This window comes from Hyperoodon ampullatus (assembly GCF_949752795.1).
Source record: "Hyperoodon ampullatus genome assembly, chromosome: 9".
In the NCBI taxonomy this organism is placed as follows: Eukaryota; Metazoa; Chordata; class Mammalia; order Artiodactyla; family Ziphiidae; genus Hyperoodon; species Hyperoodon ampullatus.
This window is the reverse complement of record NC_136922.1, coordinates 33448174-33520262: the sequence shown is the minus strand read 5'-3', so window position 1 is coordinate 33520262 and position 72089 is coordinate 33448174. Positions and strand designations below refer to the sequence as shown.

The 72089-nt window shown below is 35.6% G+C and overlaps 1 protein-coding gene across 1 annotated transcript; it reads right to left on the bottom strand.

The window, feature by feature from the left end:
* Positions 1 to 16363: 16363 nt before the first annotated feature.
* HYCC1 (hyccin PI4KA lipid kinase complex subunit 1) lies at positions 16364 to 58553 on the bottom strand (the record flags this gene model as incomplete). Its single annotated transcript, XM_079711128.1, has 10 exons — positions 16364 to 16938; positions 32773 to 32932; positions 33631 to 33718; positions 36694 to 36810; positions 45437 to 45532; positions 45905 to 46020; positions 46522 to 46602; positions 47448 to 47627; positions 53090 to 53191; positions 58503 to 58553. 10 exons carry the CDS (start codon positions 58551 to 58553, stop codon positions 16364 to 16366), a joined length of 1566 nt encoding a protein of 521 aa, XP_079567254.1.
* Between the last annotated feature and the right edge of the window lie 13536 nt (positions 58554 to 72089).

The window sequence follows — 72089 nt, the reverse complement described above, 5'->3', positions numbered from 1 at the left end:
GTCATCCCCCACCCCACGCTCATTGTGCTCCCATAGATCGACCAGGACACCAAGCACAAATAACCATGTCTTTCTCATCTCTGCATTATCAGTACACATCAGAGTGCCTGGTACATAGCAGGTCTTTAGTACATGTGTATGGACTGAATGAGCTACATATGGACATGAGTATTTGAAACAGGGGGAAAAAAACAGACTAGAAAATATGCACAAATAAAGTACAACTCAGTGAAAAATACGTAAGGCCATTAATAAGCATAAGTGAGAAATGTCAAATAAGGTCTATTTAACATTTACTATTGAGGGACTTCCCTGGTAGCGTAGTGGTTAAGAATCTGCTGGCCAATGGAGGGGACACGGGTTCGAGCCCTGGTCCGGGAAGATCCCACATGCCACGGAGCAACTAAGCCCGTGCACCACAACTACTGAGCCCGCGCTCTAGAGCCCCTGCTCTGCAACAAGAGAAGCCACCACAATGAGAAGCCCGTGCACTGCAACGAAGAGTAGCCCCCGCTCTCTGCAAATAGAGAAAGCCTTCGCATAGCAATGAAGACCCAACACAGCCAAAAATTAATTAATTAATTAATTTTAAAAAATTTACTATTGATTATCTTCATCGCCCTGAAAAGGCTAGTTTTCTGTCAGTACGCAAAATGAGGGTAGGACTGCTATGATAAAAATTATTTAACAAAGAAGCACATATATAATTGCAGGATTAGGAGCTCTAAAATATGAAGTGTAAAATGTTACAAAAATGGATACATTTTCATATTTTAAATTCATAAGCAGATTTGTTTTAGCAATCAAATTACTTTGGGAAATAAAATATATCATTACATTTTCCTGTTGCTTTCCTGGCCGACTAATTTTAGCTAACTTCTAGTGAGTTACTATAACAAAATATTTCGGGAATATGCTTATTCTCTCTGAAGTATGTTCACTCAGAAAAAAAATCCACAGAAATTATGTTGCTCTCATTATTTCACGTTAGTGTTTATGTTTTATTATGTTAAAGTAGCTACTCAGGGCTTACCTGTTTAGACGTCTACATTTTGAGTACTTGGGTTTTAGTTTAACCAAAGCCTACACCTGATAAATTTCATAGAAAGGCTAAAATAGTAACCATGCAAAGTGCTCATGTACTTGGGTTTTAGTTTAACCAAAGCCTACACCTGATAAATTTCATAGAAAGGCTAAAAGAGTAACCATGCAAAGTGCTCATTTGTATGGGTTTGGGCTTTAGGAACAGAGAGGAAGAATTTCATGACCTTTTGGCTTTTTATGATAGCATCAGGGGACAATTACTGGAACTGGATCCTAGTGGTTGCCATCAATTTGGTGGCTGCTTAGAGATTCTTAACCCTAGAAGGTATCAGATAAACAGAGTCCTTGTAAATGAGAGCAGCAGTATGTAGATTGGTTTGTTTTGTTTTTGTTTTTGTTTTCCTCCTTGGCTCACTTGTTAATTTTTAATCACAACCAATTGCCCTGGTACTAGAGTTCTGACTGGTTTTGTTTTTATACCAGATAATCTTTGATAATCAGTCTTGATGTTTGAAAAGAACACTTCAGCAATGTCTTTGGCAGCAAGATAATTTACCCCTAAAATAGACCCTAGAGAGAAATTATTCATTGTTTTCATATCTACATTGAAGTTCAACATTTTTGAAATGTTCCTAATCCTAGTATTATATCTTTGAAGTGTATTCTAACTAAATAGCCCCAACTTACCAAAGCAAGATATCCATCCTTTTTTCAAAAGAAAAAAAACAGTGACATAAGAAAAGACAAATGTATTTAAAGATTGGCTGGTGATTTTATCATAAAAGTACAGTGACTGGCTTCACAGGAGAGTACAGAATATTTATAAGTTGATGGCAATGTTGCTGGCATTTTGCCATCTAAACTTAAGTGAAGGCTCCACTTCTGGGATGGTAGCATGAGGAGTTCTGAGGACCTACTCCCCAGTATACAAGCATAGCTGGTAAAAACTATTTAAACGAACAACCAGTTAAAGTCTCTGGAAATTGCCCTAAGTGCATACAGCAAGTGAAGAAAATCTACTAAAACTCAGAAAAAACAGAGAAAGTACGTAGAATTTGAGTTAGGACACTCTCCCTCCCTTACACCTCCCAGATTAGCTTAACGGAAGCTCCATTCTAAGTGGATATGGCCAAGAATATGGGGGCTCCTCTTTCCTAAGTTCCCAATCAAAGGTTAACTTATCTTACCAGGAGGACAGGCCTCTAGCATTTCTCATCTCCTCCAACTCCAAGTCCAAGAGGAAAAATTCCTGGAGAGTGCAGCCAAGAGGCTGGGGCCTCCATTCCACCACTCAGCACACATCTATAGCAGAGAGACTCTACCCCAGATGTGGCAGGCCAAGAACACTGGGACCCCAGTTACACTTGTTCCAGCTCACTCAAAAGGCAGTGATTCCACGCCAGGACAGGCAAGTCAAGATCACAGGTTACTGCCCCACTCAGCACTCAGAGTAGTGCTTCAGAGATTTTCTTCTAGGGGGAGAAGTAATTCATATGGAAACAGAGCTCCAAAGTTTTCCCCAAAGTAACTGACTTTATTTGAAAAAAGAGTGCGGGAAAGTTCAAGCCTAAGTGCTCTAGGAAACAACAGCTCTCTTAATTAAGAGCAATAGTTAAACCACTGGCCAGCTAGTTCACCAGAGAGAATCAAGGAAAATGACAGCTAAGAAGGGGGTCCGCTGGGGTCAGGAAAAAAAAATCTGGCCTCAAAAACTGCTCCTGCTTGAAAATAAATAAATAAATAAATAAATAAATAAATAAATAAATAACTTCGGGGCTTCCCTGGTGGCGCAGTAGTTCAGAGTCCGCCTGCCGATGCAGGGGATCGGGTTCGTGCCCGGGTCTGGGAGGATCCCACATGCCGCGGAGCGGCTGGGCCTGTGAGCCATGGCCGCTAAGCCTGTGCGTCTGGAGCCTGTGCTCCGCAACGGGAGAGGCCATAACAGTGAGAGGCCCGTGTACCGCAAAAAAAACCCCAAAACAAAACAACAAAAAAACTGCTCCTGCCTGAATTTAAGTGGATCAGACTGAAGAACGATTTATGCCCAGGGCATTGTTGAAAACAATAGAGGAATTATCCAGTAACTCATGGAGCCTAACAGTTGGATGTGATATCAAGTAAGGCTGACAGCTTAACAGAGACCAGGGAAAAGATAGTCAAAGAAAGCCCTGTTAAAACCATTGTCATCCCAACGTGACCGTGTGCACATCGAGGCAGTGTCTTCCAAGAATTGATACCACACAGTGGGAGAAAGAATCTGAAAAAGTATATGTGTGTGTATATATATATATATATATATATATATATATATATATATATATACACATACACATATATATATAACTGAATCACTTTGCTGTACACCTGAAACATTGTAAATCAACTACACTTCAATTTTAAAAATTATTTTTAAAAAAAGAAAAAATAGCCTAGATTGCCATCAGAGGGAACACAGTCCTGCTGACACCTTCATTTTGAACTCCAGAACTGTAAAACAATAAATTTCTATTGTTGTAAACCATATGATTTGTGGTAATTTGATACAGCAGCTCTATGAAATTAATACATCAACCTTGAATTGCTAGGATAAATTCTTGTTGATCTGCCTCATGGCTATATCCATTATCGAAAATGGGGTATTGAAGGCTCCAACTATTATTGAGCTATCCATTTCTCCCTTCGATTCTGACAATTTTTGCTTCATATATTTTGGAGCTCTGTTGTTAGTGTGTGTTTATAATTGTTATATCTTCATGATGGATTGACCCTTCTATCATTATAAAATGCCTCTCTTTATCTCTAGTTACATTTTTTGTTTGTTTTAAAGTCTAATGGTTTGATATTAGTATAACCATTCTGGCTGTCTTATGGTTGCTCTTTGCATGGTGCATCTTTGGATCCTTTTATTTTCGATATACGTGTGCCTGAATCTAAAGCATGTCTGATCTTTTTAACAAATCCAGTCTAACAATCTCTTTTTGATTGTTTAATCCATTCTCTAATCTGCTTAAATATATATACTGAGTTCTTAATTTTAGGTTTTGCATTTTTCAGTTCTAGAATTTTGAATAAAAAAGATTCTAGTTCTTATTAAATTCTCAATCTCGACTCATTAATCAGAGCTATTTTTAAATCCATATCAGATAACACTAATAACTGGGTCATCTGTGGATCTGCTTTTAGTGTCTTTTTCCTCATGGTTCTACTCTTTGGTATTCTTCGTAATTTTTAACTTAATGCTAGATATTGTATATGATACACTGTGCTGTCTCTGGAATGTTATTTGCATACAGGGAGGGATCACCCTATTCCCTGGTAGGAAGATAAGAGTGGTGGCAAGCAGATCACATTAATCCAATCTATAATTCAGTGGATGTGAAACTAGGTTGTAATTTTTATAAGCTTTACTCTTTCTCCTGTTCCAATTTTTGTTTCTTAAATACAATGATGAGATAGATAGATAGATAGATAGATAGATAGTAGATAGATAGAAAGAAAAGATAGACAAATAGATATCTTTGCTTTGGCTTTCAGGTTTCTGCCTTTTTTTTTTTTTTTTTTTTAATGTTTCTGCTCTCATCAGTCCCAGAATTCAGCAAGTACTCAAGGGGAAAACCAGCAGAGTATCAGGCTCACTTCTCTGAAACTTTCTGCCTTATTGGGACCTTAGGTCTTTCAAGTGTTGGTTGGCTTGATGACCCTAAGCTTTTTGTCTCTCTAGTTCCTTGGAGTTGCTATAATTTGTTTGCTTCTCTGATTCTTAGCAGAAATTCTCTTCCTGGGCCTTCTACCCAGATTTTTGTCCCAAACTGGCAAATTCTATAAAGGAAAAAGTAGCTGCACAAGGTTTGCTCACAAGTTCTCTGGTTACCTTCTGTGTTGAGAGTCCACAAGAAAACCCTCAAATTCAGTGATTTAGTAGAACGACTCACAGGACTCAGCATACAGTCAGACTCATGGCTATGATGCATTACAGCAAAACAACGCAAAGCAATATCAGCCAAGGGAAAAAGTGCATGGGGTGAAATCCATAGGAAACCAGGCACAAGCTTCCAAAAATTTTCCCCTGTGGAATCACACAAGATGTGCTTAATTCCACCAGTATTGAATTGTGACAACTTATGTGATATGTTATCTGCCAGGGACACTCTTTAGAGATCTACTGCCCAGGATTTGTATTAGAAGCTGTTCATATAGGCACCTTCTGCCTAGCATGTATCATAATTACAGACGCCCAGAGGAAAGTAGATGTTCAGCATAAACCATGTTGTTTGTATAATGAGTTTATACATAGTAAACTACCTTATCAGTTAGGAAATGGTGGGAACATTCCTGTAATCCAAATTCCCAGGTGCCAGCCAAAGGCCAACATTGCAAGCAGGGCTTTCTAAGGATAGTATGTCAGGCCTGCTCTGTAAACTCTTCTCTGCACACCTTCTTTCTGGGATTTTGGCTCTTGGAGTCCTGTTTGCCTAAAAGTTCTTCAATGGTTTCAAACAGAGGTTTTAAATTATTTTATCCAATGTCACTAGTTGTCCTCAGCGAGGGCTGCTCTGCTGTAGTAGTGTCTGGTTATTTCTTCTCCTCTGCTGCACATTTAATTTCAAAAATTATGGAACTTGAAACTTAAGATGTTTTTTCTTTCCTCAACAGAGTATTTGTTTGTTTGTTACCAGGCACCTAAGGGATTACTTCAGTTCAATTTCAGGATTTGAGATGATTTGACGCTGCGCTGAATTCCCCGTGAATTTGGAGGGGTGGGAGAGTGTACCTTCAATTCACTTTTCCTTCACTGGTGAAGCTTTTTGGGACCCCAAACCAAAAAATGGGAGTTTTCTAAGCCCCTCCCCATGAGATGGCATACACTAGTATCCAATTTTTGTCCTCCTAGCCTTCTGGGCTAGTAAAAGCACTGCTCATCCCCTTAAGCGCTTCTTCTAGAATCAGCCAATACCTCCAGGTAAGAAGTGGCCACAATGCTGGGCTTGCCTCTCTAGATTTTCGTATTTTAAAAAGAATTCGTTCAGATTATCTAGATGTCCATGGAAATCTTGATGTTATTACCCACTCTGCCATTAATGGAAGTGGAATTCCCCCTCTACCTTGCTTCTTACGCTATAAAGCAAGTTCCTTAGATGCAACATTTTGAGGAAAATCATTATGGTCAATAGGGCACTTAGTGTTGCACACAGAAGCATGACAGACAGGGAAGGCAAATCTAAATCCAGATTAACAGTGCCTACTCTATGAACAAATAACTGTGTCTCCATGACAAAAGAGATTTGATATAATTTGTCTGCCACTAGGCAACTATTTGGTTGCCCTAGGGCACGAAATCTTAGGGTTTGTCACTCCTGCCGGCAGACTGGGCTCTTAGCAGTGGCAGTAATAAGGGTAGCCTTGATGAAAGGAGGGCCATATTGTTTGTCTGTTATTTTATAAGTTTTTAAAAAAAATAAATTTATTTATTTATTTTTGGCTGCACTGGGTCTTCGATGCTGCGCGCAGGCTTTCTCTAGTTGCAGTGAGTGGGGGGTACTCTTTGTTGCGGTGCGCGGGCTTCTCATTGCGGTGGCTTCTCTTGTTGCGGACCATAGGCTCTAGGCATGCGGGCTTCAGTAGTTGTGGCACGTGGGCTCAGTAGCTGTGGCTCGCGGGCTCCAGAGTGCAGGCTCAGTACTTGCGGCGCACGGGCTTAGTTGCTCCGCAGCATGTGGGATCTTACCGGACCAGGGATTGAACCCGTGTCCCCTGCAATGGCAGGTGGATTCTTTTTTTTTTACATCTTTATTGGAGTGTAATTGCTTTACAATGGTGTGTTAGTTTCTGCTTTATAACAAAGTGAGTCAGCTATACATATACATATATCCCCGTATCTCCTCCCCCTTGCGTCTCCCTCCCACCCTCCCTATCCTACCCCTCTAGGTGGCCACAAAACACTGAGCTGATCTCCCTGTGCTATGCGGCTGGCAGGCGGATTCTTAACCACTGCACCACCAGGGAAGTCCCAGGAGGGCCATATTGTTGAAGTCCATGTATAGCCCTTTTGCTTCCAGTATCACCACTTTGTTCATTAGCTGATTGAACATGGACTGGAATATGAAAGAAAGATCTGCTGACATCCTCAGAATCATCTTGACCATCTGAGTACTTAGTATCTCCTTCAAATGGGGTCTTTGTTTAGTATTTATGTAGAAAACAATTATTCTTACAACCTGAGCCCATCTTGAGAAGTCCAACCATACATTTAGTGCCTGAATTTTATCACTCATCCTCCAACCTTGTTACTTCCATGTCCTCTACCACCTGGCCAACTATGACTCATAAAATGGGGCAGATCTGTACCTTGGGATATCTTTACCTTCTGTGCAGAGCAGACAAGAAATACTGGTCAGATTTATTCTCACTGTAAAGAGTTCCTCTCCTAAGTGTCCTCCACCACCATTGCTGAGTGGGGTTGTAGTGCCACAGTTTACCTCTAACTACTTCCAGCATACTGTGCTGTAGTGCTTGTATAACCCAGCTCAATTTTTTCCTGCTTGGCAAACTGTAATATTCTCTCCTATTGTAAGTATAGTTCATGGGTTTGCTTGCTTGCTTGTTTTCTCCTTTCAAACATACCTTGCCTCATTAAATTCAACTTGGTGGTTGTAAATGAATATTGAAACGAGATTCCACACTCGAACAGAATTAGAATAGAAGAGGAAGTGGTGACATGTTGTTCCAGAAGGTTACATTTCAAGCGATTTGAGAAGAAAATGTTAGTAAAAATTATATAGCACAGGGGGCAAGACAGAAGTAGAAGCATCCTGGCTAAGTAAAGAGAACACAAGTTTTAAGATAAATGCACTACAGGCCTTCAACAGGTAGTAATGGACCTGGGATACAAAAGTTAAACATACTTGTAGCTTCTATAAAAGGAAGCAAGTGAAGCAAGAAGTGAGAATTTGTAGTGTTCAAGTTAAGTCTTTCCTACTTCATTTTCTAAAGAGTCTAGATATCACTTACGTGCACCACAGAAATATTGAAGGGAATATGATAGAAAAAGAAAGTCAAACATAAGTCCAGAAAAATCTTCATGCTATTCATTAGTTTAAGTAAAAAGAAACATGATGTATCATAATTTATTTCTCAAAAAACTTTTATGTAGATACTCGTTAAAGAACCAAAGTGGTAAAGTTTTACAACCTTCACCTTCATCTCTGTACAGATGTACATTAGAGAATCAAATGAGTTTCACAGACTTTTCTTGAATGGAAGAGGAGCAACACAGTGTCCCTACGTTGCCACTCATTTCCTGGATTGGATTTACATTCTATCTAGTAAAACAAATCTTTATTCACTATCATGTATTAGGTATTATACTAAACTCCCACAGGGCAATGCGGAAGACAGACATGTGAAAAGATAATTGCAGTACAATGTGATGAGAATTATTATATTACAGCACTTTACAAGTATAAATCCAGTGTGATAAGGGTCAAGAAGCTTCAGAAGAAATCTCTGAGATCTTCTGTAGAACCCTAAGAAGTCATTAAGGACATATCAATATGCTGTATTTATAGTATTGACTTACAATCTTTGAATGGGGAGAGATAAACAGACTTGAAACTATCAGTGTCAGTATGGCTTAGATAAGACTGTAGGCCCTCTACTTCAATATGAGATAGTTGTTCATTCCAGTAAACCTTTGCCCAGGAAAGATAAGATGGTAAACAAAACAAAACAAAAGACAAACAGGAACAATCTCTAATTTTTTGTTTGCATAAGGAAGTTCCTATAGGATGGAGACAATGACCTGCTGACCTGAGCAAACAGCTAGCTTATCAAACAACAGTTTACTTATCAAGATTCTTCAAGGTCCTTATTTGCCGTGTCCACCAATCCTAAACCATTTCTTAACTTTGCCAAATCCAATCAGTTCCCTGTCTTGACAGACATGTCTTAAACCATCTGGGCACAGGTCTCAAAACTCAACAAATAGCTAATTTTCTAGTTCTGAGAGACAGGTAAGCATATCAAGGTGGTGCACTGACTTACTGCAGTTAACTTTTAGTACTTAATTTTGCTTTATTAGCAGGTCATCAGATGATATTTGAGAGAGTTAAACAACAGCAAAGGTTTTTTTTTTTTTAAGGATTACTCATTTAATTGGCATGTGCTATACAGTAGAATCATTTTTGTGTGTCAGGTCAATTTACCTTTCACTAACAGGTCTATGTTGATGATGTTAATCAATGTTAATTGGCTTTATCTTAGGGGGAGCCCCATTTAGAACACAAGATCTGGTCAAGAAATTTGTCCTTGCTGAAACAACGTTAAGTGTCCATCAATAGATGAATGGATAAAGAAAATGTGGTACACACACACAGGAATATTATAAAACCATAAAAAAGAAGAAAATCTTGCCGTTTGTGATAACATGGATGGACGTTGGGGGCATTATGGTAAGTGAAATAAGTCAGAAGCAGGGGTGGAAAGGTGAGCAAAATAGGTGAAGGGACTCAAAAGGTACAAACTTCCAGTCATAAAATACATACGTCATGAGGATGTAATGTACAGCATGATCACTACAGTTAATAATACTGTATTGCTTATCTGAAAATGGCTAAGAGAGTAAATCTTAAAAGTTCTCATCACAAAAGAAAAAACATTTTGTAACTCTGTACGGTGATGGATATTAACTAGACTTACTGTGGTGATCATTTTGCAATATATGCAAATATTGAACCATTATGTTGTACACCTGAAACTAATATAACATATGTGTCAACTATACCACAATTTAACAATTAATTTTTTTAAAAACACATTTTTCTTTCCTAACTACAAACCATTACCAGAGACATAAAGATAACCAATTCATTGATGTCAGCTACTAAACCAAATGTTAAGTTTGTATAAGAATCAACTGAAAAACTTGTTAGAAATAAAGGTTTTCATGCTTCACTCAGTGATTCTGATTTGGAGGGATCAGCACAAGGCCTAGAAATCTCTATTTTAAAAAGCACCATTTTTTCCCTAATGCAGGCTGTTTTTAGTCATACTTAGAGAAATAATGCTTTCCTCCCCGCATACCAGCAAACATACATGTGCTGAACATATGTACATATATGAATATATAAACATATATAAACACACATACACCCATACTAAATGTTCTACCCAAGTCTTATAAGAATGGGATTGCTCTATGACATGTTTTTTTCAGGGAACATTCTATTAAATAATTTCTCTGAATCACCACATACACATCTGCATTGTTTTCCACAGCTACATCATATTCCACTATATGTGTGCCCCATAATTTATCCAGTCCTCTATTAACAGTCATTTAGATTGTTGCTTTTTTTTTTTTTGCTATTACAAGCAATGCTGCAATGAATACCTTTATACCTATATGCTAAAATTTCTGTAAAATATAGAGAGTGGAATAAACATGGAAGAGCAGGATTGCTAGGTCAGAAGGTACATGCACTTTAAAGTTTGATAGATCCTGCTGAACTGCTCATCAATTTAGTTGTACCCATTTAAGTCCTGCCAAAGGCCTCTTAAACTAATGATTTCCCCACACCTATACTAATACTAGTATCAATCTTTTTAATCCTTATCTATCTGACAGGTAAAAAAATAAACAAAATCTTAATTTAAATTTTACTATGCTTTTAATATCAGAATAACTAGCATTCAGTTTACCACTGAAACACAATTACCTAAAGCTCTACAAAACATATCATAATTTATTTTTGGAAAACTTTTATTTTGACCATAAAACTTAACTCTGTCACCTATGAGACAGATGGAAGGAGTGAATATCAAACACATGTTTGTTATGTAGTATTCACTTAGTATGTTCTTTTACCAAGTGATAGAAAAGTGAGAGTCACAGGACCTATGTTTAAGCTCTAGCTTTCCACCCAGCAGCTAAGTGACCTTGGGCAAGTCACCTGCCCTTTTGAGAGCTTCAGTTTCCTCTTTTGTAAAATGGGAATTCTAATCATTTTATAGGACTGTTTTGAAGATTAAATGAGATCATAATTTTAAATACAAATATTAGGTATCTACCACCACAATAACAATGTGAGGGAAATTACCAAGTGACTAGAATTATTTGTAAAAGCCTTTCTTAATAATTATAAAATAATTATATGCTGGTATTACAGATTCTATGAAGTGAATCAACTATTTATTGGGATTGCTAAGGTCACTAGAAGAGTTTGTATTCCATAGGGCTAACATACTGCCTACAAAATCGCTTCTCTTGTTTTCTATGATTGCTCCTCTAATAGCAGTCAGAAAATATTTCCTAAATTACTTACTTCCTTAGATGAAATGGAATTATCCAAATATATAATCAACTATACAACAGGATTTTTTTTCAAGCTTCTAAGAGGGTTTTGTTTCTAAGCACACACAGTAATCCTATTCAAGTAATGTCATGGAGATTTCCTAGAGTCAGTAAATGAAATTTTAAAATTTTACCATAATACAATACGTTGGAGACCTTATCCTTGATTCTTTCCCAAAACTAACGTCAACCTAACTCACACATTCATTGAATGTCTCAATACCTACCATGTACAAAGTTCTATGCTAGGAACTAGGGGCATATAGTCTCTGCACTCAAGAGATAAAGACCCATATGAAAGATAAAAGGGCAAAGCACTGTTATCTAAATTTGCCTGTACTTCTGGCATGACAAATAATCAGTCACTGGTGCATGACCCATGGAGCTCATCTTCTTTTGGATGGTTACTAATGAACTTGTCACACTTCTCATCCATAGCCATGTAAAATGTAAAGCCAGGAATGAGATGTCACTGTCCTATGGCTTACTCCCAAAAGCTCTCAATGGCTCAACTCACCTAAGTCTTCCTCCTTTAATTTCTTCCTCCACATCATGACTTTTGCAAAATTTTATGACGATTTTTTAATTAGTAAAGTGATCTGGAAAAAATATTTTTTCAGTTTTTATTTCATTAAAACAAGAGGCAACACTGCTGTATAAAGTATTGCATATGGAGAACATTTACACAAATATACAAAACTTCAAAAAACTAAACTCCAATTTATTTCCATAGCCTTAAAAAGGTAGAGAGCACATAAAAATATCCAAAGTCATAATTTATTATTTAGGAGTGTAAACTCTAGGAACACGATTAGAAACAAGTCAATTTACTATGAAAAGATTAGTATCACTACGTGATTAGAAATAAAGATAAGAGGTACACAATAAACTCCACATAAGAGAAAATAACAGTATGTGAAATAGGACCTTCAGTTTACTAGTAGAAACTTCATATCAAGACATAAGTACTCTAGAACTCTACTATTAAAAAACACAAAAGCATCTTCTAAAACGTTCACTGCTAATCTCTTTAGGTATGCACAAGTTACAAAATACAGAAGACAACATATTTCTGTTCTCTGATGAAGAATTTAACAATATTAAATATAAATGTGAATAACTCAAAGTATTGAGTATAATTTTACTAAGCAATTAAGATAAAAGTATAAATTCATGCTAATTAAAGGACTAGAGAGTTTATTTTTTATCCAAAGATTGGGAAGACACTATTATACATTAACTTCTATCTACAATGATTAATTAAAGTACCCATCAAATTATTCTTTTTTTAAATGGCTTTTTAAAAAATATTTTTTCAGTTACGTTATTTAACATATATATTTCCTTGATGTGCTTCCCTTTAACAAAGTGTAGACTTATTGTGCCTATAGACTTAAACGTTAAATAGCCTTACTTTAAATATATGCTGAAAATTAGGTCTCAGGGTGTATTTTTCTTTACAATTTAAATTTAAAGGTTTCAACACTTTAATTTTATTCTTCCAAAATAGACAAAATCTCTTAAAAATTGGATCATTTTTCATCCATTTTGGTTTAAAATTTTTATTTCCCTTTATTTTAACTTATTGTCTTTAAAAGTTAATAACTTTTATAATTATTATTGAATAATGTTTGCTAAGCAGTTACTTCATAATTGAAAAGAGCAATGAAATATTGCTTTTTCAAAACACACTGAAATCATTTAAGGACTGAGAATTTCTACTCTTCAAATCTACAGAGCTGCCTTTAAAAGTTCCATGGTGGTATAATAAGGAATTCCAGGGTGCTCACCTGCCCTGGGACACTCCCCTGAAGTCTTTGTTTCTCTCTGCACTTGGATTCTAAAACGGAAAAGCTGGCACCCAGCTTCGCTAGAATAGCCCAGGTAGTCGCGTATCTGAAGAGTGAGAGGTTGGGTAATTTCAAGAATCTTTTAGAGGTTTAAAATGTGGAATGGGACTACAATGTCTGCACAGATCCTCTGAGCTATGGGGTGCAAGGCCCCAGTTTTGTGCAATCCTTCTTGTGGTAAAATGTATTACTCTGGATATACAGAAGGTCTGTGACCAAATGGTCACATCAGCATCTTCTTAAGAAAATGACCTACAAAAGCCACTCCAACTTTCAAATTTGGAAAAGTGAATGGGACAAGAAGAGTAGGGATAATTACCATTGTTACCACAGTTAGCATTACCCAGTATTAATAACTGCTATAAAAATTTTCAAATGTATAATCTTTATTTGAAATAGTATCAAAGGTACTACGAAAGAATTTTATGGTTAACATAACTCCACATTCCAGAAAATCAACTGGGACAAACTACTTGAAGCAAAAATTCAGAATCACTCCTTTGAGTAAGTCTTCAGGGTTTTTAAAAGAAAAAACACATGCAGATTTGTTGTGCATTGTGTAAAAGGGTGGTACCCCTTTCATACTTAAAACTGTAGGCATCTACAGCTCTGATTCCATTTTCAAATAATAGAAGAATATAAAATGTTAACATTTTTATTGTAAAAATAAATGAGATTCATTAAAAATTTAGAATTAGGGGACTTAAGTCAGTTGACACTTAAAAAATTAATTAGCTTTAAAAACAATGAAGATTATAATGATCAAGTATCCAACATATTTGATCTAGGGCTGTGAGACCACTGAGAATTCTAAATATTAGATAAGTGATTTGTTTGCACTTTGATACTGTCTTCTCAAACTTTAATGTACATAATAATCACCTGAGATCTTATTAAAAGGCAGATTATGATTCAGTAGATCTAAGGTGGCTCTGAAATTCTGCATTTTTAACAAGATGGCAGGTAATGCCAATGTTCCTTACTGGTCCTCAGACCACAATGATTTATAACAGCAATGATCTAGAATAGTAACAAAATGAGGTTCCATTACAACAGCTGAACATTAAAATCTGATCTCTTATTTGTGCCAGCTAATGTTTCCTCAAACTTATTCTATAATGTTTCCTAAGCACCTTAACTTGCCTCCAATGCCAATCTTTTAAATTAGTTCTTAAGACTATTATTAATATTGTTAGTAGCTATGCCTAGGGGAAATTCTTTGTTAAAGAATTACAAAAAGACAATAGGAAATTCACAGTAATTGTACACAGGATTTAAATTGTAGACAGGATTTCTATTAAGTTAATACTTTATCAACTTTCACTGTCTGGTTGCTTTGTTGTTTTTTTTTTTCCCTACAATGTATGTCAATAGATCTTATTCCATTTCTATCACTGGCACTAAAAAAATCAAATTCACTTACATTAAAAAACATATTTTATTCAGGGTTACTGAATAAAAACTAGTTCATGCTTTTTGAAGAATTGGATTTAAAACGATAGCCAAAGCAGTTATGGTCAAAACTGCATTCATAGTGAAAATGCTTTAGCAGTCTTCAATACATAACAAATTTTTCACATATTTGAGCTCTGCATAAGCAGGTACAAGAGGAAAACTAGCATTTTCTCTGTGTGACCACAGCTAAAGACTGTGAATAAGGAAACTACTGTGTACTAACCACTAACAAGGGGACAGCTCCCTACATCTTCCTCCCCAGTCAACTTATTCTCTCATCCTCAACCCTGCTTTCTCTCTCTTACCCTAGATTATTACTTAAGTATACTTGATTTATAAGGAACCTCAACCATAGCTGAAATGACCACCACTAGCAAACATCAAATTTTTACATCCATCTGGACGTCACCTGACTCTCTATAGCTACATACAAGTTTGTTTAGCTTCTGCCATATTGCCTTTTTATTTTTATTTTTTGGTTGGGAGCAACTACATTGATTATTCTTTCTATCATAACAAGAACATTTCAAATAGGCCTGTTCACAAAACAGGAAACACATTTAATATTTTTCACACTTAAAATTTTAAATTTAAGAACACAAACATATATAACCCTAAATTAGTTAATATATAAATGTCCTTTGTCCATATTTCACTATTTTTATTTTCTTTCAACGATATTTTATAGATGAAAAATGTACCTAATTTCCTTCATTTGTAGACAAACAATTCAATATGGTAAACACTGGTATCTTGAGAGATGGGTTGCAAAATTCAATGATTTCCAGAAAGTCTTCAATGATGTGTGCTCTGAATTGTGGGAATCCAAACTAAGTAGGATTTCCGAAGTCCAGCAGCAGGGTAAGTCAGTTTTATGGCCTATTACATCTTAGGAACTGAAAGGGATCTTCACCTGCTAAATCCAGATCAAACACTTCAAAACAGCACATCTACTAGCAATCTGATTTCTGATATAAAAATGTTCCAAAGATAACAATGGAAACCCCTCTTCCCATCCCCTGGAATCATATAATATTTTAGGTTACGGAGTTACCAGGCATTTTCCAGTGCTTTATATAAACTGTTCTACTAATCTTAAAGATGATTTGGTTACAAACATTTTTAGCAGGCACTTTTCATACATATCATTTTTGTTTTTTCACATGCCTGTTTTTCAGACTGGCTCGCTAAACAGACAACTGTAGAATTCCTGGAGTTGTACCGCAGCCTCATCCTTGAAAAAACTGTTCTCATGCAAGGAGATTCCCTTTTACACTGAAGGTCAAACATACAGCTACCAAAACAGGAGTTATTAAAGAAAAAGACTCATAACCTCTCATGAGCTGTAACCAAACTGATCAGACAACCTGCCAAAATGTATTGTCACACTGACAATCTTAGGGCAACAGAAACAAATAAGAAAGTAAGAAAAAAAAAAAAAAGACTCAAGCCAAGGGGAAAGCACACAACCAAGAAATAACAAAACCATATTTCAACTTACTGTAACCTAGACATTATTCCCTTCATAAAGTCAAGGTAGCCTTCAGAATTTAAGACATCAGGGCTCCTGTCAGGAACAGGGATGAAAAGACGACCCTGGGAACTTTCATGAAGAAGCAAAGTCATATTTTCTGATTCACTGGTTACGTGAGAAAACTCTTATAGATTAATCTGTGGACAAAGTAATGCTAATACTAGGAGGTCTCTGCTGACCTGTTTGATGCTTCACTGGAAGTTCAGTCCTTTCAGAAACGTAAATAAGCGTTTCTTCTTGCAGACTACAAGCAGAAAACCTATTGGTATCTGTCCCAGTCCCACAGCCAACAGCAGATGATGGGTTATATGGGACTGTGACACCACTAACTTGTTCAAAGGATTTACTGAATACGGTCGCAGCGGTCTTAGCCAAACCATGACTACTAGGTTTAGGCAGAGATTGGCTGGTTGTTAATGTAAGTCTCTTCAAGGAGAGAAGCTCGAGATTCTCACTTTGGGCTCTCTGAGTTTGTTTTCGAGCAAAGTGATCTTTGCAAGACTCCCCTGCAGTTTCTTTTTCTTTTCCTCCAGTTTTGTTTCCTCCTGACCGTCTCTGAGTCTTTCCTACACTTGCCTTGTTACTACAATTTTGACTACTGTTTGATAAACCCGACTGGCTGGTACTAGACGCAGCCCTGGAATAAAATCCCTCGTCAACTTCAGATATCTCCATCAGTTCTTCTTGACCTGTTAATTCTGTATTTCCTAAACAAAGAAATAACAAAGATTAATTAACATTAAGCATTTTAAGTAATTGTTTTTTCATGATTCATACCAAATCAAGTATACTTTAAATACATTAAATTTTAGCATAATATGTAAAGCAAAAGATTATAGACCAAAATCAAAGGATAATCAAAACATTCTATAAAATGTCAACAATAGTTCATTATAATTAAATAAGAGTAATTTAGAGTGTATTAAACGAAAAGCATGCCATAAACCACACCCCACTGTGTTTTTAGAAAAAGTTCTCTTACTATTCATGCAAAAGATCAGAAACAATTAGGAAAAATACCACACAGTAAAACTAGAGGTAAACTCTCCCCCAGTAGCAAAGCAGTGTAAAATCAATGATCATACAAAGGAACTTTTTAAAAAATGGTATTAAAATGTTTCAAAGATTTTTTTAAAGGTTGCACTACACATTCTAGATTATTTTACTAAGAGAAAAATATACAGACCATAAGTATCACAAGCTCAAACTTGTTAAAATTCTTTATACATTCTCCTTCATATCAAAGATGGCAAAAATACAAAGATAAAAAAGTAATTTTAAATCTCAAAACATAAGCAGAAAATTATTTTGGAAGCAATTTTCTGCCTCATTTTCATAACTGTTTACTCAGAGAGCAGAGCTATGACTATTCCAAAGAGCATTAAGAGTCATTGAGAAACTGTGGTACATAATTCATGCATTTTGATTAGGTGGCATGCAAAATTTTTGTGACTGTGCAACTGTTGCTTAAAACATGCAGCAGTGACCCTTTGCCATGAGATACCTTGGAGTGCAGCTATAAAGTGCTCTGCTAAAACTGCACTCTGCCAGGTGAGTTTATTCCATCCTCCATCATTTTTCTTACAGATTTTTGCCTCCTGATCTCTGGCAAGCCTTTGCTCTCAGTTCTAGGATCTGTGGTTGTTTCCTGTACACCCTGTATATGCTGAGCATCAATCTCTCCTAGTGTTCTGCCTTTTTCCCCATTCCCGGTCCTCTCTCCGGCCACATTTGTGACACTAATCTCAGGAATGACAAGGATGCCCAATTCAGTAGTATCATTATTGTTGTCAGGTTGCTCTAGAATTGAAGATGATAAGACAAAATGATGGCTGAAAACAAAACAAAATAAAAATGCAAAACAAGAAAAGCAAAAAGATCCAAAACAAAAATTGGACGAGTGAATGTTAGGTGTTAAGCCAAATATTTGCACTGTAGAAATTCCCATAATTTACCATACTCTGACAGCACTGGAGACAATGGGGTCATGTTCTTTAATTTCAAATGACAATGACAAAACTCAGAGCATCAGTTAATGTTCTGTATTTTTTCACACACATATTTGATGTGGACTATGAAACAGAAATTTTTTTATAGTTTAAAATAGAATTTCTATTATTTTTAAGATAATATTGTGACCACTTGAACTTATGTCAAGCTTTAGGCAAATTTTCAAGGATTTACAGCCAAAACTCTAGCTCTTCTTAACATGAGGAACCAAGCCACTTAGGAATTCCCCTTGCACAATTTTTTTATTAGATTACACTGAGACTGCCTTAATAAACCATGATATTGGAAAAATGCTTATGCACTTATATCATGGTTAGTAATGCTACAGGTATAGTTTTTGTTTCACACACCAATCATCTTGTATATTAGTAAATATTAATGTGGCTGTGACATAATTAAACAGTCTATTCCTTCAGACTCATACTAATTCCATAAATTTAGGCTAATTTGTAACCGTTCATTACTAAACTGGAGAAAAATAAAAATGGATTTGGAAAAACAAATTGGCTATTGGTCCTTTATTCTGAAAATGGTCATTTGGAATCAAAACAAAGGAATGAAACTCCTAACGAGTTAATACTTGTAGACATTTTATTGTGTCTCAAATCGCAAAGCCATGGTTTATTTAAAGTTGTCAAGGAAATATCTGTAACAGATGGGGAAAAAATAACATGAATATGTCTACCATGGACCAGTAATGAAAGTTAAAGTTAAAACACCATAAGACTATGTAAAACAGTATATACTCTTTTAAAATGTAGAACACAAATCTGTGTGAGGGACATTACCCACTATTTTCAAATATTTTTCATTTCAAGGTCTCCTGAATGGTGCTACAACATGTGAAACAGTAACAGGCAAAACACTGGCGGCCAGAACCATATATTCCTGTGGGTGCCCACTTTGCTGTGCATCTTTAAGTACTACGAATGCCTGGCTCTCACCCTAGACATTCTGATTTAAACAGTATGAGGTATGACCTGGGCACTGGGATTTTTAAAAGTTCCCACATGACCAATGTGCAGCAAAGTTTAGGAACCACTGCTCTATTCTGATTCTTTCAAATTTTGAAAACTTAAAATGAAAGTTATTATGGATGCTCTGGGTACTCCATACCCAGCAGCAATACGCACCTCCAAAGGTCCTCCAAGCTTCATATTGCCCTGTGCTGGTAGGCCAATGCGCTGGTATATTAATTTCCCAATTACCTAGCGCTTCATAAACCTTTTTTTTTTTAATTGGGGTATAGTTGCTTTACAATGTTGTGTTAGTTTCTGCTGTACAACAAAGTGAATCAGCTCTATGTATACATATATCCCCACCCTCTTGGACCTCCTTCCCACCACACCCCCCCCCATCCCACCCACCTAGGTCAAAAGAGAGCACTGAGCGGAGCTCCCTGCACTATACAGCAGGTTCCCACTAGCTATCTGTTTTACACATGGCAGTGTGTATATGTCAATCCCAATCCCCCAGTTCATCCCACACCTCCTCCCCCACCGCATGTCCACACGTCCATTCTCTACATCTGTGTCTCTATTCCTGCCCTGCAAATAGGTTCATCTGTACCATTTTTCTAGATTCCACATATATGCATTAATATACAATATTTGTTTTTCTCTGACTTACTTCACTCTGTACGACAGACTCTAGGTCCATCCATGTCTTTTGACTGAATACACTCTAAATGAAATTTTTATTTCCTAGACAGACCAAAGCATGTTGGTGAGGCAGTATCACATTGCTGCTTCTGCTTCCCTAATAGAGGTTTAATGAGACTAAGAAGTTCCAAACAAGCCCATTCCCCATTGCTAATAGTTGTCTTCAATGTGAGGGCAAGTGACACAACATTGTAAAGCAACTATACTCCAATAAAAATTAATTTAAAAAAAACAAAAACAAAGTGAGGGCAAGTAAAGTCTAACTGAGGTAAATGCCAGAGGCCACTGCAACTGACAGTAAAATCAGCATGGCACTGTTGGTGACAACCAACAATTGTCCATTTACACTGTAGAAGCAGTTTCACAAAAGATCTATTAACGGGATCGTTAGTCCAAAATAGTTATAAACTGTTGAAATTATCCAGACATAACAAAGCCAATGATTACTAAAATTTAACAAAAATTTAAAAGATAAGCATAAGTAGCCTAACAGAATAGAAAACAATCTACACATTGATTGGCACTAAATAATTTTGAGAGTGTTCACATATATTATTCAATTATATTCTCAGAATAATGTGTTAGTGCACCTCTGAAGCAGGCAATTTGACTCCCATTGACAAGGAAACTGAAGTTCAGAAAGAGCTAAAACAACTATTGTATGGGGGATCTAAACAGTAAAACATACTATAAATTCTAACTCTTCAATTCATTAAAGTCAATTTGAGTTAAATATTCTCTGATAGAGATTTTTCAATTACATTTAACTTACTTGCTTAGATTCCTGGTCATTTCATAGAAAGCAAATAAATTACTTGGCTGAACACAGAGCAAGAGCAAATAAATCTCTAAGAAAACCTAAATAAGTCATAACTCTCAAGGTTAATTTATTTTTTTAATTGGGTTTATTTTTTAAAAGATGTCAATGAAAATTAAAATGGTGCTGCAATGTGAAAATTTAGAATTTTGCAGGAAAAACTAGAAAATGACAGGAATATTATATAAAAGAGCAATAGGCAATTGGATTGCTAATCACATTCACTGGGATAATGGTAAAGATCTGCAGCCCAAGAAAAAATAACATTAATTTTTTTTAATCATGAAATTAACTGACATGTGGAAAAACAAGATATGTTTTTCCACAAGCAAAAATCTTTAATTCATTTATGTATGTTATCACTCAAAAATGGTAAAAACCACAAAACTTTTAAACTGCTTATTAAAGTAAATTCATAGAAAGAAAAACATGTAATTTTGCACAGAGCTAGAAAGAAAAGAAATATAATTCTCAGGAAAATTACAGGATAAAGAAAGATAATTACATAACAAACATCTGTTATGTTATCTTGCTCTCTATTATTTCTCCAACTTCTTCCCCTATATAATTCTGTGACCCAATCCCCCTACACACAACTTCTTATTGGTCTTACTATTCTCTAGGCCTGGAATGCTCTTCCCCACATAGCTACGTGGCTCATCTCCTTACTTCCTTCAGGTCTTTTCTCAAAACCTTCTCAGTGAAGTCCTCCCTGATCATCCCATCAAGTTTCCATATTCCCCATATTTCATATGCCCTCTTCCCTACTTTGTTTCTTTTTCTTCTTAGCACTTCATTACTTTCTAACCTACAAGTATTTATCTTGTCTACTAGATGTGAGTTCCATGAGGTCAGGGATTTTTATCTGGTTACTGCTGTATACCTAGTTCCTAGGAAAGTAGATTGCATTAAGTACGTGCCTAATAAACATTTGTTTGATAAATTGAATGAATCTCCAATTATGAGGTGAAATTATTAAAATAAATAAAGTTGAAAGACCATAAAGAAGGAATGAGAAAGGTAAGCTGGGAATGTGTTACTTGACTTGATAAAATGAAAAAATAATGTATAGCATAAAAGAAATTTTAGGGACTTCCCTGGTGGTCGAGTGGTTAAAACTCTGCACTTCCAGTGCAGGGGGTGCAGGTTCAACCCCTGGTCGGGAAACTAAGATCCCACATGACAGGTTGCGTGGCCAAAATAAAAAAAATTTTTAGATGGCAAAGAAAAGCAAAGGCTTTTTGTTTTAGAAAAGTGTAGTAGCTGCCTCTAAATGTAGGTTTAGTAAAATGCTTATTAACATCAGAAAGACTTTTTATTTTTAAATCTATAGTTCTTTTATTATGTTATCCAGATGATAAGAAGAGAAAGTTATTCTTTCTTTAAAAAGACCATTTTAAGGGAATATAAATGAATAAGAAAATAGAATCTGCTTAAAAGCCCAGAACTTAAAATTTTATGCAAAATGTGTCATGATTGTTCTATACCTATAAAAAAACAGTATTTACATTTGACTTCAAATAATTTGAAAAGTTCAAAGAAGATCCAAAGAGAAACTTCTCAGACAATATTTCATTTGTATAACCTTTATAAATAGGTAATATTCTCTCCATGTATAGATATGAGGAGAGTTAAAGAATACTTTTAATAGACATTTCCAAATTGGTTCTCAAAGGCACTCAAATCATTTCTCCCTACAAAATTTCTTCTGGCTTTGAAGGAGAAAAAAAAAAAAGGTGAAACAAATTGCAAATATCATTAAAACTGATCATGAAAAGTTGTGATTTCTCTCATATGTAATTTTATAATCCCAAATATCTATTCCATTATGTCACTCATGAAACTCTTTATCCTAGCTTTAGCTTCTATTTTTTCACAGCTGCCCTACTTACTAAAAGCGACAATTTAAATAAAGGAACAATTTATTATTCACAGAATTTACACAACTCTGTACTCAGACTGATTCATAAGTCTAAAGGAATCTGGAAAAAAAAAAAAAGACAATCAAGGTGAATCAAAAAAAAAAAAAAAAGAAAGGAACCTGGTTATGACCTAAGGCACTTGCAAATTCATTTGCAAAATCAATAAAATAAGCTAACATTAAAAAAAATTAATCTGTATCATAAAATTTTGACATTAATTATGAAAAGTATTTTAGAGTAGAACCCAGAAGAAAGTCATACATATTCCTTTACAATTTATAAGATATATTTTAAATGTCATAAAATACCTGAACAATTTCATATTACCCAGTTTAATGTTTACAATTCATTCTATTCAATGGAAGACAAATGTTTTCTATATTCATTAAGCTATTCATTGCAGTGTTATCCATAATAGTAAAAAGTTAGAAACAAATTATTTAGCATATTAAGGAAATGGTTAAGTAAATGCTGGAATATAAACTCAATGTGGTATTATGTAGCCATTAAAATAATGGGACTTACTAGGAGAACTTGGGAAAATGTTTAACAGTGTTAACAAAAGCACAGTATGTAAAAAAAAATTAATTAGAGAATAACTATGAAAAATACATATACGTATGGAAAAAAAAACTGTAAAATGGTAACTCTTTAAGTACTGGGATTATAAGTGAATATTCCTCTACCCAGTTTACTATCATGTTGTTGCACTGTTTTTCAATAAAATAAGGAAAAAATAAGCAAATTGCTCAGTCTATATTATAAATTTATCATTTATTCACTTATTCATGCATTCAACTATTTCTTGAGCACCTATTACGTGCTAGACATTGTTTTAGACTCTGGGGATACAATGGCCAACCAGACAGACAAAGACACTGCCCTCACAGAACTTATATTGTAGTATGGGAACTAAGTAAACAAGAGAATTTTAGATAGTGGAAAATGCAATGAAGAAAAGAATAATGGGAAAGAGTAAGCAGGGTAGTGGGGAGAAAGTCTACTTTAGATGGGTGGTCTGGGAAGACCTCTTTGAGGAAAAGATATTTGAACTGAGATCTGAATGATGAAAAAGCACTGGCTACACAACAATGTGGAGGAAGAGAGTTCAAGCTGTCACTTATTAATAATTCAAATCTCAGCTCAAATATCCCCACTTCCTAGTACAAAGTCCCTAAGGCAGAAATGGCTTAGAACGTCGAAGGGTTAGAAGGAAAGGTGAGAGTGGTCTTCAGATGAGGTCACAGTGGTAGGTAAGACATCACCAGGGCCACCTATGCCATAGTACAGAGCTCAGACTTTGTTCTGATTGCAATGGGCAGCCATTGACAAATACACAGATAAATTATTTGGGTACTTTATTAGCATTCTTTATCAATAGAAGTCACATCTATATAACACAAAATATTGAGCACGAAGTGTGTCCTGGGTTAGAAAGAACAGCACTGTAACAGTCCACAGCCTGGGCCAGTAATTTGCAAGGCAGATTAGAGTAAAGTAAAGCTTCCATAGAAACACAGAATAAGGTCCTGGCAGTTAAGGGGCTGCACTCTGAGCAAGAACATGAATTACTAAGATTTAGTAATATTAATCCTGAAGCCAGAAGCAGAATTCCCAGGTAAGAAAAGAGGGGCCTGGGTCACAAAGAAAAAACACAGTCTGGACAAGAACAATTTATTTACGGACACACTGGTTAGGAAATATTACCAGATTCCTTAAGTAAGAACAGGCAAGTCTTTAACTTGTGTATATAGTAAATGACACAATTCTCCTTATCGAGGTAAATTCAATTACTTTGCAATAACTTCTGCCATCTTTATTAAGTCTCAAGTATAAAAAAAAATCTCTTTGAGAACTGCCAACACTGCTGCTGGATCAGGTGAATCCTCCATGATTAAAGATCCTTATGACCAGAGAGACCAAAAACAGGCAAGCAACATCTACTAAAAAACTATCTATAAAAGCTTATTTCTTCCTCTGTGTGCATTGTACAACAAATGCTCCTTAAAAGGTTGGGGGAAGGGTAAAGCTCAATAATAAATAACAATAAATAATAAGTTCCTTAACTACAGCCAGAATTATATAAGGCATCCTTAGTAAAAAAAAAATGTAGAACACAGTCATTTACAAACAACTGTTTTTGCCTCATAAACCCAATAATTTTAACTATCTTGCTTCTCTGTAGAGAAAATTACTTTATTTTATCTAGAAATAAACTAAGATTTTTTGTTTGCTTCTAAAGTTGGCCAGAATTCTTAAGACTACTGTCTTCCTCTTTAAGCCTAATGTTCACATGTGTCAATTGTATTTTAGCTCTCTGGTCAATATGTCCTTTTTCTTTGTGTCACCCAATATTTTCTAATATATTATTTTGTCTTCCATGAGTAAAAGGTCAATATCAAAAATGTCAGTTAAAATTCATGTAATGCTAAGTTTGGTCAGAAGGAAATGCTTATTTTTGGTTCCAATGTTTTATCATCTATATTGGAAAAAGAAAATTTGTTCCTCAAACAGCATTTTAGAATCTAAAAATAATGGAGCTTCTCAAAATGATAACAACTTTTAAAATAAAAACATAAGCATTATAAATTTCTAATTGCACATGTAGAATTCCAACAGCCAATTCTTTAAAGTTTGCTACTTTTGAGTTTAAAATTACCATTTCTTCATTTTTCAAAATGCTTTTATAACTATCAGCAATTTTGTTTTTCCTCAAATGCTTTACTTATAAAGTCATAAAATCTGATTCACAAAATAAATGTTCTGTGTCAAGATTTATGGCATTTACCTTCTGCAATATCTAGAAAGACTAGCTTAAATGTTTTGAAATATTTACAAATAATCTTTTTTTTAATATTTAACTAAAATATACCTCTTATAATTATTCCAATTTGTTCAACAGTTAGAAAGTTATTAATGTCCTATTTTATCAATATGTTATTATATGACAGAAATTTATTAACATTTTCTAAATCAATATCCATTTTTTTAAATAATCAGTGTTAAATAAACTATTTTCCAATTGCATCTTTTTATTGTTCCATTTCTTTCTTTCTTTTTTTTTTTTTTTTTTTTTTTTGCAGTACGTGGGCCTCTCACTGTTGTGGCCTATCCTGTTGAGGAGCACAGGCTCTGGATGAGCAGGCCCAGTGGCCATGGCTCACAGGCCCAGCCACTCCGCAGCATGCAGGATCCTCCCAGACCGGGGCACAAACCCATGTCCCCTGCATCGGCAGGCGGACTCTCAACCACTGTGCCACCAGGGAAGCCCTATTGTTCCATTTCTTATCTCATCTAATAAGTTGGTCCTAAATCACTGGGAAAACTGAAACAAATCACATTTTTTGTCATTTTTAAAAAACATAATCGCAGGTATCTTTGAATTTTATTACAATCATTTAAACTTATTTAACTACCTTGGCATCCTTTAAATAGGAACTCAATGCTGAAAATGCAATACAGCTGTAACAACATGAAACCACTTTCTTTAGATTCACTCTATGTAAACTATATTTTGTTTCATTTTTCACTTAAACATTCCATATAATTAATGAAATACTCTAAAATTCTCAGGGTACTGATTTGGTATACTAAGTTAGAAGACTTAAAAATATATATAGTACTTATTTTCCATTCTTTTTCACTGCTTAAAACTTTGTACTCTTGGATCTCCTAAGTCAAAATAATGAAATGCAATGTTATAAAAATAAACCATTTAACATATGCCAGGACCAAAAGCAGGGCAAAATTCAAAGAATCTAGATTACAAATATTGCTTTTATTGTTACACCTACCTGTTGCAAACAGTTGTAACCGTACATAAATGAGAATACAAGTTCAATCTATTCTATTTACCTGTCAATTTGGGATTGAGACAAGTATTAAAACAACATTCTAAAAAATCCTGACTGTAGTGGTGTTATACATGTCAGATAATAGAGTACTAACCTCAGGGCTTTAGAAATTACAAAAAAATCATTAAACTGATCGTTACTATTATATCACATATGTATACTTTTTTGTTTGATATTACACTCAAACTAAACATGTTTGTCTCAAATTGAGGAAAGCCAATGAAAGGGTTAATCAATCACAGGATGATCTGAATAGCAAGCTGGCTAAAAAAAGCTTATCAAGGATACAATTATTGAGCAGTTAATAAAACAAAGTAAATAGTTTTAAATTAATAAAAGTCAGCCTTTACATAGTGCTTTAAAGCATACCGAAATGCTTTTCACTGACTTGTCTCATTATCTCACAAATACACAAGTGGAAAAATGGTGGGCAGTAATAAAGAATTAGGATTTCACTAGATAAGACTTTTATCAGATAACTAGTTGGCAAAAATTATAAGCACTCATTATTTGCAACCATAACTTAATTAGGGGACTTTTATGGAATGGGTATTTCAACAACCATTTTAAAAGAAAGGAGGAAAGTTGTTACATTGTTCCAAGTATAGATAATTTTTTAAAAAGTGGAAGAAGAGTGAGTCATAATGGTGGTGGTGGTGAGGAAACAGATGAAGAAAAAAATAGCAATTAAATTGCTCTAGGAGAGGAGAAGGAATGGAAAAGTACAAGGAAATAAATAAGTATAGATTGTATAATAGAATCTTGTAGAGAATCATTCAGGGATTTAAGAAAAAGGACTCTCATAGCTGAAATGGTAGATAATGAAGATAGCTTTAGAAGCAACATTTAAGAATAACTATAGAACAGAAGCATAGTTATAAAGAAATACCTTCTGTTTCCCTTTTAGCTCTGTTTATTTTTTAAACGTAATAAATATTTAAGAAAATAAAACTGCATTTTTATTATTAATTTAAAAAATTGATTATTTCACTGTTTTATCTTATTTTTCTTATTGGAATTTTCATTTTGATTCTTGTGACGGTCATAATCTACTCACATTCTTCTCTTACCTTACTTAATGCTTTTTAAAATCTTTATTCAATTATTATCTTTCTCTAATTGCATTTTACTTTCAAATTATGACTTCTAAATAGCCCTCAATCTGTAGGTGGCTCAAAAATCTAGGTTTAAAAAATACACACTAAGTGAAACACAATATGCTTAAAATAATTAACAAATATATATAAACAAATCTATATAAATATATATAAAGCTATTAATTCTGAAACTATGACCCTTGAAATTCAAAAGCAGCAACTCTACATTGTAATTTTACTTTCCAAACATATGTATTGACATGGAATTATGAATTCATTAAACCTTTCTCAAAAATTTATACACAAAGTTTAAAAAGTCTGAAAACACAACATTAAGTTAAGCCACGCCAGTACAATATTAAAATAATTAAGTGAAAAGTGGGGAAAATCAGGCCAACACACTAAGTCTCAAACATGTCTCTCCAAAACAATACTTCAGCTGAAATCAACCTTTCTTTAAAAATCACCCTATTTAGTCACTGTCTGATCAAAATTAAAATTACAGGGCCTTGCGACATCTCCCTGGCTTGGGATGTTGATAGTCAGGGCGGATAAAGCATGCTGACAGAGGGCAGTGGTCAGAGGGTATATGGCAACTCTGTACTTTCCACTCAATTTTGTTGTGAGCCTAAAACTGCTCTTAAAAATAAAGTCTATTAATAATAATAATTTAAAAATTGAACTGTCCAAAATATGATTCTAGAAATTTGGGTTGCTATTTAACAATAATAAGATGATGGCAAGGGATATGTGTTCTGAAATGTGTGGAAATGCTAAAGCTAAAGTAATTTTTTACCTTCCAAAAGAACGTTTGCCATTAAAATATAAACTATAGATAAATTCTTAACTTTAAGAAAAGAATGGCAGATCTGTGAAGCTTCAGAGAATCCTGAAATACTGATACATTCTAAAAGAGCTCAGAAAAACATTTTTGAATGCAAATGATTAAAATTGCTCCAAATTAATTTCTGAAAGACTAAACCATGAATGGGTTTTGGCTGTAAAGACAAAGCGATTTTTTCTGTTACAAATAAGAAAAAGAATACATGTGATTAACTGCTCCAATTTAATGTATTTGTTTGCATGTGCAATTTTTGGTGACTCAGATGTACAAACACACTAATGGCTTAACTATCTATATTCCTTAATGAAAAAGGGAGATGGAAAGAGAAAAAGAAAGCTCTGCTTGGCTGCTTCTGTGGGACAATCTCATTTACTCCTGCCCCTCTTCTCCCCAGCGAGGATGGAAAATGGAGAAAAAAGGAGAGAGGCAATAAATAAAGACATAAATATGGAAGCAACCTAAATGTCCATCGACAAATGAATGAACAAGGAAAATGTGGTATATATACAATGGAATATTATTTATCCATAAAAGAAGGAACTCCTGTCACTTGTAACAACATGGATGGACCTTGAGGGCATTACGCTAAGAAATAAGTCAGACAGAGAAAGACAAATACCATATGAGATTCCTTATATATGGAATCTAAAAAAACTCCTAGATACAGAGATCAGAGGTGGGAAGTGGGAGTGGGTGAAATGGGTGAAAGTGATTAACAGGTACAAACGTCCAGTTATAAAAACATAAGTCTTGGGGATGTAATGTACAGCATGGTGACTATAGTTAATAATAAGACTGTGGGCTTCCCTGGTGGCGCAGTGGTTGAAAGTCCACCTGCCGATGCAGGGGATACGGGTTCATGCCCCGGTCCGGGAAGATCCCACGTGCCACGGAGCGGCTGGGCCCGTGAGCCATGGCCACTGAGCCTGCGCGTCCAGAGCCCGTGCTCCGCAACGGGAGAGGCCACAACAGTGAGAGGCCCGCCTATCGCAAAAAAAAAAAAAAAAAAAGACTGTATGGTGTATTTGAAAGTTGCTTAGAGAGAAGATCTTACAAGTTTTCATCATGGGGGAAAAAAGGGTAACTATGTGTGGAAATGCATGTTAACTAGACTTATTGTGATCACAGTTCACAATATATCCATATATTGAATCATTATGTTGTACACCTGAAACTAATGTTATATGTCAATTATATCTCAATTTTTTTAAAAGACACAAATAAAAGAAAAAAGAGAAGAAAAAGGGAAGAGATCCAAGAAAAAAAAAAGGGCCAATTGCTTTCTTCTTTCCCAGCACTAGCAATAACAAGGAAAAAGACAAGGAGTAAAAAAAAAAGAGTATTCCTTAAAGTTCATGTTTCTTGTCCCTTCTCCTTCCCCAACCCTCATCATCACTGCCTTAAAGTTGCATATTCCATATTCCTACCGTATGATACAGTTCAGGGTGTGGGAAGAAATCCCTCCTCCTGAGAGGGTTGGTGTGGGAAGGGAAGGGTAGGGATAGAGGTGGAACACGAAACACATTTAGCATTCCATCAAACAAAGAAACTCTAAATGTGTTTTCACACAGTCATAAACTAAGCTTACATTCTACAGTGCTGTGCTTCAGAAACATTATAAGATGATAAGGCTTTTGTGGATCACCCTGGAATCCACATGCCCTTTAACATTGTTTCTGCAAAAATTAATGTATAAATAAAATTGTTATAATTTATATATATAATTCATACGTGAATGTAATATAATAAACATACTTTATATAAACAAACTTAATTTAAAAATCCATTTACAACTTGAGAATGATCTATATATTTAAGAACTATAGTAAAGATACCTATCTTCCCCACAAGAAGCCAGTGTCAGCTAGAGCCCAGGACAATGATAAGATATTCAAATAGGAATCAGGACCATGGAGATGGAAAACAGAAAAGCGTTAGATTCAGCAAAACAGGATAACAATGAAAAATACTGCTCTAGGAAGGAAAGCCAAGACTACTCTAAAAAGGGAGAATGCAACCTACCTGTAGAGATAAATAAGGACCTTGGACTAGGAATATTTTAGAGTCCACTGGATAAAGAGAATTCATACTGCAGAAGAGTGGTAAACAAGACTTAGCTACATTCTACATGCGCCTGACTTGCTTTTCACAGTTCGTTCTCTTTAAATCCTCATCCTTGACTTTTTTGTTATCATAAACAGGAGTTGCTCAAGTGTTAAGAGTTGTTAAGATTGAATAAGTGTAGGGAGACAGGTGACAAGTAAGGTTAAGGCTGTAGCCTTAAGACACTGTGCCAACCCTTCAAGTGGTAGCCAATATAAAATCTGGAAGATATGTAAGAATCTAGTATATACAATATATACAAGTAGTCTTTTCTTGTTTTGGTAATTTACTGCTATACAATATTTCTGGAAAATGATTTCTATTTTATTGCACGGTACACATCTTATTCCATTAAATGCACTTATGGACACATACACAAATCTTCTTTCACACATACATATGTGCAAATACAATTAAACTTCAATATTTCACATTTTTAACTGCAGGACCTATATTTTTCCCCTAGTTCCCAATATGTCCACCTAAATAGAAAGAATGGAAAGTGAAAAAGGAACTAAAATTCATTCTTGCATTTCCTGTAGTGGTAATTTTGGAGCAATTATGGCCACAACGGACACATATGATCTGGTTCATTGCCTCTGTATACATTTTCACTTGCTTTAATGCTTAAAAGGGGAACATGGTGATATCTAATTAAATGACTTTCTACCTGTAATCTAGTCCCAAACTGTAGCATAATTTTCACTGAAGAAACTGATGTATGTTTAGACACTGACTATATGTTTTAAACAGTAGCATAATTTGCCTTGATAATGGCAAATATTTACCACCTCTTTTGTGCCTTCCTAAAGGACTTTCGAGAATTGGTCACATTACTTTAAAAAAGGAAAAGATTGAAAATGATCATTGGTTAAGCTGGAAATTTTCATCATCATTTTTTTTTTTGGACATACTGTCTCCTAGATTCCCTGAGTAGAAACAAAGGCAGCTGTTCTCATCATCAACTTTCTATTTCGTAGTGAATAATCTCACTCTTCTCACTTTTGCATTTTCTCTATAGATATCATAGAGAGAACTGGAACTATCAAATATACAAAAAGGAGCTACCATTTTCATTGCAGTTTGTAGGAAGGAGAAAACAGACAATCGATTTTGTTTTACTCCAATATATATGTTTGCTTGGAGCAAAGAAATGGCTTTTTGCTTCCCATTCTATGGTTAACTTCTAGGAAAGTGACAGTAATCTCCTTACACTGATTCTTGTCCACTACAACAACTTCTAGGTAGGAGGCGAGTTATAAAAAGAATAAGAAATTAAATAAAAAATAATAAGTTATAAGAAAACGGACAGAGATAGAAAGCATTAAGAAGGTCATGGTAGGGGCTTCCCTGGTGGCGCAGTGGTTGAGAATCTGCCTGCCAATGCAGGGGACACGGGTTCGAGCCCTGGTCTGGGAGGATCCCACATGCTGTGGAGCAACTGGGCCTATGAGCCACAGCTACTGAGCCTGTGCGTCTAGAGCCTGTGCTCCGCAACAAGAGAGGCCACGACAGTGAGAGGCCAGCGCACCGTGATGAAGAGTGGCCCCCACTCGCCGCAACTAGAGAAAGTCCTCGCACAGAAATGAAGGCCCAACACAGCCAAATAAATAAATAAATAAATTTATAAAAAAAAAAAAAAAAAAAAAGAAGGTCATGGTAAATAAAATTCACTTCCAGTAGAGTTTCTAAATAATAAAATGAAGCAGTCAAGAAGGGATACTAAAACAAACAATCTTACAAGAAAATTAACTTCTAGAAAATAGAAATGCCTAGAGTTGTATCAATACCATGGGATTCTTTACCAAGATGTCCAGAAGAAAATGTTAAAGTCCCTATTGGTTGTTCCATTTCAATATGCAAGTTTACCTGCTAAAGAGTTGAAAAATCAGAAACATTAAGGAATATTTGCAAATAGTTGTGAATAGAAACCCAAAATGTATTAATAATTGAAAAATGCATTTCCTACTCTCCTACTGTGTTGAAATAAAATTTAAAAGCCAATACAATGTTCAAATAAATTTTCATCCGTATATGTAACACAAGGGGCTCTGTATTCTTATTGCCTGCCATTCATGGGTAATAAATGAAAAGTTAAAGGTGATCCAACAGCTCTTTATTCGATGCCACTATGATATTATTTACTAAATTTAGAAGTTACAGCACCTTAAGTACAGAGAAGAAGGAGACAGCAATAACAATCCTCTAATTTGAGGAGTGTTTTATTTCTTACCGTGTCTTTTCCACCTGTGACCTCTTATTGACATGCTGGTTACTGCATTTCTCGATATTCTAGAAGAAGTTGGTGTGATTTCAACTTGAATACACCTTGTACCCTCCTTACTAGATTTCATGGCACCATGAGGCAATGAAGCCTGTATTGCATTGGCAACCTAAGAAGGAAAAATATAGTTCAAGATTGGCATTAAACAGATGTATTATTATACCCTTAGATAAAACAAGATGCTAAATTCTTTTTTCAATTTTGTTTATTGAAGTAGAGCTGATTGACAATGTTGTGCCAACCTCTGCTGTGCAGCAAACTCGCTCAGTTATCCACAGACACATTCTTTATTTATAGTCTCTTCCATTATGGTTTATCCCAGGATATTGAGTATAGTTCCCTGTGTAAGACATTAGGACCTTGTTGTTTATTCCAAGATGCTAAATTTTAACAGATTTTTAAAAAGAATAATTCCTTCAAGATCTTTCATAAGATCCTCTAAAATGAGGAGTAAGAACGCAGAAGGAAACGTGGTTAAAAATATATGTGATGAAATTTAAAATTCCAAAATACTAAATTATATTTCCAAATGCCTAATGCCAATTAATAAATGAAGCTTGAGCATGTTAATGAGAATATTCTTAGAAGTGAAAATGACTATTCATATCAGGCTAAGACGTTAGCCTAATGAAATTTTCAAATAATATATACCTTTTTCGAGTAACATATTTTTCTACTATAACAGGAACATGAATCACTGAGTATTAATAATGTATTAATGCACTACAAATGGCTACTTCTCAATTTATAGTTTTAAATTGAGAAATTTTAAATTACAAAATTTACATAAATAAGTGAGACACCTACCAGCAATGGCTCTGGATATAATTCTAGCTGGGCTCTGTATATAATATCATCCAATGCTTTTTGAGCTAGATCCCATTCTCCATTATAACTATAAAATTAAATGAAGTATAATTATTTTAAATTAATTCTATATAACTAAACAAGATATAATGAGAAATTGTTTATCTTTAATAAGGAAAATAATAGATCGTATTAGCACATTGCTTAGCCTTCCACCCTCATTAAATATATATTTCTAAATCTTTGAATTCCTTTCAACTGTATCTGAAAGCCTATTAATAGCAAAGAAAATTTTACAGATGTTCATTTCTTCTCTAAAGAACATGTCTATTTATAGAACAGATAGCCAAAAAGCTAGGCAATCTCGAAGCACTTTACGCTTTCAAAACAAGTCACAGCATAATAAATTATATACCTTAGAATGTTCAGAACACTTTATGGTCAAATTACTCTGTAACTCCCATGGTTTTTAATGAAAATCTACAACTACTGTGGCTTGCAGCATCCTAAGTAGTTACTTCTTTGCATTCACATAGTCATTTAGAAGTGTACATGACATATGCTGCAAACATCACAGAGATATTGGGAAAAAAGTGCATGTGTATATTAATTTTCAAAGATATGGCCAAACTCTTCCTAAAAATTGGCTAAACGATGGAATGGACAGAGAAATAATGGCTTGCTCATATGACAACAAAATAAAGAAGTGTGAATTACATCAAGCGTGCAAGTGAGGCCTAAAAAACGGAAGCAGCATTGCTCTCACCCTAAAAACAAGATAAAGCCAGGTAATCTACAAAATCATAACTTCTCATGAATCCAACAAGCAGCTAAGGTCACAGGGCAACCAAGTAGCCCGAAACCCAATGGCAGCCAGGTGTCCCTGAAGAGAGTGAGGCCACAATGCAGGTGGGTAAAAAGAATTCAGCTAAACTTTTCAACAAATTTCTAAAAGCCAGGTGTGGGCCAATACAAGAGTACAAACACTCTGGAAGCAGATACCAGGGGACGTCACACCCACTCATAAGCTCTTCTCCACAAACCACCTTTAGGCACTCATAAGAAAAACTAAGCGCAAGGCGGGGGACCAGAGAAAGCTGCTCTTGGTAGTGCAGGCCTGAAGGAGAAGAGCGGCCACCAGAGCAGGAAAGGCACCAAGATCCAGCCAGACACTTTCAGTGGAACAAAAGTTTAAAGCCTTTGGGGAAAGAGCAGAAAAACCCTTTCACCCTCAGGGTGGAGATGAAGACCAACTCACTCTTGCTGTGAGGGAGAGAAAAAGAAAAAAAGCCTCTACATGTAGGGGAGGATCAGGAAATCATCCTATGCTGAGAAGAAGGACGGCCAGAGGTCTCTTACCACTGGAGGAGGGGCAGGACCACTGAGGAACTCCCACCCAGATAAGCAGGGACATAGGGCCTGCTTAGAACTGAGGCCAGACAAGGACAACAGAAAACACCACTTCCCCTCCCTCCCACCCCCAACCAGGCTAGTACACATCTAGAAACATGCAGCAGCACTCTACTGCTGGAGGAGGGGCAAGAACACGGAGAGAGATCCTCTCTGAGGTACAGACACACCGGGAAAGCTAAAAGCTGAGGATGGAGCAAGAGTATTGAGGAAAAACCCTCCAGCAATAAGTAGCAGGTAACATAAAAGGAATTTGAAGTAGGTGGTGCAATATAGGTAATCATAGCAGCAACGAATCCAGTCCCAGCTCACTCCTGCCTACAAAAAACTCTACTAGTATCCCAGAAAAGAGGCATATCCATTTCCAGGCATAAATAATATTTATCTCAATCTTTACTGTCCTACCCATGAACAAAATAATGATCAATCAAATACTACAAAGCACACACAAAGCAAGAAGAAAACAACCCACTATCAAGAGACAAAAAACAACCAAACCAAATTCAGAGATGACTCAGATGTTGTACTTATCCGGGAAATTAAAATAACTGAGATTAATATATTAAATGCTCTAGTGGAAAAGAGGGACAACATGTATGAACTGACGGGTAGTTTAGCAGAGAGATAGGAACTATAAGAAAAAGCCAAATGAAAGGCTAGAAATAAACACAGTAACGGAGATGAAGAACCCCCTCAGTGGGCTCATTAGTAGACTCAACATAGTCAAGGAAAGAATCAATGAACATGAAGATAGATCAACAGAACTTAATCAGAAACACAAAGCAAAAAGGAGAGAAAATAAAATAGATCAGAGCATCTAAGAGCTGTGGGACAATATTAATGGTCTAACACAGGGGTCAAGAAACTTTTTCTTAAAGAGCCAGATAATAAATATTTTGGGCTCGTGGGCCATACCGTCTCCACTGCAACTAGTCAACTCTGTCACTATAGCACAAAAGCAGCCAAAGACAATACATAAACAAACAGATATCACTGCTTTTCAATAAAACTTTTTAAAAACCAGGGAGCATGCCAGATTTGGACCAAAGATCATAAATTCTGCCTTCAGTTAAGAAGCTTATAATCTACTGGGGAAAATTAAGGTATCAAGTGATTATAATATAAAGTATAGTAAAATATGTGTAGTAAGAGAAGTACAAAGTAGTAAAAGATAGGGTGCAAAGAAAAATACTAATATCTCAAGTATCAAGTAAGACTGAGCATCAATATTAGAAATTAATAGCAAATTCATAATAAACTTTGATGCAAGAGGCTCTAAGATGTTTCTCAAGAATTAAAATTTCTGGAAATGGAAAAGAGATATTCATTAGGGAAAAAATGCTACTTGGAAATTACAGCAAAAAAAAAATTGAGTAATGAAGAAAGAAACTGTAAGTGTATTTAGGTGTCACTAATTTTCATTCTGTCCCTGAATTAAAGAAAGACGATGAAGTGTTTTAGTTGGTTACAAATTCTTTGGAATATTAAAAGATATGTTTTAAATAATAAAACTATTATCAAGATATTGATTCATATTTTTTTCACAAAAATATGCTGATTGTTTATTGAGATAATAATATAGCAACAATAAAATAACAGACTATAATTTTCCAAAGAGATTAAAGGTTAACTTTGTATATGAAATAAACTTACAAGGCAAAATAAATTCCTGTTAACATCTGCACCATGAATCCTGAAGAAACCGGTACCCTGCTACTTATACCTTTGTATTTTCTTACATGTTGTCGAGGATATCCACAAACACAGATTCTAGAAAGACCAAAATAAATATATTTGTAAAATTAGTAAAAATTAAGGTAATTTATTTTTTAACATTTATAAGCCAACAATGTACGAGGTATGCTCTCATAACAAACCAAACAGCAATGAAACAAAGAATCTTTCAAAACAGAACATTTGTCTGTAACATTTTACTGAGTAAGTTAGACTGGGAAAAAAAGTAGAAAGCTGGGGGTATGTTAATATAAAATAAGTGAACCAGATTCTCAGAGTTGGTTCACTAATTTTGATCAATCATTATTATTGACCAAATTATTAATGATTTTTGGTTATCATAAAACCATAAAACATGAAGCTCAGCACTATTCATCATGAATAGATCAGTGGTATGATCCTCTATTCCCGATAAAGTTCTTGACACAAACTGCAGGCTCCAAAAAAGTATTCTAAAATTAGACTCAAATTTCATATAGTATATCTTAATAAATTTCAGATAGATTGAAAATTTTAATGTTAAAATACTATAAGAGGGGACTTCCCTGGTGGCGCAGTGGTTAAGAATCCGCCTGCCAATGCAGGGGACATGGGTTCGATCCCTGGTCCAGGAAGATCCCACGTGCCGCGGAGCAACTAAGCCCATGCGCCACAACTACTGAGCCTGCACTCTAAAGCACATGAGCCACAACTACTGAGCCTGCGTGCCACAACCACTGAAGCCCACGCGCCTGGAGCCCGTGCTCTGCAATGAGAAGCCCACGCACTGCAACAAAGTGTAGCCCCCACTCGCCACAACTAGAGAAAGCCCACGTGCAGCAACGAAGACCCAATGCAGCCAAAAAAAAAAACAACAACAACAAAGTAACATACTATCATCAGGGAGTGAAAAGGAAAGAATAAGAGGAATGTATAATTATCGCCACATTTATTGGGGGGTTTGGATAGCTGGCTGGCTGGTAGTGCCACTAAATCAATTAGGACAAGTAACACATACTGTTTTGGAAGGTGCTAAGTTTCAGGTATGTTTATTTTTAGGTATACAATATAGGTATCAGTTTTGTCTGTCATGTCCTCTCTCCCACCCCCAACGTCTTCCATTAATAGTACCTCTATCCCTCTTACCTTTAGGAAGTAGTCTCCCCCTATAAAATTAAGTATAACCATGTGATTACGGTGAGGCTGACAATAAAACTGCCTGTGACAAGAGATTGCTACTGTAAGATCTATTTTTCCCTTCTTCCTTTTAATAACATATATAAAGGCACACTCCCCTCCACACTCCCCAACCAATTTTAACTAGAACTATGGCCACCTGCTAGAGACCATATTTCCTAAGCTTCCTTGCATCTAAGTGTGACCATGTGACTAGTTCTGAACAGTGGTCTGTTAACTGAAGTCGTACGACTTCTAAGCTGTACCCTTAAAAGGCAGCTGCTTGCCTTCCACTCTCGCTTTCTCCCTGCTTTCAGGATAGAACGCAGATGTAATAGTAGTGATCCATCACCATACAGACAAGAGTAACACCATAGGGAATGGTAGAATCCCAAGAAAGAAGGAGCCTGAATACTTTAGAAACAGAGTCAATCTGCCCTCAGACCATCTATCAGCTTGAACTTTTATGTGAAAGAAAAATAAATAGCCACAAATAAACAGCCAAACCAATATTTAACCTGATACAGTACTCTTCCAATAATACTACTGCGCAACTTGGCCCTATAGGGGTTTGTATAAGCTTCAGACGGCACAATCGAAACTTTTGCTGGATTGTTTTTCATAGTGAACCTGGGAGAGATGTTCTTTTTCCTGCGTTCACTAGAGGAAGACAATGTAAGCTTTTAGCTGCCTGTGGTCACTGCTCTTACCACATAGAAGAAGCCTATCTTCAGTAAAAAAAAAAACAAGTATAATGCCAACAGATGAAAATGAGGTAAGAGAGAGAGAGGAGAGAATAGCCTGATAACAGTTGAGCCTCTGCATCTAGTTGACCCTGAGGCCAGTTCCATCCCTACTCTCCCCAAGTACTAACAGCCAAAAACTTTCCCTTTGATATTAGGTAGTTTTACGTAGGTATCAGTCAGTTGCAAGAGAAAGAGTTCTAACACTTACAAGGTATCTATGGGACATCTTGATGAAGATGTTTACTGAACTGGATACACAGGTTTAGAAATCAGGAAAGAAGTATAGGGTTTAAGAAAGAGAATATGGTCAGAAAAATAAGTTATTGCTGTTATTACACAATTTTTAAAAAACAACATTGCCATAGCTCTAGGATGGTCAATCAACTTTTAAATTTACTTTAGGTAAGAACTAGAGAGATAGTTCTCTCAATTCACAAAAGAAATAGGATTCCAGGTTCTCTTGTTTTCTCTACTAGCTACCTATAAGGAAATAAGCAATTATCTGTTAGAGGCTGTATTTACTTCTTTATTCAGAAGTGCAAAGGGTTAGTGTCTTAGTCCGTCTGGGCTGTTATAACCAAATACAACAGAAGTAGTAGTTTATAAACAACAAAAATTTATTTCTAGTTCTAGAGGCTGGAATCACAAGATCAGGGTATCAGCATGGTCGGGAGAGGGCCCTCTTCAAGGTTGGAGAGTTCTTGTTATATCTTCACATGGCAGAAGGGGAGAGGGAGATCTGGCTAAGAACACTAATCCCATTCTCAGAGGCCCCACCTCCTAATACCATCACATTGGGCATTAAGATTTCAACATAAGAATCTGGGGATGGGGGGAACACAAACATTCAGATCATAGCAGTTAGGGGGGTTTGTTTGTTTGTTTTTTAGCAGTTAGTTTTTAATAACTACTAAAACTTTACCCAAACTGTAGCAAGTGACTTCAGGAATTTTTCATTTATCAATGAAAGATTTTTAAAAAGTAAAAACTGAATTATTTCCTTTAATCATAATTTTACTTAATGGTTCACAAATCTGAAGTGGAAGAGATCATCTATCATTCATTCATTGAACAAATAGTTACTAAGTTTTTACTGTATGCCAGGCATTTCTCTTGAACTCTAAGGAGACAGCAGTGAAAAAAACACCAAAGTTCCTAACCTCATGATATTCCAGCAGTTGACAGGCTATACCAAGTGAACAAACAAGGTAATAACAGTGTTATAAGTACTAAAAGGAAATAAACTGGGGTGGGAAGATGCTACTATAGAAAAGATGATAATGGAAGATCTCTCCAAGGAGGTAACATTGAGCTGAGACCCAAAATAATCTAGTGCTAGCCAGCTGCAGCATAACTCATAATGGCAACTCTTTACCCTCTTTTCTCCAGTCCTTTTTTTAAAAAAAAAAAAATTAATTTTTGGCTACTTTGGTTCTTCGTTGCTGTGCGCGGCTTTCTCTAGTTGTGGTGAGCGGGGGCTACTCTTCGTTGCGGTGCGCAGGCTTCTCATTACGGTGGCTTCTCTTGTTGTGCAGCACAGGCTCTAGGTGCACGGGCTTCAGTAGTTGTGGCACGTGGGCTCAGTAGTTATGGCTCGTGGGCTCTAGAGCACAGGCTCAGTAGTTGTGGCGCACGGGCTTAGTTGCTCTGCGGCATGTGGGATCTTCCCGGACCAGGGATCGAACCCGTGTCCCCTGCATTGGCAGGCAGATTCTTAACCACTGGGCCACCAGGGAAGGGAAGCCCTCTCCAGTCCTTGCTTTTAATAATTAAGAATTCTGATTTACTCATCAGTACTCTGAATGCTCTCTTCAAAGATATTCTTTTCGCATAGATCCTTCACTGAATTTACATAAAATGCAGAACTAAGCGAAAACAATCAACAAAGCTACATGTCACATGAATGCCTGACTCCTCTGTTCATCAGAGGGTATCCTGAAGTTGCCTGACTTCCCTTTACAAATCCAAAACATAAGGACTCGACCTTACAAAAGAGCAGCTGAGTGGCCTAACCTCCACTGCTGTATTAAACTTACTCTGCGGTCACATATAGGTATCTCCCAAATTCACAAACCATGATAAAATAAAATTCCTTTTAGAAGGCATATTTGTCAATACATTTCTGGAAGAAGTTCTAAGTATCAATTTGTAAGTGAGGGAAACTACTGCCATAATTCTCATTCTCTGTTGAGAGATACTATCTCTTTCTTAGACTGAGAGAAAACCTGTGGGATTGTTCTCAATATACTGAATTACAAACCACAAAATGATTAGAAAGCCCAACTCCAGTGGGGCTGACTGGAGAGAGTATTTATTTAGAACTTAAAGTAGAAAAGAGAGCTTCCCTGGTGGCGCAGTGGTTGAGAGTCCGCCTGCTGATGCAGGGGACACGGGTTCGTGCCCCGATCTGGGAGGATCCCACATGCCGCGGAGCGGCTGGGCCCGTGAGCCATGGCTGCTGAGCCTGTGCGTCCGGAGCCTGTGCTCCGCAGCAGGAGAGGCCACAACGGTGAGAGGCCCGCGTATCGCAAAAAAATAAATAAATAAATAAAAAATAAAAAAAATAAAGTAGAAAAGAAAATAGATTAACTACTATCATTAGATCATCAGACCAGTGAATAGAAACTAGCTAGCAAAAAAGGGAAACAATGATTTTTCTATTTTTTAACTTGAGAAATATTTAAAATTTGGTCCAGTTCTATTTCCTATCCATCTGGATAAAATACATAGACTATGAAATAAAACTAACCAATTTCAAAACCTCTTCCTTTTCTGCTCTGCTTTTTAAATAGTGAGGAGAGGGGAGGTGAGGAGAAGGCCAGGAGAGCAGAAAAAGTGGGGGAATAAGGGAGAAAAGAGAAAATGGAAGAAATTCCTATACAGTAATGAGCACTTTTCTGTTCTCATGCTTCTGCTCTTTGAAATTAGGAGCCTAATAAAGGCTGCATCTTCTATCACTTTCCTCAAGAGAATACCATATACAAAAATAGTGCTCAAGTTGCTGGAGAAGAGAGATTATTTCAGATGGGTTGTAAAGGAAGGATGGAGAAGACTTACAATGGTGGAAAGGTGTACAAAGTAAATAATAAGCAATGAAAAGCCAACTGTAGGTTCTTTCAACAAGGAATTTCCTAGTATAAGATATGCTCTAGAACGGCTGGCAACTGCAAACAGGTGGGAAAAAAGAGCGGCTGTGTATCTATAGTGAACATGTGTGTTCATCATTGGGGTACTAGCTGTCATTTACTGAATGATAACAAAGTGGCATACACTGTGCTAAGAGCTTGTTCTCCCTCTCTCTCTCTCTCTATCATTTTATCAGTCAGGAAAATTAATCCACAAGATGGTTTATTTGCACAAAGCTGTCCCTAATAGACAGAAAACAAGAAGAAATCTGTTCAGTGGTCAGGAAGGCTGATTTAGGAATCAAGAGTGAGTCAGGGTTTCATTACAGATTCACAGGAACAAATACACTAATCAAGAATCCCTAGCAGTACATATTCAAGTCAGTCACCGAGGTGACTCACCAAGTGAACAAAATCAGGACAGTCCCTTAGACAATGGGGGAAAATTTAATTTACAGCTTAGTACAGTTTCATCTTTAATATTTATATTCTACATCAAAAGGCAAGATAAGCCATTTCTTAAACACAATTGTATTAAAAGAGATGCTCAACAGAAAAAAAATATTTCCCCAAATTTAGAGGACTTAGGAATATACGAATAAAACTTATTTGTAGTATTGGTGGGTATGTTGCTTTTAGGAGGGCCATATGTAATATTTAGTACTAGCAGAAAATAAAAACTTGTTGACTAAAACTCAGTCTACCTCTTGCCTCCTTTCAGATCTCTCTTCTAGTGGTCCATGCACATAGGTAGGAGGAAAACACAGGCTATCAAGCTGGCCATCAGTATGCTTACAGTTAACTGAAGCAAAGCTTATAGTTAACTGAACAGATTTTTGACCAGTAGAATAGATTTGTATGTATGCGTGGAGGGTGGGAAGTGTCCAGGATTGTTTTAATTCCACGATTCATTACAATCAGAAGGTTAAAAAAAGAACAGAACACATTTGTCACTGAACCTAGCTCAGGTATTCCATGAAATTTTTCTGGTTGTATTTATGTGTCCTTCCTCCTAGATAACCCAGTCTATCATTTTGGTATAATTATCATCAACAACCAAACTAATCAGCAATCTGAAACAACTGCCACATGGCCAAAACAACTTGATTAGCCATAACACAGTGTGATCACTTTATTTTATTCTTCAGGAAAACCTGCACCAGGACTAAGATCATCAGGAATCTCTTGTACTTTAACTATCATAATCATTTATAACTTACTTATCACCATAGTTCTATAACTAATTTTCCTTCCATAGCTCTGGACTAGGCTTTGCTTGATTAGATACTAGTGTTTTCTAGTTCTTTGCTATACATCTTTAAAGTGTACACCTTAATTAGAATATTTGATAAATGATTAAGGGAATCCAGAGTTAAGAGAAATAAATAACTAGATTTTAAACTATTGAGAATACAGTAATAGGGAATCTAAAACAAAAACAAAAGCAAACTAAGAAAGATGGAAACGATAAATTTGATGGAGTTCCTATTACATCATGTTCTGTGGCTTAAGAGTTAGCATTATTAAATAGTTTAAGTCTTTTGAATTACATAGATCTCTTTCCTCCCTCATTTTCTTATAGCTAGTGAGTATACAAGAGTTTTTCTTGTGGCATAGAATTAATGTAATATGTTTCTACTAAAATCTTCCTCGGCCAAAATCCTATAGCTAGTTTTCAAGTAATCGGTGTTTCTATTTGTTTTCAAAACCAGCTCTTACTTGTGTTCTTAAGGGATTACCTAATTCCCTTGTTAGTTAAATTGATATATTAGCAATTTTCTACCCAGAACATAAAGGTAATTATACTGAAGATAGTGCACTGGAGTTACACAGGACAGAAAGCAGTGACACATGTTCTTTCCTAACTTTGCCATCACTCATTTTAGGAAAACATCAACAGTGGTTCTTATTTAGGAGGTTGTGTTAGAACATTTGTATGTATTAGAACGTTAGAGCTTCAAGCATATTAGAATATTCCTGGGTCCTACCATCTAAAATACTGCTTTGAAGTAGTGTGTTTTAAGTTCTACAGGTGAAAAGTTCCTGCATCGAACTACTCCTTAAGCCAAAGTTTCTGAAGTGTTGGTTCTTACACTCATTTTAGTGCATAACAACATTTTCACTGGACCATAATGAAATGAGAAACAAGGAATGCTAAACATCTCACTTTTGACTTATAAACTGTTGTCCTGCCCTTCCATTCTACCCCTTTTGGGTGTTAAAATACTCTCCCCTTTCATTAAATAATGTTGACGGTAGATATTTATTATACAATGACTTGACAAAAGACAAAGTCGGCAACACCATGTAAATACCCATTTCAGCTTTTTTGAAATTTTACAGATCTGTGAAATTCAAAAACTCTGGGTACCTCTGCCTTTAAAATATTTAAAACAAGAAACATATTAGAAAGAGTCAGAGAGATGGCACACTGGTACCGTCTTCTAAGGTGCAGCAAATGTACTTGTGCTCCAATTCAGGAAATATCTGAATGACTCTCCACTTCTCTATCTTCTCTAATAAGCCCCCTGCCTTGTTACCTCCCTCTCCCTCTGGTCCTGCGTGGTTTTCTATCTTATTCAATAGAATCAGTTTAGGTTTTTTGTTTGTTTTGTTTTGACTTCATTTCTAAGTATTGGTCTATGCACCCTCCCTCTTACTAAATTTCCAAAGCTACATTTTCTAAATAAGTTTCCCAAATCTAAATTATTTTACAAGTTCCTTAATTCTATATTTTCCCTTATTTACTTGAATTACCAAAGGCATTTTCTCTGCCTTGTTTTTTTTTTTGTTTTCATTTGTTTTTGTTTTTTTAAAAAAGGTAACAGGGACTTCCCTGGTGGTCCAGAGGTTAGGACTCCTCGCTTTCACTGCTGAGGGTGCGGGTTCAGTCCCTGGTTGGGGAACTAAGATCCCGCAAGCCATGCAGTGCGGCCGAAAAAAAAAAAAAAAAAAGGTAACATCGTCAACATAGAAAATGTAGAGAATGACAGAAAATCACACAGGAAAAAAATTAAAATAAACTATAATTCCACCAAGTAGACATAACTATTGTTAATATTCTGGTCATATTCAGTCAACACTGGAATCACACCATATATACTATCATTAAGTACTCTTTTAAATCAGAATTCTTAAAAATTTGCATAGTATACACAAGGCTTACCATAATTTACTTAACCAAGCTCTTGGCTAAATTTTTTTTAACACGAAAAGTTTAAAAACCAGTATCTCTTACTTCCTTCTTGGTACCAAATTAGAGCACAATAAAAATAACTACCTAGATAGATAGATAGATAAACAGACAGATAAAAAAGCAAAGAAAACAGAAACCAACCACATGCCAAAAACTGAAAGGTCATAATAGTTCCATTCTTTTAATTATATAGTATGATCCTTTTCTAATTAAATATTCTATTGAAATGTTATTCAGCTTTACCCACTTCACTGTGTGTTTTGTGACTTCATTGTGTTTTTAGGGAGCTTTCTGTATGTCAACTACGTGGAGCTTTATATTAACCTATTTAGTGTTTCAAGCAAATGATTAAACAAAACAAAAATAACGTAGATATGTAACAAACTAGCAATCCTAGATTCATCTATTTCAATACTAAAAACATTTGAATTTTAATTTACCTTGAACAAATTTGACACAGTGATTGAAGAGAAACACTGGGCATATAAGTTAGGGCAGCATTGTAACACAACAAAAGGAATGTCAACACTTCAAACCTAAAGATAAACCAAAAGAATATTTACAAATCTTGAGAATTCTAAGAAGTCAACTGTAATTAAGCAAGCATTGGGGAGGGATATTATGTTACAGAACAGACCTGTACAATATAATCACACCAATAAGAATACAAAACTGAAAGGAAAAAGTAACAGTCATATGAAAATTATCTTAAAAATTCAATGTTCCAGATGACATCTGAAGCAAAGTGTAAGTGACAAATTGGGAAGATGTGTTTTTCTCTTGTATAAAATGACTCAACATTTTAAAAATTGTTACATACAACTCATTAAACATTATTTATAAATCTACTGAAATAATTCTTAAAAAATTAGCATGGTACAATAGCAGGTTATGTCTCCACAGTATACCTATTCTGTGCTGTCAGCATCTCCCTTTGGGGGTGAGGTCCGCTGTACACAACTTTTGACAAGCCATGCTGGGATAGGGCACTCTCGGTCAGAGCCATGGACCCAATGCTGGAAGGCTAAAGAAAAGACATGTGAATAAAGAAAACAACATTTTGTTGAAGATGTGGTATTTAGAATATATACACCAGTAAGAATGATTGCCAAGAACATCATACATCTTGGAAATATTCAGACTGCCTACTAAGTATTCTGCTCAAAGATTTAACAAATAATTAAAAACAAAGCACAAATAGAAATACAAAATAGTTTAACTTTAAAAATTCTACCCCAGAAATACATAATTGCCACACATAAAAAAATCTAATCTTATCTGTCAGGAGAAGGGGAGAATATTTCAAAATGAATACTTTTAATAGATCTTTTACAATCAGGTTTTAGTTTAATGATTTTGATTGCCCATTTTTACTTTGGGAACAGCCAATACTTTGTGTGGTGTTTTATACTTTTTAAGGCACTAATAAACTGATCAAATTTTTTGTCTCAATAACCAGACCCTAATTTATAGCAACTTCAAATCTTAGGACCAATAAACTTACTTTGATAAAAATGTCACTTACCTCATGATATACAGATGGTTTGGATAAAGATGGAATCGTAAAACTCAATACTTTGCTATGTCCCTGTTTGTCAACTATTTCCTACAAAAGTGAAAGAAAATATCTTACAATATTTATTTTTTATACATAAATTTAAAAGCTGAATTTAAACTGTTAGTCTAAAAAAAAAGACCTGAGAAGAAAGGAATTTTAAATTCAGCTAAAATCTTAAACTATGATAATCGATTATTCACAAATACTAGGAGTTAACCTTCTCCTTAAAATATAAGTACCATAGTTTTAAGGATGAAATACAGATGTAGTATGGTAATCATTGATTTTTTTCTCATGTAAAAAGTTCTACTTTCTGAATCAATTAACATAGTTATGAAATACATTATGAAATGACCCTTAAATTTTTTTTTCCACTTTAAAAAGTACAAACCTTAAGTATGTATCTACAATATTGTACTATTTAATATACAAACACTATTAGTAATGCAAACTATATATTTTAAATCAATGGTGTGAAGTCTGGAGACAGTCCAGATTTTACAGAATTATTATTGGTAGATATTAGACTAGATCTTTTCTCCCAAACTTTCTGTGAAGGTCACAACAGACAATTAATAGACAGTGGATTTTAAGTTTAAAAAATTTAAAACTCAACACTGATATTTTCAGATACCTCCATAAAATTATTTAAATGGACTGATTTTTAGTCTCCAATCAATCAAAAAATGTATATTTACATAATTGTATGTATGCCCATATAGCCTTCAACCTCCATAAAGTTATTTTTGGGAGAATGAGCTATGAGTCATTTGATGTATTAAAAATAAATATTAGCTTTACTAAAATGAAAAATAGCTGCCATTATGTATTCATTTTTGTTGAAAGGGTTATTTTTGTCAGAAAACATTTTGTTAACTACATTAAATACAAACCAAATTGTAAACCCCTAGGAGAAGAGCTTCAATGCATCCACTGCTATGCACATTTCTGCTGGCTGAGACGGCAAGGTAGCACCAAATCAGTTCTGGAAGAAACTGCAGTGTAAATCGAAGCAACTGCTCCTCTCCACTGCGATAGAATTCAAAGAGCTGGTGACAGACAGGTTCTAGCAACTGCAAGAAAGACAAAATATTCATTCAAGGACTGGACTGTATTTGAATGACACTGATGTATGAAATATAAAAGGTTTTCCCTGATTGGTAATTACTGAAATATACAAATGTTTCCATTTTTTAGAAACACAAAACTCTTCACAGCTAAGCTATTTAGTAATGAACTCTAGTGGAAGGCCAAACTGCAAACTAAGTGTATACTGAAGCACTTTATAAACTCTAAAACATTCTGTAACTCGAAGGTAGTATTGTTATTAAAACCATATCTTTTAAAATTCCTAAAATAGATAGGTTGTGAGAAGTTTCTTCCTGAATATCCTTGCTTCCAGATAAAACATGTCAATATAAATGATTGGCTACAGGGTTGGAGAAATTGAAATGGGAGTCCTAGGGAGTTACTGTCTCATTGCCTTCCTGAGTTATAACTAGGCAGCATCGGAGAGCAACGCCCAGTATATGTGGAGGGAGAAGCTGAATAATATAAAGCCCCTAGGTCTAGTTTCTTACTGTAACCATGGTTAATTCCCCTGGATGATCTAAATGTTGCTATCATTTTATTTTAAACTTGATTTGGACTTACGTTTTTCCCCCCACCACACTCCCCCAGTTACCCAGTTAACAGAGCTGACTGTATCTTTATAACAGACATTTTTTTAAAATATCAGAAAGTCAAGATAAGAGACTCTTATAGGTAAGTATTATCTTAAAGCATATATAATCATCACACACAAGTCATTAATGAATATGTCAGGGCTACTTTTCAAACAAGCAGGCTACTATTATATTTTCAGCAAACGGGAGTTCATTCACTTCACTAACTTAGGCAATAGATTGACGTCAATTTACGAAACAGATTTTCTACTACCAATAATTGGAATGAACAGGAACTAAAGTGGATGTTTTGATTTCAAAAAAGTTCAATATGTAAAGCAAATCGGGTATAATTAAAGTCAGTACTATAGAAAAAGTTATACTTTAATAAATATTGACTAAATCAAACTGGTCTTTCCTATTGAAAAACTATCTTCTGACAGTTAAAGAACATTTTTCCACTCTCAGAATGGTCATCAGAGTGCAACAGGTGTCCACTGTGGCATGGCAAAGGCAAAAGGAAACTGGAGGGTCAAAGGCAAAGTAACCCCATTCACAGATAGCAAGAAAAGTTTTTAGGGTAGGAATTTGGAAGAATGGAGAGGGGGATGGTGGAAGAAAGACTGGTAGGGGAATGTTTAGCTTTCAGGGTGGAGTTTTAAAAATTTCTTTGTGGACCAGGGTCGATAATCCTGTATTGTGGTGTAATATTGGTCATCTCTAAATACCAGGGAAAGCTTTGATTAAATCAATTAATATAGTCTAAAAATTATTTGCAAACTTGTGAAACTTTATGCTGAAAATTTATTCAATAGGCTACATGAACACATAATCAATTTTAATCAAAACACGCCAAAAGGCCTTTTAAACTGGTTTAAAGTCTAAAATTAAATGGAGTTTTGGTTTATGAAAGCAGAACCAAATGAAGACAGACTCAAAAGGGATGCAGAAGTTATATATTGCAATGAGATTAGATGAAATTATGCATATCCAACCACTAGAGGTAAATACCAGTATCTGTGCAGGATTTTACAGCTTGCAAAGTACGTTCACATATATGAACCCATTTAATTCCCACAATATTATATGGTACAGTGTCATTACCCTCATGTATACTTTCTACATAAGGAAATTGAGACAAAGAAGCTATCAACTGAAACCAAAAAAATCACACAGCTCACGAAAGTCAGACTGAAGCCAAGGCTTTCTAACTCCTTTATAAACATACATGAAAAATGTCGGAAAAGAATAAAACAATATACAATGTGGGAAACACAAGCAGTGTTTGACTTAACTAACCTGAATATATTTGAGACAAGCAATGGAGCATTAGAACATGCTGTATTCCTAGTGTCTTGCTTGAACTTTTGAATTATTTTCTCATGAAAACATTGTTATACTTGGTGGGTAGGTTTCTTAATACTGTTAAGAGAGAACTGCACCTCAAGTATATTTTGATGTGTTAAATGGCCTTTTTATGGTCCGATCATCATGTACCTTCTTTCCATTCTAAAATACATTCTGAATTCTAAAACAACTGAGTTACAAATGAACTTTTACAACAATCTATTCATAAGTAAGAAGCTGTATCTTAAGAGAGAATTTTAATGATAATAGAAATGTATCATAAAAATGCCTTTAAATGACTAAAGCAGGGATAGAAGATGGAAAAGAGCTAAGTTTGGGTAAATTCACAAGAGAATCTTCCAAACTTTTTTTGCATTGAACAACTACTGAGAATACAGGTAGGAAACAGATGCAGAAAAGTTGGAGGGCACTACTCTTCAGGTGCCAGTAGCCAATGAACTGACCTCCTCTCACTCTGGGATTGCTATGCCTAGAAGATTTTATGTGGCTTTTTCAAAAAAAACAGCTGGTTTCATAACAGACTTGAGCATTGTTAGCCTCTAATCCTATGCCTATCTTAGTCAATTAAAAGCACTGGTTAAGGAAATTTCATTGTATCCATAAACTGCCTCTTTACAGTTTCTTGAGCCTGCCACACACACCTGCCTCAGGGCCTTTGCACTTACTATTCCCTCTCTGGAAAGCTCTTGCCCCAGTTTTATTTTCTTCCTCTAATTCACCTCCTCAGTCCCAACACATACTTCCGCTACTCTGCTTTATTTATCTTCACAGTTTTATCACTGACATTTTATTATACATTTAGGTATTTGTTTAATGTTTCTTTCACCTACCAGAATACAAGCTCTAATCTATAAGAAAAAGAATTTGTTCTATTTTGTTCACTGCTACATTTCTAAGTGATTTCTGGCACGCTATATGTGTTCAATAAATATTTATCAAATGAATTTAACTGAATAATGAAAAAGTACTACTTGTAAAATCCAAATACCAAATTTCCCAGACTTCAAATAACAGCAGAATCAACGTTCCAAATTTCAAAAATGCCAAAAGACAATGACGTCAACTTTTTGGGAATATCTCCACTTTAAGACACAAAGTGTTCTGAAGAGCAAAAGGAAGGCTATGATGTTAAAGTAGACACTGCTATATTTCAGAAGCACTTCTAAGTACACTTTTAAAGATTGAGTTGTCTCTTTAAGAATACAGAATACACACTGTCTTTACCACATTCATCAGGCTAAAAACATAAAACAAACTTACATGCAAAACCTCCTAAACCAGTGCTTCTGAAAGTGTGGTCCATGGACTGAAGACCATCTACAAACTGTTACCAGTCCTCAACAATATAAATACAGAAATTGAGAGGAAATATTTAAAAACTTTTATAGCAACTTGATATGGCTGCAATAACAAAGAGGGTGATCAGCAGATTATTATTGAACAGAGTATGGATCAGTTAGGGGTTATCAAATTTATGTGGTACCTCGCATGTGATGTGAGTTGCATACTTGTCATACACATTAGGTACACATATTGGTCTGTGAGAGATTGGAAAAAAAAATTTTAACTGGTACTTCACCACAAATAGTTTGAGATATACTGCTCTGAGTCATTAGAGCTCACTGTCATCTGAATGAAAGAAATGCTATGAACCAAACTAGCCTATCAGAAATTTACCTCTATCCAAAGCAACCTGGTAAAAACACACTTCATTAGAGAAATAATTTTTAAGTCTTTCAAAATACTGAGCAGTAAATGATAAATAAGACTTAATTTGTTAAAAAAAAATAATAAAGCACACAGCTATACTTGCTCCATTTGGTAAAATAATTCTCAAATCAAATAAACATGGAAAACTGTAAGACAGCTTCTACCCAAATACTTCAAAAGCTAAAACCCTTCAAGAAAACAAGCTACTATACAAATTAAGAAGCTTTGGGAAGGAGGAAGGTTGCTCTATTTAGTTATTCCAGTTAAAGTTTTTGTCTTGTCAATATAAACCCTAGTCTTTTTTCCAGCACCTAAAATTCATAATCTTTATAATCTTCTTTATGGAATAATCAGTAGAAGCTGGGTTATTCTAGACCCCCTCCAAAAGAGGTTACCTACTCAAATAACAAAAGACTCTAGTTTTGATAGTTTCATCCCAAAGGCATATAGGTCCACATAGGACTAGACGCCAGGATGTAAGTTGTTTTACCCCTAGATAATAGGATTAGTGGTCTTAGAGCCTATCGTTTCACCTACCAAACTCAAGTATAAAAAGAATGCATACCTCATACTCCTCCTCTCTACTCCACCTCTTTCCAGTCCCACTGACACTGCCTTAGCTCAGGTTCTCAACAACCCTCCTACACTGTTGTCATAGCCTCCTAGTCTTCTTGCTTTCATTTCTTCCATTCTCCAATCTGTCCTCCACATAGCCACCTTCCTAAAACAATCATCTGGTCAAGTCATCAGAACAAAAAAAGTCTAAACTGCTTATGATGGAATTCTAGGCCCGCCATGGTTACAACCTAAACCTATCTTTCCAGCTTCAGTTCCCAACAGTCTTTCATCTCTTGTTAACTACTGCATTAGCCTATTTGCTTTTATCTGAATGCCATGCCTTTTGATTTTCCTCACTAATTCCAATCCTTACCTATTATATTTCTACTATGAATGGTGGGATTTATAAGCACCAGAATCTGGAGTATAGATCATTTTGTCACCTTCAAAGTAAATTTGCTATCTAAAAAAGAAAAGGAAATGCGGGGTGGGGTGGAGGGGTGCACAGAGAAAAGAAGAAAGGACTGGGAAAAACACCAGCAGGACCAAACTACTTGCTACTCCTCAAATTCCTCACATTTTCTCAGGCCTCCATACACTATCCCTACAGCTTGGAATGTCCTTTTACTTTCCACACCTGGAAAACATGTGCAAATCCATCTAGACTCAGTTAGGCACTGCCTTGAAAGCATGTATTTACATATTTCCTCCCTTTCCTCTTACGGGATAAAGACCATGTTCTACTCATCTTTGATTTTCTGTTGCCTAGCACTGCAGCTGGCTCATAATGGGCACACAAATATTTGCTGAATGAATAAATGAATGCAGTGACCCAGACTTTCCAAGGCTATCTCCAGCAAGATAGATATATAGATAGATAGATAGACAGACAGATACCTACATACATAATGCATAGGTAGATGAGCAGGAACATGTTCAGAGGTGGCTTTGGAATATGGTAATAATTCTATTTCTTGGCCCGGGTGATGGTACACTGGATCTCATTTTATTATAATTTTTTTTATTCTGCCATTTTTCTGCACATAATGTATTCTTCTCTTATCCCTCTATCCACTTCTCAAAAGAAATCAGCTAAACACTCCAGAATATATATTACAATTCTTTAAACTATACTTTTCTTACCCTTTTTAATATATGTATTATTTTTCACAGTAACAAATTAAAAAATCAATCAAATGAATACTACTAGCACAATAAACTATTAGAGTACTTACCTCACTTTGTGGCTCCTGGATAACTTTATAGAGAGATGAAACTAAAGAATTCTTGTCTTTCAAATTTGTAGCATAACTTGGTAAAGATGTTTCTGGTAGTGTCTAAACAAATTTTAAAAAATACATTTTATTTTTATGAAATGTCCAGAATAGACAAATCCAAATACAGGAAGCAGATTAGTTGTTGCCAGAGATTGGGGGATGGGGAATTGGGAGAAGGAAGAATTGGGAGTGACTAACCAGGTATGGAGTTTCTTTTGGAGGTGATGGAAATGTCCTAGGATTAGATGCTTGTGTTAGTGGCACAACATTGTAAAACCACTAAAAACCACTGTATTTTCATCTTAAAATAGTGAATTTTTCATTATGTGAATTATATCTCAACAAAAAAATTGTAAAAATAAAATAAAAGATATATTTAATCCTCAACATCAACAGGGACATAAATTAACATCAGCACTTCATCTTTGATCACAGTTTGGGGTTAGAAATAAGAATACAAATCATTTGTAAAGCCAGAGATACATTTTTTGTAGCATTATACAGGTTACCAATCTTATTAGCAGTATTTTATCCTGTTTCTTAATAAACATGTTATATAAGGATCTAATGTTTCAAACCTTAAAGCCACAGATCATCTATCAAAGTAACTCCTGAGTTACATGTTGTGACTGTTAAGTAAGACTGTTCTAATTCACAGAATTGGGGGGAAATTTTTTACTTCTCAGAACTGGAGAAAAAGATAGCCACACTACCAACAAACTAGTGTTCTTAATGCCATTTAAAATATCAGCAATTAATCACAGAGCCACCCTTTCAGAAAGGACACTATGACCAGAGAGGAATGGGAAGAGATAAAACTCCAGTAGTAAGTCAGACGGTTTAGGATAAAAGTAGTAGGGAAATCTGAAGAAAAACAAAAACCCACTTCATCATAACAAATGATAAAAACCTATCCTTCTAGAGTATACCCCTTCCTTAACAACTTCTGTCTCCCAAGTCATTATTTTTTCCCATGAAAATTATTTCTATCAATCAACCAACTAATCAACAATGTTAATCCTTCAGTAGATATAATGTCTCAAGATACTGCTAACAGTCATTCCAAGATATACACTATTTCTTACATGTCCCACATCCTAGTATTTCATGATTTAAAATGGGTTATGGTTAGTGTATATAGGTGTGTGTGTGCATAAATAGACATAGAAAATTAAACAGCATTAATTTTTATAATAAGGACATTTGGTTCATTTTTACCCTACTGTGAACTCCTTGAGGGCAAGAACTATCTTATCTCTCCATCCACAGCATTCAGCACAAAGCCTCGTACTCAAATCTTTGCTGAAGACATTTATATAGATGAACAAAATAAGAAATAAATACTGTCACTGTTTACTCTTCAGCAGATTCTTTAAAAATAGGTCACATTTCACCTTAGGATATATAAGTGAATAGCTTCTTTTTTTAATTTATTAAGATAGTTTTGTTTACCAGAATGGTAAGTAAATGTGAACTATCTGGGAACCTTCCACAATTCTTCCGGGGCGGGGTGGGGGTGGGGGGAAGCGGGGAGTTTCACTGCAGCTGCTTACACAAAGAGGAGATTAGGGCTTTCTTCAGTATTTCAAAAGCATGTAGCAAAAGATCTCCGGGCAACATTCCATTTCCGTTATTTGATCAAGAGTAACCTAATATTGATGGAATTTATAAAAAGGGAATAATAGTCAAATAAACAACAGATTTCCAATCACCTGAATGATAACGAACCTAAATGTACATGTAAAACACATTAATATATGTGTGTGTATGTGCACACGTGCACATGCGTGTCTAAACATAAAATTTTAAACCAAGTGAATTGAAAAATAAATCTTAAAAAATGATTAGTGAATAGAAAGATTATTACATATACTATCTAGGCTAAAACTGGAAGAGTCATTAAAAATGTGAACTACAATTTTCAGTTTACATACCAATTTTACGTCATGAGGTAAAATATTTTTTGTGAAACAGCAAAAAGCAAAAGGACAGCTCTTTTCTGAAAAGACAAGTTCTAGAAAATATCCTGGGCCTAGGCTACTACTGCTAAATGAGAGGAAGGATCTCCTAAAAATTAGTGTAGTGAACTATTATATTTTATCACAATTCTGTCATTATTTCATTTTGTGAATGTGGGAAAAGTTACTTTTGTCTGTAGAAGGAGAGAAAATACAATTGCTGTGTTTATGAACAGTGTTTTGAAAACCTTAAGATCTAAAAGAGCCTATGGATTTAAATACCATGACAGCAAACCTTTAAATTTTCTAACACTGTACTAGTTCAAAGGTACTTGCCTTCTTAAATACCAGCTAAGCTTTCTCACTTTTCAGAAGGCAGAACTGGAGACAAAAGAAGTTATAATGGGAAATTGTGGTAGGAAATCAGTCTTGGCAAAATTTTAAGAAGACAGATGCTTCATACTAAAGTATCATTTGGCAGATGGCTTTTATAAAATGTAAGGAAGTGATATGGGTTGGGTGGAAGAGAATTAATGAAGATGGACAGATGGGTGGAGAACCAATAAATAAAACAATTCTGACCAACAACATTACACATAAGACTAGATTTTGAGTCACATATTGTGATTCAGTGACTACCAGAAAATCAAAAATCTGGCGGATAAATCTACATATAACATTAAGAAAAACACAATACAATCTGAAAGATAATATTTTATAAATAAATATTTGTAAAGACAAAGATTGAACTAACTATTCATGAAACCTTAAAATAATGAAGTCTGAGTCTAATTCTCTTTGTTGGTATACTAAGACAATATTAATGAGGGCCCATAGCTAGAGTAAATACTAGTTTTTCCAAAGGCAAAAAAGAAAAAAAGAAATAAAAATTGCACAAAGCAAACTGCATTGTCTTTGTGCATTTGAGAGAATGTTGAGTGAGGTTATGAGGTTGGGAGTTCAGACTGTACCCATGGAACAGTGCACAGCTAAAATCATCTTCAAAGACCACCTATTTCAGTTTTTCTGGTGAGGATACTGAGACCCAAAGAAGTTATGTGATTTGTCCAACATCGTAAAACCACCTAGAGGAAAAATTATAATTAGACCAAAGGGTGTCTGACTTCTCAGCCCCATGTACTCTGTACCACTTACTTTATTAATCATGATGACCTTGGCCTTATTAGCACCACGGTTATTAGATTAAACAACCAAGCAGAGGCATAGATAGATAGATGATAGATAGATAGACAGATGATCCCTAAACTTTATTTCTTAAATATTTTCACCAAAATATATAATTAACATCACAAATCATTTCAAAAGACAAGATATTCAATTTTAAAAGTATAGTTGGGAGATTTGTTCTCATGCACTTTCCTATCTTCTATCACTTTTACTATGCTGCTGATTTTGTCTGGTAACCTTAATCTCTTCATCAAATATAAACAGAGCTGAATTCAACACACATTAACACAATTCAAAATAATTTTCAGAAATGCCTACCAAATTAACCAAGGAATATGAAATATCTTCCCTTATACTTGACAATAATTTAAATCATTTGTTATGTCAAATTGATTGAAAATTGGGTAAATTTAATTTTGGCGGGTTAGGGGAAAGTTAAATAACCTTTTATTTCATGGGGCCCATGATCTTACTCCCCTCCTCTCAAGGAAAAGTTTCCTTCCCAGGAAGGGAAGGAAATAAACAAAAAGATGGGAAGGGAAGAGAATTAGTCATGATTTTCAGTTATTTGCCTTAATAGTTGATCCTCCCCTAAGCCCCACATCCTTTATCGAGCCCTCTTGACACAACTCCCATAGTAAAGAACGGCTAACTGGCTCTATTTGCTTTTGCAAATTTTACTTCATTATTAATATAAGAATGCCCTAGAAGTGGTATTCAACTGTTAAACTTGACAATTTTAATCAACTTGCCAAAAAAAAAAAAAACATGGCAATGAACCATATTAAACACTCTTGAAGCAGGAAAAAAGGTTAAAAACACAAAGACAACATATGTAAGAAAAAAAGGCACACACCAGATTTAATCAAACTATTAAAATATGTATACTATATACAGTGCCCTTTTATAAGTGCATGTATAACTACATCACTTTATGATGAGTTACGGGACCCATAGAAAGATATTCAATTCATGACTATAAAAGCTTAGAAAATGAAAACCTTTGTCATTCATCAGGATGAGATAACGACGGGTAAGGCCAGCTACAAAATTAACAGGAAACATCGCTTCTCTCAAGGACATACTGCAGCTAAAAAGTGTCATAACAACCTCCATTTTTGAATGACTACTGTATTCTTACTCAGTGAGAAGCCTTGTAATCTAAAATCATAGATATCAAGAACTTTGACATTTAAACATATATCAGTTAAGAATGAAACATCCCACCCTTGGCAGGAGGATCTAAGTCACCTAGACACAGAGAAGCAGGCTTCAGATAAGGGGTTTCTGAACCGAACATTCCACACAGATGTTAACTTTGTAGTTCCCAAGACAACATGACCCTGGGTCCTCTTCACAGTCCAGGCCAGATTTTAACCCCATTACACATAGCTCTGCTTTGTTTTGAGTCTATCAAAATACTGTTTCATTTAAATTTCACCTTTTCTGAAAATCCTTTAACAATTTTATTTTTTCCTTTGTTTGGTGAGATGTCTACAGGGTACCTATTGTATAGTCTCCCTCACTGAAACAAGCCAATAAGTCTGACTTTTGTCCGAGGCCTTGGGCTAACTTGGCTGGACAAAAAATGACAATTTCAGCCCAAACCCTTCCTTCCTGTGGTTCATGATCAGGAAGCTCACATAATTATGTGTAACAACAAGACCCAGAGGACAAAAAGAAGTTAGTTAACTGGTTAAAGGAACACTATTTTAACTATCATAAAGAAGAGTTCATGAGACAAGAAAACAGAGTTTTATATTTCTTCATCAACTAACCAAGAGTTATATACTGCTTATACAGGCATTGGGTTAGCTAACTAGAGAAAGATGCACTGATAGAAAGTTGGGCAAATATCTTCCCATCTTCTCCTCATCATTGATCTGCCCACTCCCAGTGCCCCCCAAATTGGGAGAAACATTTCAACAGTAAATCTTTCATAGTGGTTGGAGAGAGTGACATCAACTTTCAGAGACTTTAACCATTCTTTGTGGTGTTGCCATAAAAGGGAGAAAACAAACTAAACTACTTGGTGAAAAACCGAGTCAATTTCCTAGGAAAGATTACTATGTGTAAATAATTCCTTAATAAGATTTTTTGGAACCTTCTTTTGCTTCCACAGATATTTAGCTTTTTAGTCATTAAAAAAAAAAAGTCACTGGAATTTAAATCCCAGATACAACTTCTTTGGAATATAACTATTATATTAAAACAGTAAATATTACCTTAAACTCTGACAACCATTCCTCCACAACCCCTTTCTCTGAAGTGAACATCTTTCCACATCTGTTCTAAACATTCAACCTGAAAATTAACATAGAAAAATGTTAAAATTTTGAATATATTTTCTTTATAGTCAGATTACCAAGAATAAAAGTAATCCTATAAAATTTAGCTACTTTGTTACTTGTGAAATTAAAGCAGTTTCAAACATAAATTACTGGGTTCATTTCAAAACCAGTGTGCACAAACAAGCATTAAAATGCAACAATTTTGACAAAAGTATAAACATCATAACATGATGAAATTGGCTCTGCAATTTTTCATTCAGCTTTTAGTAATACATACTGGACATTTTTCCCTAGTTTCAATTAAATAATTCCAAGTAGATAATGCATCTTAAGAAAACTGTAGAGGGACTTCCCTCATGCCGCAGTGGTTAAGAATCTGCTTGCCAATGCAGGGGACACGGGTTCGATCACTGATCCAGGAAGATCCCACATACCGCGGAGCGACTAAGCCTTGTGCCACAACTACCGCGTGCTGCAACTACGGAAGCCCCCGCGCCTGGAGCCCGTGCTCCGCAATGAGAGAAGCCACCGCTACGAGAAGCCCGCGCACCGCAATAAAGAGTAGCCACCACTCGCCGCAACCAGAGAAAGCCTGCACGCAGCAACGAAGACCCAACACAGCCAAAAATAAATAAGTTAATACATAAATTCATTAAAAGAAAACTGCGAAAAACATTTTAAAACTGAAAATATAAAAAGACGTGCATCCAAAACTAACTTTATAGAAAGCATTAATTTAATTTGCTTATATTTCAGTTCTTTACTACAGTAACAATCTATCTAGGTAAGCCACTTGGTTCCCTGAAAGCTTAATATTCATAAAACAGAAGTAAAAGTGGTAATATCCAAGAAAATGACCTTAGTCTTAACAATAGTTATTCATAAGATTGGAATTTACTTAAGTATAAATAAGAAAAAAGGAAGCTAAAGGAAATGCAAAACAAATTTATCTCAAGCAAAACTTTTGTCAAAGTACAATGTAGTTTTCTTCACCCATCCATCTATAGGAGAATAAACTTAAAAACTGTTTCTTGAGGGGAAACTTTATTAGCTCTAGCTGAATTTCCTAACCTCCTAAGTCAGGCACAAACCCTGCATTAGCCTTCTTAATTTTAATCAGCATTATCATGTAGTAGAAACCGGGACAGAATTGACAGAAACTGAATCCTGATTCTATTCTTACTTATAGTATAACCTTGGGCAGGTTATTTGCCTTACTTTTTTCATTCACGAAATAGGGATAACCACAGTACCTACTTTTAATGGATTATTGTGAGAATTAAATGAAAAAATGTAAATAAAAGCACTTATTACAGTACCTTGCAATAAAAGTGTTATTACTATGCAATATTATTATCAAAGAATATCAACTTGTATAGCCACTGCTCATCTGTCTATCAAAGTATACAGATACTTCTTAATGAACAACATAGGTTCTTGCAAAGAATACATTCTAATGTTTCTGTTGTCTAATTTCCATTAAAAAATGGTTAAATATATATATATATTCACTAATTCATTTATTCATACATGAAGAATTACTTGAGAGATACGCATTTTATTTTTTCAGAATAAAAAAATAGCCCTTTTTTATTCTAAATTTTATCCTTGGATCAAGCCACACTATTAGAAAACCACATATTTGTACCATATTATTGATTTTATAGAACTGTCCATTCAAATAAACTGGGCTTTGGAATTATGCCCAAAATGTTACTGAAAACCCTGTTAGATCACGTTCTTCCCTTTAAAATCCAAAGGAGGAGAAACATCACATCTTTCAATCACATTTTTCAATACCAGGAAAAACTCTCCTTTAGAGTAACTGGTTTACTTTTTCTTTTTTTTTTTTAAATTGTAGTACTGATTTTTTAAATTTATTTATTTTTATTTTTATTTTTGGCTGCGTTGGGTCTTCGTTGCTGTGCATGGGCTTTCTCTAGTTGCGGTGAGCGGGGGCTGCTCTCGTTGCAGTGTGCGGGCTTCTCATGGCGGTGGCTTCTCTTGTTGTGGAGCACGGGCTCTAGCCGCGCAGGCTTCAGTAGTTGTGGCACGTGGGCTCTGTAGTTGTGGCTCACAGGCTCTAGAGCGCAGGCTCAGTAGTTGTGGTGCACAGGCTCAGTTGCTCTGCGGCATGTGGGATCTTCCTGGACCAGGGCTCAAACCCATGTCCCCTGCATTGGCAGGTGGATTCTTAACCACTGTGCCACCAAGGAAGTCCTGGTTTGCTTTTATATTATGGATACTGTGAATCTCATTACAGATTCTCTTTGCTTTAATAAAATGGGAGTCAAAGTTTCTGCCCTAACTCTGTAAGCAGGCCAGGATTAATTTTATTTATCATTTTATATTATACACTTACCCTTACTTTCTTTCTACCTAGATCTACTTATTTTTATCCTGTTATACATATTTGTGAACCAAAGTGAAGCAAGGTAAATATAAATGCAGATGAGTTTTCTTTTGTATTTATCCACTGTTTATCTAGTAAATTAGGACAGAAAGCGATCACAAATAGAACGACACTACATCAAGTTACAGAGAATTGGGGAGGTAAAATTTTTACAAAAATTCAAAATAATCCTCTACTTAAAATTTATTTTTAAAAGGTTAAAAGGAATCAAGAGGCATATGCAAATGGATCAAGAATAGTCAAAGCAATCTTGAAGAACAACAGAGTTGGAGGACTTGGATTTCTAAATATCAAGGCTTACTATAAAACTTACCAAAACCATAGTAATTAAGCCAGTGTGGTATTACCGTAAAGTATTATCATATTATCATCATATTATCATTACCAAAAAAGAAAATGGAACAGTTTAGAGTGACCAGAAACAGACATACACATACATTATCACCTGATTTATAACCAAAGTGACACTGTAATTCAGTAGGGAAAGGGTAGTCTTTATAAAAAAATGGAACTAGGTCAACTGGACAGCTACATGGGGTACAGAGTGGGGAGAGAACCACAACCTATAGCTCATGCCATATGGAAAAGTCAGTTGCAGCTGGATCACAGATCTAATTTTAAAAAGTAAAACAAAAATTTTAGGAGAAAACATAAGAGAATACCTTTATAACCTTGGGATAGGCAAAAATTTTTTAAATAAGAAGCACAAAAGCACTAATCATAAAGGGGTTTTTATAAATTGGATTCATTAAAAGTAAGAACTTCTGTCTGCCAACAAATGAATGGATAAGAAAATGTGATACACATACACACAAACACACACACAATGGAATATTATTCAGCCTTAAAAAGAAGAAAATCCTGGGGCTTCCCTGGTGGCGCAGTGGTTGAGAGTCCGCCTGCCGATGCAGGGGACACGGGTTCGTGCCCCGGTCTGGGAGGATCCCACATGCCGCGGAGCGGCTTGGCCCGTGAGCCATGGCCATTGAGCCTGCGTGTCCGGAGCCTGTGCTCCGCAACGGGAGAGGCCACAACAGTGAGAGGCCCACATACCGCAAAAAAAAATAAAAATAAAAATAAAAAAAAATAAAAAAAAATAAAAAAAAAAAAAAAAAAAAAAAAAAAAGAAGAAAATCCTGCCATTTGCAAAAACATGGATGAACCTGGGAGACCTTACGCGAAGTTAAATAAGCCAGACAAAAAAGACAAACACTGCAAGATCTCACTTGTACATGGAATCTAAAAAAGTCAAACTCATGGTAACAGACAGTAAAATGGTGGTTTCCAGGGGGGTGGGGGAAATGGGGAGATGTTGGCCAAAGGGTACAAACTTTCAGTTATAAGATGAATAAGTTCTAGTAACCTAATGTGCAGCATGCTAACCATAGTTAGTAATAATGTATACTTGAAATTTGCTAAGAGAGTAGATCTTAAGTGTTCTCACCACACACACACACACACACAAAAATGGTAACTATGTGAGGTGACAGATTTGTTAATTAGCTTGATTGTCGTATATCAAAACACCACGTACACCTTAAATATATATAATTTTTATTTGCCAATCATACCTCAATAAAGCTGGGGATGGGGGGAAGAGAAAAACTTCTGTTCATCACAAGATACTACTGTGAGAAGGAAAAGGCAAAACCAAAGACTGGGAGAAGATACTTACAACTGACATACCTGACTAAAGTCCCATATCCAGAACATACAAAGAACCCATAAATTATTAAGAAAAAGGCAGAAAATTCAATAGGAAAAGCAAGCATGTCACTTATCCAAATGGAAACTTAATATAAAAGGTGCTTAAGTGTGTTAGTCACCAGGGAAATCTCTCTCTCTCTCACACATACACACACACACACACACACACACACACACACGCACTTACAAGTATGGCTAGAATGAAAGAGATAGTACCAAGTGCTGAAAAAGATATGAAGCAACCAGAATATTTATACACAGCTAGCCTGGATGTAAATTAGTACAGTATCTCGGAAAACACTTTGGCAATATCCTCTAATTGAACACATGCATACTCTAACAACTCCACACATAAAAATATACCTTACAAGGACTTCCCTGGTGGCCCGGTGGTTAAGAACCCGTCTGCCAATATAGGGGACGCGGGTTCGAGCCCCAGTCCAGGAAGATCCCACATGCCGAGGAGCAATAAGCCCGTGCGCCACAACTACTGAGCCTGTGCTCTAAAGCCCGCGAGCCACAACTACAGAGCCCACGTGCCACAACTACTGAAGCCCGTGAGCCTAGAGCCCATGCTCCGCAACAAAGAGAAGCCACTGCAATGAAAAGACCCAACACAGCCGAAAATAAATTAATTTTAAATATATAAATATATATACCTTACAGAAATGTGAATATATGTCTCTGAAAGATATGTTCAGGAACATTCACAGCAGCAGTTTTTGTAAACAGTCAAAAACTAGAAAGAGATCAAGTGTCCATCAAGAGTAGGATGGATAAATTATAGTATATCATATATGGAGTTCTACATAACGACAATAAGCAAACTATAACTACATCAATGTCACAATATTGGGAAAAGGAAGGCAAACAAGAGTAGTGCTATACAATTGCATTTATATAAACTTCCAGAACAGGCAAAAGTAATCAATTTTGTTAAAAATCAGAAGAGTGGTTGCTCTTGAGGCAGTTAATTCTTGGGTTCTGGTAATATTATGTTTCTTGATCTAAGTGCTGGTTACACAGGTGTGTTCATTTAGTGAAAATTCATCAAGCTGAACACTTATGTTTTGTGCAGTTTTCTGTGTATATATTATACATTAGTAACACCAGACAGCTCCAGGCCTCTTATCATTCACTTGATAGAGATCAAATGGGAGCTCTCTATTGCATAACTGAGTTCACATGAATACTCAGTAAAATTGTCCCTCTCCATACTTCTTTGCCTTCCTCTGCAGAGCTCAAAAGGGAGACCTCAAAACAGCACCCCCCCCAGAAACTTTCACAGCCTCACCACCACTACCTGCCTCCACCAGGACTAAAGTCATTTTCCCTTCCCCGCTGTTGATGTCAGGAACCATAAGAAAGTACAGCTCCCAGGTTACACTCAGCCCTTGCACACTGATCTTCGTAACTCTTTGCAGGCCCTCTATTTTATCTTCATCTCCTATTCCACCCTAATTCTGGAAGGAGGTTCTCTTTCACTGTGCCTTCTGGAATTGACAATCTGTTACCAGCAAAATTCTCTATATCTTCAACAGTTCTCTCACTGTCACTTTCTTCTTGTTCTAACAAGAAGCCTGGCTCTTCTCTGAAGACACTGCTTTCCCTGCAATCTTCTCAAAGAGGACTGCTTTTCCTCTCATAGCCCTGGAAGAAACCACTGGCCCTAGAGGTAACATTACCATTTCAGATCATTCTCCCTCTCTCCCCGCGAACCATCCACCCAACGCTGTTCCAAAACTCATGAAGCTGTCATCTACCATTCAATCCCTCCCTTTCATTTCTAGATGATTTTAGCTCTGGCTCACTGTCATGCTTTGAAACTACTCTTCCTTCTCACTCCCTGAACTCTTAATTCCTAAAAATCTCCTACAACAATACTGTCTTCTTCCTGGCCTCAGCAACTCAATCCTATGATCATAAACTCGACCAAACATTTACACTTTTAAATATTGAGCCAACCTGAAAGAACCCCCAATGGTCAAAGTTGGAAAAATTTGAGCAACAGAACAAATAACGTAGGATGAATTATTACCCAAAGTATAAAATAAATATACATGAGTCCATACTGATATAAATAAATGACTAAATAAATAAATAAATATTAGCGAATAAGAGACAAATTTTTTTTTCAGAAGAATTCCAAATAATATATATAGGTATTTCCCTCTCTAGGAGGAGTTTAGTCTCTGTCGCCTCCCCAGTGAGAATGGGCTGGACATAGTGATATCCTTCCAAAGAAGAGAGTATGGAAAGAGGAAAACAGTAACTTTATAGTGGAGAAATCTGATAAACACTGCCTTGATCAAGGTTAACATCATCCATGATGTCATGTGAATATCATGTACCCTTGATATGATGAGAAGGGCACTTTACTTCTAAAAAGCCATAAACCCAGTATAATCATGATATAAACATTAGAAGAAACTCAATTTGAGGGATATTTTACAAAATATCTGACCTATATTCCTCAAAACTAAAAGGTCATGAAAAATTAAAAATGCTGAGAGACTCACAGACCAGAGAGACTAAGGTGACATAACAGCTAAATGCAATATGGTCTCCTGGATTGGATCCTAGAAAAGAAAAGAGATAGTAATAAAAAAAAAAAAGTCTGAAATTTAGTTAATAGCAAAGTAATAGTAATGACAAATGTACAATGATAATATAAGATGACATTAGGAGAAACTGAAACTGGGTTTGGGGTATACAGGAATTCTCTGTACTATCTTTGAAAATTTTCTATAAATCTAAAATTGTTTAAAACATTATTGAGGCTCTGATGTATTTCTGTTCTAGGATCTAATCCAACTGACATTTACTGTATTCAAAAACAAAACAAAATTTAAAAGCACAAGAACATATGAGCACATATTTCATTAGTCATCACTTATCATGTAGCCACTGTCTACTCATAAATGGGAGTGAAAAAGACAAAAGTCCAAGTATTATTATGAAAATAGTTTTGAGCTTGCAGACACCATGAAAGGATCTTCAGGACCCTGAGAGGTCTCAAGATGATACTTAGAGAACCATTACCTTAGCCCTTGTCATTACCCACTCTAATCGTTCCTCTTATCTTTTCGGCACACACTTTTATGTACTCAGACCCCAAAACGTTTTGACCATACCTGAATCTAATGTCACCTTCCAACCTTCTCCTTTCTCTCCTTACCCATTTCAAATTCTTTAGTCACTTATAATCACCATTTTGAATATGCTCCCTCAACTCCTTTGCTCTTACTAGTTTTACTCCTTTAGCAAAAATATAATTTTGGTAAAATCCAACTCTCCACCTAGTCCATGTGAGCACCCATGCAGCTGAACAAGGTGGAGAAGACAACTAAAACAACACCGAAAACTTATGACTAAGAACCTGACTCGAGCTCTTACTGCTGCCTGGCAATCATGCAGTGTCCTCCTCCCCATAGTCCATTCACTTTGCTACTGTCCTATTTAATTGTTTAGTGCATTCTACCTGATCCTCAAAACCCAAAACCATCTCCCCATTCCTACTCTCAGCTGATGATTTTAATTCCTACTTCACTGACCAATCAGAAGAGAACTTCCACAAAGTCCCAAATATCTACCAATCTTAAAGCATCTGTATCTTTTTACTCCATCTTCCCTTCTGTTAACTATAAATGAACTGTCCATGATCCTATCTGCAGCCAATCCTTTGAATTACACACCACAACCATCCTTTCTTGTCTACCTAAAGAAATTGCTCCAACGAGTCTCCTTCTCTCACTAATTAAATTTTTCCCTCTCTACTAACTCACTCCCCCTAAAAAACTCTCAACCTTATTTCCTCTTCAGCTATTTCCACATTTCTCTGTTTCTGTTTTATACTCAAACTTCTCAAGAGTTGTATGCTTGTTTTTAATTCCTACCTCCCCTCACAACATTTTTTTTTTTAGTTTTTAGAAATCAACTTTGAGGTATAATTTATACACAATAAAATGTACACATTTTAAGTGTACAGTTCTACGCATACATCTATGCATACATCATTTTTTATGTTTTTTTCCCTGTAATTAATTTCTAATCTCATAGCATTGTGGTCAGAAAAGATGCTTGATATGATTTCAATTTTCTTAAATTTACTGAGGCTTGATTTGTGACCCAAGATGTGATCTATCCTGGAGAATGTTCCATGCGCACTTGAGAAGAAAGTGTCATCTGCTGTTTTTGGATAGAATGTCCTATAAATATCAATTAAATCTAGCTGGTCTATTGTGTCATTTAAAACTTCTGTTTCCTTATTTATTTTTATTTTGGATGATCTGTCCATTGGTGTAAGCGAGGTGTTAAAGTCCCCCACTATTATTGTGTTACTGTCGATTTCCTCTTTTATAGCTGTTAGCAGTTGCCCTATGTATTGAGGTGCTCCTATGTTGGGTGCATATATATTTATAATTGTTATATCTTCTTTTTGGATTGATCCCTTGATCATTATGTAGTGTCCTTCCTTGTCTCTTGTAACATTCTTTATTTTAAACTCTATTTTATCTGAGTATTGAGTGTTGAGTATTTGCTACTCCAGCTTTCTTTTGGTTTCCATTTGCATGGAATATCTTTTTCCATCCCCTCACTTTCAGTCTGTATGTGTCCCTAGGTCTGAAGTGGGTCACTTGTAGACAGCATGTATATGGGTCTTGTTTTTGTATCCATTCAGCAAGCCTGTGTCTTTTGGTTGGAGCATTTAATCCATTCACGTTTAAGGTAATTATCAATATGTATGTTCCTATGACCATTTTCTTAATTGTTTTGGGTTTGTTTTTGTAGGTCCTTTTCTTCTCTTGTGTTTCCCACTTAGAGAAGTTCCTTTAGCATTTGTTGTAGAGCTGGTTTGGTGGTGCTGAATTCTCTTAGCTTTTGCTTGTCTGTAAAGCTTTTGATTTCTCCGTGGAATCTGAATGAGATCCTTGCCAGGTAGAGTAATCTTGGTCGTAGGTTCTTCCCTTTCAACACTTTAAGTAGATCATGCCACTCCCTTCTGGCTTGTAGAGTTTCTGCTGAGAAATCAGCTGTTAACCTTATGGGAGTTCCCTTGTATGTTATCTGTCATTTTCCCCTTGCTGCTTTCAATAGTTTTTCTTTGTCTTTAATTTTTGCCAATTTGATTACTATGTGTCTCGGCATGTCTCTCCTTGGGTTTATCCTGTATGGGACTCTCTGCATTTCCTGGACTTGGGTGGCTATTTCCTTTCCCATGTTAGGGAAGTTTTCAACTATAATCTCTTCAAATATTTTCTCGGGTCCTTTCTGTCTCTCTTCTCCTTCTGGGATCCCTATGATGCGAATGTTGTTGCATTTAATGTTGTCCCAGAGGTCTCTTAGGCTGTCTTCATTTCTTTTCATTATTTTTTCTTTATTCTCTTCTGCAGCAGTGAATTCCATCATTCTGTCTTCCAGGTCACTTATCTGTTCTTCTACCTCAGTTATTCTGCTATTGATTCCTTCTGGTGTAGTTTTAATTTCAGTTATTGTATTGTTCATTTCTGTTTGTTTGTTCTTTAATTCTTCTAGATCTTTGTTAAACATTTCTTGCATCTTCTCCATCTTTGCCTCTATTCTTTTTCCGGGGTCCTGGATCATCTTCACTGTCATTATTCTGAATTCTTTTTCTGGAAGGTTGCCTATCTCCACTTCATTTAGTTGTTTTTCTGGGGTTTTATCTTGTTCCTTCATCTGGTACATAGCCCTCTGCCTTTTCATCTTCTCTATCTTTCTGTGAATGTGGTTTTTGTTCCACAGGCTGCAGGATTATAGTTCTTCTTGCTTCTGCTGTCTGCCCTATGGTGGATGTGGCTATCTAAGAGGCTTGTGCAAGTTTCCTGATGCGAGGGAATGGTGGTGGGTAGAGCTTGGTGTTGCTCTGGTGGGCAGAGCTCAGTGAAACTTTAATCCGCTTGACTGCTCATGGGTGGGGCTGGGTTCCCTCCCTGTTGTTTGTTTGGCCTGAGGCAACCCAACACTGGAGCCAACCTGGGCTCTTTGGTGGGGCTAATGGCAGACTCTGGGAGGGCTCACAGCAAGGAGTACTTCCTGGAACTTCTGCTGCCAGTGTCTTTGTCCCCACGGTTAGCCACAGCCACCTCCCGCCTCTGCAGGAGACCCTCCAACGCTAGCAGGTAGGTATGGTTCAGTGTCCTATGGGGTGTCACTGCTCCTTCCCCTGGGTCCTGATGTGCACACTACTTTGTGTGTGCCCTCCAAGAGTGGAGTCTCTGTTTCCCCCAGTCCTGTCGACATCCTGCAATCAAATCCCACTAGGCTTCAAAGTCTGATTCTTTAGGAATTCCTCTTCCCGTTGCTGAACCCCCAGGTTGGGAAGCCTGATGTGGGTCTCAGAACCTTCACTCCAGTCAGTGGACTCCTGTGGTATTAAGTGTTCTCCAGTCTGTGAGTCACCCACCCAGCAGTTACGGGATTTGATTTTACTGTGATTGCGCCCCTCCTACCATCTCATTGTGGCTTCTCCTTTGTCTTTGGATGTGGGGTATCTTATTTGGTGAGTTCCAGTGTCCTCCTGTCGATGATTGTCCAGCAGCTAGTTGTGATTCTGGTGTTCTCGCAAGAGGGAATGAGAGCACATCCTTCTACTCCACCATCTTGGTTCCTTAATGGTATTTTTTTAAATAACAGAAGGTTTTAATTTTGATGAAGTCCAATTTATCATTTTTTCTTTCATGATTAGTATTTTCTGTGCCCCATTTAAGAAATGATTGCCTACCCAAAGAATTCAATTTCTCTAATAGATGTAGAGCTATTAAAATTCTTCTATTTCTTTTCATGTCAGCTTCAGTGAGTCGGTCAGTAATACTTTGCGTGTGTTGCTGCAGTTCACTTCAGGAGGAAAAGTGTGTTCCATGTGATCACTATGAGGGAGGACTTTGAAAGCTTGTGTCTGGTTTCCTCCTGACTCTACCTGATGCACCTTTTTCCTTTACTGATTCAGCTTTATATGCTTTCACTGTAATAAAGCATTGTGTGTGTAATTGCCTGAATCCTGTGAGCTCTTCTAGTGAATCATCTAATGTATGCATGCCATGAGATATCTGAAATAAGCTTATATGAAGCCTAAATCTTCTTATATGAAGCTTTCTCTTCATTTTTGGTTTTCAGCAGCCTATGATAAATCTAGGTGTGTTTTTCTTTGAATTTATCCTGCTTAGGGTTAGTTGAGTTTCTTGTATCAGTAAATCAAGTCTCATAGAAAGAGCTCATATTACACCTGGAGTCAGCTAAATCCAAAAACTTTTCTCATGCAAACTGCTTCCAAACCAGGTTACTCCTATCTTGTACTTATTATCTAATCTATTCTTTAACATCTAAGTTACAATGTAGCCTTTTAAACTGACTCACACTTAATAGATACATAAACATTTGCTCAGTGAATGAAAAAGTTAGCAAACCTTTGAACCTTTGCTAGCTTGGGCCCTGAATTCCATTCTGTGTTTTGAATATAACATTTACCTTGTTAATTAGCCCTCCATGGTAGCTGACACCATAGTATGCAATAAAAGTGATCCTGAAAGCAAGAAATTTTGTACTAGAGAAAAAGTAAGGAATCAGAGCTAGAGATATGTTGTAAAACTATCCATGAATAAGCAATAATGTAGAAAGACACCAGCCACTGTGGAGAGCAGATCTGAAATGAAAATTAGTACATTTCTAATTTTTAAAGGTAAATTTATTTTACCGTATATAAAGTAATGTAGTATACTATCTGCCACAAGTGTACTCTGAAAGCACCTTCCAACAGTGGGATTAAGATCACTTCAAAGATATTCATGTCTTCTGATAACATTCTATACCATTCTTCATTAAAGCTTCGATTTCAGTAACTTTCATAATACTTGATTACACAAGGGCTTCTTAACCCTAAGGGGCAAATTCTTTTCCATTATAACTTATTCTCTGCACTAAACTGAGGTGACAAAGAGACTAATTTATGAAGAGATTTCTTAACTAGTTGTTGTTGTAAGTTAAAAAAGGAAAATAATTACAGTACTGAATTACAAACATGAATGAAAATTCAAATCATTAGTTAACTTATCATTAGTTGTGTTTTCTTTAAGAACAGTAATATACTCAGGCATTTTAGCTGTCTTTACATGGAGTCAAAAATCTTCAGTACAATGTATAAATATTTTTAATTAAACGTCTAATTTCAGAGAAATATTAAACTATACCATAAAATTACAAGAAGTGAAAATTTCAACTGGCATTCATGTAATTTTAAATTACCAAGTCAAGCCAGTTCAAAACAAATCTAAATATGGTAAAACTTAAAAATTCTCTCAGATGACAAGTTTTTATAAATTTCAAAAAAGGAAAAGTATCTTAAGAAAAATAGAAAATGTACAAAGATTAAAAATGGGACCTGAAATATTAATGTATTATATGAGAAAGAGGTTAATGGAATTTTATAAAATGTAGTATAAGTAGCTAGAGAAATAGAAGATGGAAAACCAATAGTGTGTGTCAGTTTACAGAAGTTTTTCTTTGTCCTTACCACACACTGTGACCCTGTAAAAAAATTTTCTTTCCATTAGACCTGGGTTCCACGGTGAGTAAGTTATGACTATAGGTACCACTAAAGACTAGGGAGGACAAGAAGCAAAATGACCACAAAATTGAAGCAGCGATTTAAAACCTTTTTCTCTCCACCAGTGCTCAGCAAAAGGCCCTCTACAGTTGCTATCCCACCCCCACATTTCATATCTAATATGTAATCTTTTAACATTTATGGCAAAGTCTTGATTACATAACTTTAAAGCTTTATAAACCTAATTAGATCTCTCAAGCAATATTCAACATATACTCTCACATTAAAAAAATATGCTTCTCAAAGGCAAAAGGAATAAAATTAAAATAGGTATTTCATGCTGTGTATCTAACTTCCTATTTTTCTCAAATATATCTTGGAACAGAGTACTTAAAATTATATTAGAAAGCTCTCTAGGATTCTATGCAGTATTTCACAAGCAGAGTTAGTAATGTGTGAAATTAATTTTTTATATTTTCAGTATGTCATAAAACCTTTCTAAATCTAATGTCTTTTTCTTCAATCCCCCACATTATATTTTAATTTTAATCCTAATAATGATTCCTGAATTCCTCAAGGAGCTTTCCAGAAAGCATATCATAAAAATGTTGTCACAAAAGACATATAACTTATAAATGTTTTACTCTTATCCAATTAAGGAAGAACATAAAAAGAAAAAAATGTACTTATAACTTTCACTGTAAAACTCTAAAAAATATTTTCACTATTATTTCACATCATCCCTTGCATCATGAAGTATTAACTATAAATTACTACTGAATCTTTTAAAACCATTTGCTTTATATGTCATGAAAATCAAGTTTCTATAAATCTAAAGAAC